Source organism: Aphis gossypii, chromosome X (genome assembly GCF_020184175.1).
Source record: "Aphis gossypii isolate Hap1 chromosome X, ASM2018417v2, whole genome shotgun sequence".
Classification (NCBI taxonomy): Eukaryota; Metazoa; Arthropoda; class Insecta; order Hemiptera; family Aphididae; genus Aphis; species Aphis gossypii.
In genome coordinates, this window is record NC_065533.1 from 60,370,141 (window position 1) to 60,442,229 (window position 72,089).

The 72,089-nt window shown below is 26.9% G+C and overlaps 3 protein-coding genes and 1 long non-coding RNA gene across 4 annotated transcripts in view; 3 read left to right on the top strand and 1 right to left on the bottom strand.

Moving 5' to 3' along the window:
* LOC114128977 (protein argonaute-2) overlaps nucleotides 1-4,501 on the top strand; it is a 9,057-nt gene extending 4,556 nt beyond the window's left edge. The window contains exons 3-18 of the mRNA XM_050206863.1: nucleotides 1-193; nucleotides 255-386; nucleotides 462-636; nucleotides 706-928; nucleotides 989-1,136; nucleotides 1,312-1,563; nucleotides 1,688-1,830; nucleotides 1,968-2,038; nucleotides 2,115-2,228; nucleotides 2,321-2,487; nucleotides 2,570-2,754; nucleotides 2,814-2,910; nucleotides 3,300-3,406; nucleotides 3,469-3,598; nucleotides 3,667-3,863; nucleotides 4,365-4,501. The exon at nucleotides 1-193 is cut by the window's left edge and continues 88 nt beyond it. Of these exons, the coding sequence (XP_050062820.1) occupies nucleotides 1-193; nucleotides 255-386; nucleotides 462-636; nucleotides 706-928; nucleotides 989-1,136; nucleotides 1,312-1,563; nucleotides 1,688-1,830; nucleotides 1,968-2,038; nucleotides 2,115-2,228; nucleotides 2,321-2,487; nucleotides 2,570-2,754; nucleotides 2,814-2,910; nucleotides 3,300-3,406; nucleotides 3,469-3,598; nucleotides 3,667-3,863; nucleotides 4,365-4,473 (2,443 nt within the window). The 3' untranslated portion in view covers nucleotides 4,474-4,501. The remainder of the gene's footprint in view (nucleotides 194-254; nucleotides 387-461; nucleotides 637-705; nucleotides 929-988; nucleotides 1,137-1,311; nucleotides 1,564-1,687; nucleotides 1,831-1,967; nucleotides 2,039-2,114; nucleotides 2,229-2,320; nucleotides 2,488-2,569; nucleotides 2,755-2,813; nucleotides 2,911-3,299; nucleotides 3,407-3,468; nucleotides 3,599-3,666; nucleotides 3,864-4,364) is intronic.
* A 29,162-nt stretch (nucleotides 4,502-33,663) lies between these two features.
* Nucleotides 33,664-39,212, top strand: LOC126551700 (uncharacterized). Its single transcript, XR_007605628.1, has 3 exons — nucleotides 33,664-33,996; nucleotides 38,245-38,906; nucleotides 38,972-39,212. It is a non-coding gene; the product is annotated as an uncharacterized LOC126551700 (long non-coding RNA).
* An 11,811-nt stretch (nucleotides 39,213-51,023) lies between these two features.
* Nucleotides 51,024-53,692, bottom strand: LOC114126328 (uncharacterized). Its single transcript, XM_050205706.1, has 2 exons — nucleotides 53,210-53,692; nucleotides 51,024-51,569 (listed from the first exon to the last, which is right to left on the bottom strand). The coding sequence occupies exons 1-2, from the start codon at nucleotides 53,519-53,521 to the stop codon at nucleotides 51,117-51,119; spliced, it is 765 nt and encodes a 254-aa protein (XP_050061663.1). The 5' UTR covers nucleotides 53,522-53,692; the 3' UTR covers nucleotides 51,024-51,116.
* A 15,409-nt stretch (nucleotides 53,693-69,101) lies between these two features.
* LOC126552605 (uncharacterized) lies at nucleotides 69,102-71,861 on the top strand. The gene is made up of 3 exons (XM_050207318.1): nucleotides 69,102-69,141; nucleotides 70,502-71,349; nucleotides 71,630-71,861. The coding sequence occupies exons 1-3, from the start codon at nucleotides 69,102-69,104 to the stop codon at nucleotides 71,828-71,830; spliced, it is 1,089 nt and encodes a 362-aa protein (XP_050063275.1). The 3' UTR covers nucleotides 71,831-71,861.
* The last annotated feature ends 228 nt before the right edge of the window (nucleotides 71,862-72,089 follow it).

The following is a 72,089-nucleotide window of genomic DNA, read 5'->3' on the forward strand; positions in this document are numbered from 1 at the left end:
AGGTTTTGTGCATCATTATAACATCTATATTCAACCAGATAATTGTCCACGAATGGTTAATCATGAAATTATTTGTGCTATGGTTTCTGCATACAGTCAAGTTTTTGATAGTGTTAGGCCTGTTTATGATGGCCGAAATAACTTTTTTACAAAAGATCCACTACCTATTGGAAAGGATAAAGTAGAATTAGAAGTAAGTTTTTTTCTTTTAAATCATATTATAATAAAAAAAATTGTATTAATTTTTATTCCAGGTAACGTTGCCTGGTGGATCTAAAGATAGAATATTCTGTGTTTATATTAAATGGTTATCTCAAATATCATTATTTGCTTTGGAAGAAGCATTAGAAGGCCGTACAAGACAAATACCATATGATACAATTTTTGTTAGTTCATCTTATTCTATTAATTAATGATTAACATTTATTATTTATTTTAATTCCTAATTTTATTTTTTATAGGCATTAGATGTAATTATTAGATATTTTCCATTAATGACTTATACACCAGTGGGTAGATCGTTTTTTTTTCCTCCAGAAGGAAATTATCATTCATTAAGTGGTGGTAGAGAAATTTGGCATGGTTTTCATCAATCTGTCAAGCCATCTAAATGGAAACTGATGCTTAATATTGATGGTAATTTATTAAAATAAAAGCAATAAAAATTAAATAATTTTATGTATTACATATATTTTATACTGTTAGTTACAGCAACAGCCTTTCACAAAGCTCAATCCATGATAGAATTCATGTGTGAATTATTGAATATTCAGAATATTAGGAATCAACGTAAAACATTATCAGATGCACAAATATTAAAATTTGCTAAAGAAATTAAAGGTTTTAAAATAGAAGTTACACATTGTGGTAAAATGCGAAGAAAATATAAAGTTTGTAATGTTACTAGCAAATCAGCTAAAACGCTAACGTAAGCAATTCATTTTAGATTATATTTACATTTTTATACATTTATTGAAACAATTTTCAGTTTTCCATTGCAATTAGAAAATGGTCAGACGGTAGCATGTACTGTAGCTAAGTATTTCTTGGACAAATACAAGATAAAACTACGTTATTCATATTTACCATGTCTTCATGTTGGACAGGAACATGGACACATATATCTACCTATTGAGGTTCGTGCATTTGGATGATTAATATTTTATGAATACATCTTAACAGTGTATTGCTTTTAATGGATAATTCAGCTACCTATCAAACTATAATTATTCTGTTTTATAATTTTTAACTTGTGTTTTTTTTTTCTTAAGTGACTTTTAAGTAGTAACTAATGTTAACTTCTTCTATTAGATCTGTAATTTAATTGCGGGTCAACCTGTTAAAAATTTAAATGAAATTGAAACATCATCCATGATTGAGACAACTATAATCAATGCTCCTGACCGTGAGCAAGAGATTAATTCCTTAATTCGTCAAGCTAATTTGAATAATGGTTTATATTTACAAGAATTTGGTCTCACTATATCAAACAACATGATGGAAGTACGTGGTCGAATTTTACCACCACCAAAATTACAATATGGTAGAACTTTACCTGATCAGGTAAAAATATATATTTTAACTATGTATAACTTTTGTTACTCTGATCATTTTGATAAGAAACCCTTCCTAACAAATATTTAATAAAACGGTTTTTGTTTAATTTAGTAAATTATATTTATTATAGAAAGAATTTCATGTTCAACAAATATTGCCCCAACAGGGATTTTGGGATATGAGAGGCAAACAGTTCTTTACAGGTGTTGAAATTCGTATTTGGGCATTAGTTTGTTTTGTATCCCAAAATACTATTTGTGAAAATGAATTAAAGTAACTAAAAATTATCTTATTATTATTATAGCTTAGGAACTGAAGTATTTAATATTTTACTATTTTATCATAACAGTATCAAAAATTCCTTTTAGTTTTGCTTATTAATTTTTTTATGTTTATTATTAATTTTATAGGAATTTTATAACACAACTTCAAACGATTAGTAATGAAGCTGGTATGCCTTTAGTTGGTGAACCATGTTATTGTAAGTATAGTATATATATATTACATATGACAAATATAATTTTATTTAGACTAAGTTTGATTTTTTTTTTTAACAGGCAAATATGCAAAAGGGATTGATTCAGTAGAACCTATGTTCAATTATTTAAAATCAACATTCACTGGATTGCAACTCTTAATTATTGTTTTACCAGGAAAAACTCGAGTATATGGTATTATAATTTTATTTTATTTACATTTTTTAATGCATTCAACTGACTTTTTGAAAATAAAACATTTTTTTTTTATGAATTGTTAATATTAGCTGAAGTCAAAAGAGTTGGAGACAATGTCTTAGGAATAGCTACACAATGTGTTCAAGCAAAAAATGTTACTAGTCCATCTTTTCAAGTATTTTCTAACTTATGTTTAAAGATAAATGCGAAATTAGGTGGTATCAATAGCATTCTAGTACCAAGTATCAGATCTAAAGTACATAAACTTATAATAAAACACCAGTTTTTGTTTTATTTATTTATTAATAGTTTATTACAAGTTTATAAATATCTTCCAGGTATTTAATGAACCTCTGTTATTTTTGGGTGCAAGTATATTTCACCCATCTGTATATGACATTAACAATCAATCAATTGCTGCAGTAGTAGGATCTATGGATGCTCATCCCAGTCGTTACACTTCTACTGTACTTCTTCAACAATACAGACAAGAAAATATTCAAGAACTTAGTTCTATGGTCAAGTGTGTAGTATATATAATTTTCTTTAACAAAATTGTATTAATTTTAATTTTTTTTTTAGAGATCTCCTAATAATGTTTTACAAGAGTACTGGTGGTTTTAAACCACATCGAGTAATATTATATCGCGATGGAGTTACCGAAAAACAGTTTTCTCGTGTATGTTAACTTTTAAATTTATATATAATATTAAGGTTGTATTTGTAATTTATTTTTTTAAAGATATTGGATTAATTATTATATTTTGGTTTTATTCAAGTAGATTCACAACATAAGTTTGATATTCAATGAAAAATAACTAAATTTTATTCTTCAAAGTAATTTTAACATAATATCCATGTATGTATATTAAAGTGTAAGCAACATAATAAATTAATCACACACTTGAAAAATATCATCATGAGCTTTAATTATGTTTCATTTTTGTATCAATATTTATAAAATATTAATATTAATATTAATAACATATTCATAAAATGTTGCATTCTTTATTTTTGTTATTTATTTTTTAATGTGTTTTATTATATTAACCATTTTTCTATTGATAGGTCTTACAATATGAACTTGCAGCTATTCGAGAGGCATGTTTAAAATTAGAAGTGGATTACAAACCCGGTATCACTTATATTATTGTTCAAAAACAGCATCACACTAGGTTTGTATTTTTAGTACTTTAAGTCTATATTATTACTAAATTATTTCTTTTTATTGTTTTAGATTATTCTGTGCTGATAAAAAGGAACAATTTGGAAAATCTGGTAATATTCCTGCTGGTACAATAGTTGATGTTGGAATAACACATCCTACAGAATTTGATTTTTACTTATGTAGTCATCAAGTAGTTCAAGTAAAAATTTATAATGGTTGTTTTTACTTTTATAAATAGAGTTGTATAATAAAAATAAATGTTAACAGGGAACAAGCCGGCCAAGCCATTATTATGTTTTATGGGATGACAACAATTTTGAATCGGATGAATTACAAAACTTAACATACCAATTGTGTTATACTTATGTCAGATGTACACGTTCTGTATCTATACCTGCTCCTCTCTATTATGCTCACCTAGTTACATTAAGGGCTAGATATCACTTGGCCAAAAAAGAAGACTGGTAACATTATTGAATTTATTTACTTTATTACTACGTTTCTATTGGAGTTGTAAGAAGAGAATGTTCTTTAACAGAAATTATTTTAATGCCAAGAGTTGGGATAAGAATAGTATTGAAAATGTTGTATGGAATTATATGACTGAGTGGTTTTGAACAAATATATTATATTCGTTTTTATTTTTGTTCAAATAACTGTCTTTAGGAACAATAAAAATAATGAGTATCTTTTAAGCAATTTAAAAATACTAAAAATGCATAGGCACCTTTTTTTATGATACCATATTTTTGGCAAAAACCAACTGAACCAAACTAATACTAAAATCATAGTATAATAGTATAAGTATAACATAACACTAACTATTCAGATAACCTGATATCCTGACACTGTTTATAATAAAGTTTATTTTATTCTTAATTTTTATTTAAATTAAGAACTTTGGTTTAAATTTATTGTTCAATTCATACATATAATAATGAATAATAAATCTTATTGTTTTTCAGTTTTAAAAAACCACATAAATCTGGTTGTGGTGAAGATCAAACATTAAGCGTAGTAGAACACAATATACAAGTTCATGCTGAATCAAAGAAAGTCATGTACTTTGCTTAAAATACCACAGTTAAAATAAAAAAAGTATTGTACACCTAAATTATTATACTATTTATCTCATTGTTTTTAAATGTAATTTTAGACTAAAAATATTATTTTTATTTATTAGTAAATGATTGTAACATTCATTCAATCTCCATTGACCTGATTTTAATTTTTTAATTAAAATTATTACAATTATATGATTAGTTTTTTTAATTGGATAATTTCCATTTCTTATTGATTTAAGTTCATGTTAATTGTAGTTCTCAATCAAATTAGAAACATAGTACCAGTTATTGTTTATAAAGAGCCAACAATTTCTCAAAATACCTCTATTGTGATTAATGTTAAAAATTATATTTTATTTTTGTATTTTTATTGTTTAAATGTTTATTTTTTTTTATTAAGATATGAAACTTTATATTTTGATGTTAAGTTTTAGCAATTACTAATTATATTTAGTACTTAAGAATATCATAAATCTCAATAAATCTTTATATTATATTATATTATATTATATATTTACTTGAAAATGATTATTATTACTATTAAATTAATAAATTTTAAATTTTAAAATTATTTGTAAATGTATGATATTAATAATTATTATGTATACATGTTTAAAATTGTATATGAGTGTGTGGCCATGTGGGTATGACATAATATAAGCATAATATATATAATATTCTCCATACTTAAATTCTGAATCGTTTATATTTATAACAATGTTCATTAACATTATTTAGAAAAACTATCATTATGACTATATCATTATAAACAGTAATCACTAATTAGTTACCAGAAAGTTTACTGGCAGATTTTAGGAACTGTTCTAATTTATTACCTATTTATTTTTTTAGTTCTTCATTGATAAAATTGATAAACCTATGCGATAGCTACAACTGAGTGTGAGCACTATTCACAAATCTTGTGAATTTTATATTTTAAATTAAAATGGAAAAATTTGTTATAAGAAAATTGAAAATGCAATTCATGTGCATATTTTGTAGTTTATTGTGTTTATGATTTTGATTCAGTTAGTTGTTGAAAAATACTTGTATATTTGTAATCTTATAATTTGATTATTTGGTTGTTATTTTATTCGAGCGAACCGAGAAAAATAATTTTGATTTAATTTTTTAGTAATAATATCATTGACACCTAAGATCTAGAAGGCGTATACCCACGAATATTTTTAGCAATACACCACTGAATATCGAGTCCAACTTAAAGTTTAAGACATTAATTATTATTGTACTCGTACATTGGCTTTTTTTTTTACAACAAATCAATATCAAAATTCAAAAGCGATGTACGTGTATTAATGTACATTTTATACACATGAGCATTTTAGATTGAAATACTTAACATTGCGTCATTGCGGTGTATCCATACAGTAAATTGCATGATGTTATAAACAAAATTTATAAATCGCAAAAAACATTGTGTTTTATACGAATATGCGACTCATAAATTTGATAGTGATAAAAAATGGCATTTCTGTATTTATCAATGTCTATATGTTATTACTAGGGCTGGGGTTTTGATGCAAAGGCATCTATTTTTCCGGTGTTTTGAATCGTTGCTCCGTAAGTATTAAACGCGTTTTGGGCGATACTGATTATTTTAAAGTTATCTTTTTTGTATTTTGTATTTTTAGGGCAATAAAATCCTAGCCCTAGTTATTACCGAATAATACTACAAATCGAAGCCGTCGTGCACGCAGTGGTGTGCTGTACACCATAGCGCGATACAAGACATACGGTGCTAATAAGTAATAATTCCATACCGTAATAAAACACAATATATTTGATATAATATAGAACTACAATTTTGAAAAAAAAAAACGTCCACAATTCCCGCTAACCCCCACCCATTATTACGTTACTGATACGGTCGTGAATCGTGATCGTTAGGCCTTTTTTCCATTTTTTTTTCCTCTTTTACTCGACTGTGGAAGTCGGTGAGGTTATAACTCCGTGAGAGTGCGCTGCAAATTGCAATTGCGGTCGTCGTGTATAATATACACGGAACGCAGTAACATTAACAACAATAATAAGTACAACAACAGTTATTACTATTATTGCTGCCACGTTATGTTGTTGTTGTTGTGCCGTCGCGAGAATTATTGTTATACCCCCGAAATGATTTTAAGCTTACCAGGAGCTTATGTGACGGATTGGATTATTGCGGCCCGGTGTTCGGCGGTGATGCGCTCACCGCCTGAAAATTACGGCGGCTCCGGTCGTTCCGGCTAGACTCTTGGTACGTAAAACCATCGGTTACCCTGAGAAATATCGATTGACTTCGACAATATCAGGAAGTATTGTAATATAATATTATAAAATATTATAATATATTTTATAATATTATTGAAATATTGTTACTGTAATACCGCGCCATCGCCATTGCTGTTTCTTTTGGGTCGATCGACTGATTTCATGTACCAGGAGCCCAGTCGGAGGCGATGAGTGCCGCTGCGATTTTCTGGCGGTGATCAAGCCGCCGCCGAGCACCGAGCTCTCCAGACCGCGATGATGACATATTCGGCCGCATAGGTTCCTAATAAATTTTAAATCGTTTCAGGACGACAACACTCGCAACGGCATAACTGCAACAGACTATATCTATACTTCAATCAGTTTAATTTCTTATATTTTAAATGTATATTTAAAGGTATGTATAGCTAAAAATATTTGGTGTACTTTTTTTTTAATATTATTATGATATAAAAGTATAAACAAATTATTAAATGAATATTGTATACAATACTGCAGGGTTATATCTATCTTTGTGAAAAAAGCTTTACGTAATTATATTGATATAAAGTTTCATTTTAAAATTTAAAAAAAAAAATGATTACCTACGTATTTAGTTGGTACGGGGCTCTCTTTTCCTATGGCCATAGATTTTTTTTACGGTCGTATTTTGATTCCGGGGCTTTTTTTCCAAGATTCCTTTAATAATATTATAATATTAACGATAGAACTCAAAAGTGCAACCATATGTACCTATTTTAAGGGAGGGGCTATTATTATAAAAAATAATTATTTTAAATAAAAATAGTAAATTTATTTTAATTATTATGATCAATATCATAAACGGCGTAGGTATTTATAGTGTGTTTTTATATAAATGAGAAAAAATATAACTAATAAAAATAAGTAAATTAAAAATATTCTTATATGTACATATATGAAGTCCAAAGGACATTTTAAAATAGCTAAACAATGTACTTTTTTGGGGGGTTTCAAATTTATATTATATAAAGTTACCTACAAACATTGATAGCCGTTTATAAAATTTTAATTAAGATAGAAAGTTTATCTTATGTATTTATTTTTAAAAAATGATCTTTAAAAGATGTACCTAGGTACCTAACATTTATTTATAATTTCGACGGTATTTTTTATTGTCTAATGTTACCTGCTACTATCTAAATAATAATTCCACAGTTAAACTTTTAATATCACTTGATCAGAACAATTAACAACCAACATCATACTATACATTGTTGATAAGTGCAATCATGATTTGTGAAAAAAAATGATGTTTATTATAATTATAGTTATGCATTGGTACAGAGAAAAAGTATTTATTTTTTTTTTGTTTTATCTATAAATTATATGGATTTTTATACTTATTACTATCAAAACTACCAAAACACGAAATAACTATAATAGAATACAATTATGATTATAATTTTATATTAACAATATATTAAGAATTATAAGAACTATAGGTACCTATTTATAATCGTGAATCATGTACCTATAGGTATAATATAAAACAACGTCAATTTAAGACTATTTTCTGAATTAAAAAAATAAAAATATTGATTTGAACAAAAAATTATTTACTTGTCAGGTATTCAGTTACACACGGTATATTATACAATATGAATTATTGTCATGATTAAAACGATGATAAGTGATTATAGTTTATAATATTATAATAGGTAAAAGTAAAAACCAAGTCTACCTGTATGAAAACAAATGATTTCATGAATTTTAAAACTGAAAACACTCTTTTTACATAATATTTTATTTTACTTACTCCACGAAAATTATATGATTAAACAATCTACATTTTAGTATTTAACTGTACAATTTGGATCGTTCTATTTTTAGTCATTAGTGGTACTTGAATGATTAATAATAGGTACATCTGAGTGGTACACAAAAAAAAAGGTTGAAAACCGCTTTCTTAAATTTTACTTTTGGAGTGATATATTAAACATACGGTATACATATTCATCTATACAAGCCAAATTTTATAATTATTTATTTGTTTTACCTCTTTTTTTTTTTGGGGGGGGGGAGGAGGGGACATACGCCGTTATTATAGTTCATCAACAATATATTGTATATTTTGGAATATTGTCATTGTAGAATATGTCTATTTGTAATTCGTGCAGTGGCGTAGCTAGACACTTTTTCTTGAGAAGGTCCGATATTTTGATGTATAAGGATTACCTATCAATGAATATTTTTAATAAATAAAAAAATAAAAGCATATCGTATTTATTATACGCATATTATATGAATTTGTTTTATATTTTATAGCTTATAGTACCTACCTACAGTAGTCATATAGTATAGACTACATTACATTCATTACGATGAAAATATTTATTTTTGAGAAAAGTGGACAGGCCTGGGCTTACCAGGCCTACCCGCTGGCTACGCCACTGAATTTGTGGATAGGTTGTACGTCGTATGCATTTATTATTCTAGTTAATGAATAATAACATAATATAATACCTATTATTATTGTCTATCTTCCACAGATTATAATGATTAGTGAGCGGTGGATGATGGTATTAAAATTATATTTTTATTTTACTAAACCAACACAGTACACACTTGCACACTCTATAGACCCGTTGTTCAGTAATTTACCTGACACCTAATGTACAACCACTTTATTTGCATATCTTTTTTTTTTTGGAAATCAAGTAAATGAAATTATTCATTAATCCAATAATAAATACATGCAAGTACTGCAAGTGTTGGTGAAAGACAAAACCATATAATAGTATTTAGATTCTGAACGAAGTGATGAATGTATTGATTTTACAATGGTGTGTGTTTTTTAGATTCTGAACGAAGTGATGAATGTATTGATTTTACAATGGTGTGTGTTTTTTTTTTTTTTGTTTTTGTGTCTGTGTACAGCATAACTAGTCGAAATAATGCTCCAATTTCAAACTATGGGGGTGGTTTCCGATGTAAAAGTGAATATCCTTGGTGCATTATAGAGGTAAAAAGTTAACATTTTCCAACACTTTTCAAAAAAATCGAGAAAAACAAAAAAAGAATGACGGAAAAACGGCAATTTTTACGCAAAACCAGTTTTCGACCAAATCGATTTTTTTTTATGGTTGTAATTCAAAAACTAATCACTGAAAATACTTGAAATTTTCACCAAATGTTAATGTCAGTGGTATCCGTATATAGTTAAATTTTCAAAAAATTTTGACTTTTTTTGAGTTATTTATAGACCACTGAATTTTTCGATTTTTTTGAGAAATTTTTTTTAAAGTGTCGATAAAAAATTTTTGGATGACCAAAAAGTTTTGAAAATTTAATACAAGGTTCGTTATGAGTTGTTTTTAATGAAGCTAAAAAAAATTAAAAATCGTTAGTCACAATTTTTTTTTATAAGCGTTTTTAGTTCAAATTTTTACGAAATCTGTCGAAAACGCGAAAATTTGCAAGTAATTTTGAAGTTGAAAAATCATAAAATTTTTTTCTTTTATAACTAAGTTTTGAAAATTTGGTACAAGGTTTTCCATACATTTTTCTTCAAATATCTGTAAAAAAAACTCTACCGGATTCAGACAAAAAATTTTTATGAGTGTTTGAAATTTAAATTTTTACAAAAACCGCGTTAAATAACAGTTTAGCCTCAAACGATTTTTGTACGTATTTGTTATTATTCAAAAAGTATAAGTCGTAGATACTTGAAAATTTTACCAGTTATTAAGATTCGCGTTTTCTTTACGTGATTTAAATTTCAAAATATTTTGACTTTTTTTGAGCTATTTATAGACAACTGAAATTTTCAATTTTTCTGAAAAAATATTTTTGAAGTGTCGATAAAATTTTTTTGGCCCTATCAAAATACTTGAAAATTGTATACAAAGTTCCTCATATGTTATTCTTATAGTGATTAAAAAATTATAAGAATACATAGGCACAATTTTTTTTTATTAGCATTTGAAGTTCAAATTTTGACAAAAATTCGTCAAAATTATGAATATTTGCGAAATATTTGAAGTTGAAAAATCATAAAATTTTTTGTGTTTATAACTAAGGATTAAAAATACAACACTAAGTTTTCCATAAGTTTATCTTCAAGTATCTATAGAGAAAACTCGAAGCATCATTATAGGAAAAATTTTAAGTGCGTTTGAATTTTAAATTTTAACGAAATAGCGTAACGATAACTGTTTATCCTCAAACGATTTTAAATATTTGTTATTATTCAAAAAGTATAAGTCGTAGATACTTGAAAATTTTACCAGTTATTAAGATTCGCGTTTTATTTACGTGATTTAATTTTCAAAATATTTTTTAATATAAGCTGGTTTTTTTAAACCACCTTTTTCACCAACCACTAGAAATTATATCCTAGGCTAACAAGTCATCTTCGTTCAGAATCGTTTTTCGTATACAATGATAACTATCATTGGATTCAAATTTAACACTCCTATAATATATAATAATGATCCATACGGCACCTAATGTACAGCAGAGCGGTACTCACTTGCCCGCTTTTATAAATTCTTATAGTTTTTCATAACTCATAACCAATGATTGTTTGAAAATAATTTTCATACAGTAAATAAAATATAAAACTCACGAACGCAGTAGGTGATTAATAATGTATAATACTATAATGTATATTTTTTATTGGTAAAATAATGAAGTAATCTTTGATCGTATAAAAATTATATTAATTATCTCCATTATATATATTGACAAACTATTATACTAAAATAAATTATGGATTTTTTTTCATATACTAGTTACATACTTCAACATCGATGAAATTTAATAGCAAAGTTGTATTTAGGGTTTTTGTAACATTTCTATAATGATCAGAAGCGGGGGTTCATAACCTTTTTATTAAACACTGCACACATTTTACACATAATTTTAGTATTACACGAGAAACGTTTTCATCATCGCAGAAACTTTTTTTTTAGGTCATCGTATAATGTATTGCATATTGATAAATGATGATAACAATTTAGTACTGAGAAATTCTTATTTTTAATAATAATTCTATTACAATATATTATACTATAATACTTGAGTCGTGAATCAACAGATGATAACCACCGATCTAGTGTCTCGGCGACCGCGGGTGATTTTAAACACTAACTATTAAAATAATTTATTAATAGTTTTAAACAGACAATATTAACGAAGATGATTTTCTATACATACATAATGCAATATTACAGTGTTCATGGTATAATATTCACTAAAGGTTTCAAAAACTGTTGAATATCTAACAATCCATATGTTTTCGAGTATATATTTATGGGCAAGACGTATCCGATTATTTTCAACGAGTTTAGAATGCACAGTCGGTAAATGCCATTTGTCGGTGACGGTGGCGGTAAAATAATGCAGGTGCGAGCACAAAAGACAGAGGGTGTAGGATCCTGTTACGAACACTGTATTCTGTAGAAGACCCTAAAAAGAAATTGTTATTTGGATCCTACAACAATATTACTTGCTGTGTCCTTTTTCGTTTTTCGTGCGACGCAGTATGTTAGTAGTTTATAACATTTCGATATAATACGAGTATATAATATATGTGTTTTTCTTCTTCTTAGGATTTAACGACCGTTTTTGCCCATACTGTAGAGTTATTATTATTATTATTATTATTATATACCCTTATAATAGTTTTCGTGCACTCAATGGTATAATATATTTTTTAAAAATGTCATTTTTAATCTTGATTAAGGTTTGCCTTGTATTCAGTATAATGTATTATGTGATGTTAAATAGAGTCGAGAAAGATTTTATCTTTAGAAATGGCAATATTTGAATTGAAGATTATAAATTATGGACTTATAGTTTACCTTGTGACAATATTGTTGTCTTGTATTTTATTTTTTATGGTTTAAATGGAAACGACCGTTAACGAGTGAGAAATCAATAGGTACCTACACAGTGCTTACACGATCGGTGTGGCGCCAGTTTACTTCAAAAAATACCTGCACGACCCGGTAGGAAAATCGATAATATAATATTATGTAGGTGTGGTTAGATGTATGAAATAAAATATAATAGTAAGTTTATTTTGTTGATTATAAGGGAAAAAATATCTTTACCATTGAACACGATTTCATTTATAAAATTTCTTATTTCAAAATTAATATAGCGTAGTCATTTGTTAAAAAAATTCAACTCCCATGTATAATTGCAGTACATCGCTGTCGGTCATTTTATGTTACGTTCATAGAGACATAATAGGTATTATTATCGTAAAATAATGTACAGTTTGAAATGAATTTTAATTAGCATGTTGATATATTTAGCTTATTGCATTTTCTTATCCGTAAAACAAATATTTTTTTCATATGTTATAGTCGTTTATATTCTAAGGTTATAATCTAGAACGTCCCCTTCCGTGCCTTTTCACCAATGATACAATGGACGCCCCCCTCCTGAACGGGACAATTTCCCCCTGGACAAAAAATAAATAAATATTAGACAATAATAATATAAAATGCGAACACATAAATGTATAAATAATTAAATTAATATATAAATATAATTGTTAAATGTACATAATGTACATAAATGTTACAAAATTTAAATAATACAAAATATCAAAAATATCATAACACTGTTGATATTAAAATAAAATATCAAATAATGAAAATCAAAAATATGACGGAATAAAATAAAACTATTGAAAAAAAATTAAAAATTATAAAATTATTGATCTATAAATTAAAATTTTTATTGAAGCACTTGAGTAGTTGAGTAGCTCATCTGTAGATAAGTTTCAATAAAAATCAAAATATATTTGGTTGATTAATTCGCACTTGTGTTGCAGATTTATTGTTCCACCCTTCCGAATTATTGTTTGTTTTATTAACAAATTGTGAAAAATGCTCTACAAAATAAGAAAATGCATTAAAATCGTAAAAATTTCTTTAAATTATCAGTATCATATATTAAGATGATCGTATATTTCTGGTAAAACCAAAGTACCTGTTTTCAAATCAATTATTATATAAAAATATAAATAATATTCGGGAAGGAAACGTCTCAATCCGGGGGTGAAATGTCCAGTACCGCTATAATTTCCGGAGGGGGGAAGTCACAGGGGGGAGCGTCCATATTCCATGTTAAAAACCTACTTAAATATTTAAACAATTATTTGATTAGTGATTGACATAATTATTATTGTCAAAAGTCAACTTTTAATAAAACATTAATTTAATATGAGATTTAGTTATCCAAATAATACATAGGTAGTTTTATTTTTCACCCTAATTAGATTGCATGTTTTATTTATGAAAATTATAATACTAATTGATACATGATATATTTAAGAATAAATATGAAATATAATATTTCATATCTATCAAGTAATTAAAAAATATTTTACTAACTTTATTGATGCTCTACGACTCTTTATGACGTATAATACTATAATAATATTATACATCATATTATATACATATATATATATATATATATAAATCGTTACATCGAAGTATACACAGTTAAGCCGAGGCCATCAGGACACGTTTTCTCGGTGCACCACTATATTTTATAAAAAGGGACCGAATCTCCTTTGACAGTGAACAATACTGCTAATGTACATCTATACTGCAGATGTTCAATATAAATAAGTATACAATAAAACATATTGAACTCATATGAACAGTGTATAATGTACACCTGCAAATATGTATACACATGCATCGAGTTAATTCATCCGGCCGACGAACAATAACTTTGGTTACTCAATATTTCTTATAAAATATTATAAGAATTTATCACTAGAAACTTTATTAAATTTTCAAGCTAAAATTAAATAAAATGTTAAAACATTAAAAAAAATATAATTAGAGCACAGAAAGTGCCAAAAAAATAGGTAATAAGAAAATGATATGATGTAAAATGCATAAATATAATATTAAAAGTCTGCATAATTATTTAATTTTAAATTACAACTAAAATCAAATTCTGTTCTTCTATTTTTTTTAGAAAACTAGTTATTTTCTGAAAATTCTTTTTTTTTATAATTTTTTAGTTGATATTTTTGTAGTATTCTTGGAAAATATTAATTTTTTTTGATTTTAATTTCTAACAAAAACCACTTACAAATTTGAAAATCAAAGCAGTATATAATACTTATTATCATAAAGCTTAAAAAAATCAGAAAAGAAAATCAAAAAACTCGCATAATTTTAAAACAAATACATTTATTGGAGGTTGGAGCTTTGTTAATGTCACAGTTGGTAGGTACGTATAGCACAAATGTAAATAATGTAATTGTACTCATTATATGTTTGGCAATGGCATATTTAGTTAAAACATTTCTAAAGTAAAAATATTTTAACTGAAAATAATATGTGTGTTAATATTAAACCAATTTATATATTGATCTATATATGTCCATATGTCATATACAATATACAATATACATACATTAACATGATATTACTATATATATATTTTAATGTTAATATAATATCTATAGATATGATGGATACATCGAGATTATCAATTATTCCTTTATCTCAATGAGTGAATATTAAGATATACACTACAAATATAGATAGAGCTTACTAAAACAAAAGTATTGTATACAAAACACTGAGCGCTAACTGAAAAATATAAAAATAATAAATGTTTCATAAAGACTGACATTGCCAGAGATATCATGTACTTACATACAAATAATACATTTATTATTATTATTTTTTAGGAGTGGGAATGGAGTAATATAGAATATTTATAATTTAGATGCTGGAAATTCGATGGATAAAAATTATTTAAACCACGCTTTTATTGTTGAATTATTATGTCAATTTTATTTTACGTATTATACATCAATACATCTCTATAAGTTATTTACTATTTTGGCATTTTTTAAATTTATTAGTATATACTTTTATTTATAGCGCTTATTGTATTTGTTTTCATTTTATAATACCTATTTACATCAACTTTATTAATATTTGTAAAATTACTAGTTATATCGGTGAGTTATAAAAATATTAATAAAATATTAAAATATTAATCATTCCTGTCAAAATCAATTAATTGTATTGATTCTCAAACTGTGCTCCACGGAGCCTTATAGGGCCCTAAAAAACTAGTCTAAAGGCTCCGCGGGCACATTTGAATTCAGTTCATATTTTATTATTTGTTAAATCGTTACAAGTTACATAAATTATACTTATATTGTATACAGTTTGTATATTACCAATTTATTGATCCATGATTTTTTATGAGTTGTAAAATTGGTATTTCAAGTTTTTGGGACTCCGCGAATTTTTTTTTAGCATCATTAAAAGGACACGATACGATTGCGCGCGGTCCATGTCAACGGTAGCTTTTTAAGCGTATGATTTGCGAAATATATAAGTCCATGGTAAATCCGTACGATATTATAGCAGATTATAGTAGATTATTTATAACTTATTTTTTCCGATACCAGAGAAATTTCCCATCGCTAATAATTAAATGGTTAAAATAAGTTTGAAAACCACTAGTATAATATCATCACTATACTGCATTAAATAAAATTATTGATGATTACGATTTCCTCCAAATTGATAAAATTATATTCAAACTATACGCTTATGCTATCGTTTGTACGTTATTTAAAGAAAGAAAATATTTTTCGTATGAATTATATATATTGTATATTTTATTTTAATAATAATAGGCAATGTTTTTGAATGTGTGTGTATAAGCGTCCTCAGTCTATCAAATACTTGATATTTATTACACATTTACACAGCACATAGATAATCCTATACCCAAGTATGTACATTTCGAAGACGATTCTTTAAATTTTTTATTTAAAAGAAATGTTCATGCAATCATATAAGGATTTTTTGGCTCAAGAAAAATGAATATTTTTTTTTCGTATAAGATTGTCATAGATTCTATAAAATAAAAGTTATTATAATTTAATATAATTTTAGACTTCTATTTTATATTTTGTACCGCCTAAATAGATTAGTGTATTAAAAATATATGTAGTATATACCTACCTATTTTAACGAAGTACAAGACATGTATTAAGACAGCCTGACAGTAGAATTATACTTAATTAGTTACGGGCTACGCAATGTAAGATCAGCTATAAACTAATAATTTATAAACTATATTATATGCTGCTCATAATGTACAATATCATATGATATTCAACTTTAATTGGTATCTATTTCTTTGTCGACTAATTAAAAAAAAAGTTATCAAAAATATAAATCGTGTGTATAGATATACACATACGATAAATGTAAATCAAAAATGTAATTTAATATAAACAATTTATAATTGTCCACTAATAATCACATAATTGACACATAATATTTATACATTGCATATAGTATTTTAACTAATGGTGCGATAAAAGTGAAAATTCACAAATTAATCTATTTGTTTGAATATTAAGTTTTATAGTTTTGTTTTTAAATACATAAATTACTGGTATCACCGTATATTTTATAAAATCGAAGGACGATTATATTTAATTATTTATAATTATAATGAATAAATAAAATAACTTTTTTCATAGATTTGGAATATTATTGTACACAATTATAATTCTTCGACTTACATACATTTTATAAGTTATGTGTTTTAATAGAAATATAATTTTTTTTTAATTAAATTAATTTAGATTAAAAATTGAAGCCATTAGTGTTTTATTAAAACCATAGCTAAAGTATATCAAATGTACATACTAAACTCATAATTAATCCATAGTTAACATAGAAACAATAAAATATCAAGTTATTTTAAATCTTAAATAATAGATATAGCTATAAATTTCGTGAACAGTTTAATATTATTAGTTTTACTATAGTTGAAATATGTTGTAGACTTTGGGAAGTAGTAAAATATATAATACATTGATGAATACCTACCATTTTACTAAACGTAGTACCTACCCACCTCTGTCCATCATTCTCCTAAAGTATATAAAATAATTCACACGTCCAAGCGACAATATTAATAGACACATAGACATTGCTTTTCCTCCTCAATTTTGTGACACTACATATTCCGTGGTTTTGACATTTTTTATGCGTATTAAGAATTGCATAACGATAAAATGAATTCAATACGCAGTGAAACCTTTTCTCTTAACGGAAACCACTAAATAGCTGATACCTCCGAATAACGAATATAATTCCAGATACCTACCAAGATTGTCTAGTGTTGTGAAATTTAATAAAATAGGTTGAATAATATACAAAAACAAAACTGTTATTTGATACGTAGGTACCCTAAACTTATCAAAACGTTTTATGTACAAGATTTTTTTTATTTACAGTCTATATAAATAGTACAAATACATAATTGAGTAAATTTGATGAATATAATGATTTTTGACATGAAGTACACACGACGAGAGAAAATATCCAATGATATTACTTTACACTTAACAGTTAAAAATAATAAGTAAAAATGACATTAGATATTATGTAATAATCAGTGTTCAGAGTTCAAGTATGATGGTGGCAGATGATAATATAAACAATAATTAGTATAATTTCACTAAACGATAATTAAACATAAAATTATAGTAATAACTTTAATATGTATGTAAAACTAATAATTAAAATAATAATAAAATAAATTGAAAGTTGGTTATAATTAATTGTAACTTATAAGTTCTTATACGACTCCCTACCTACCTACTACCACTGAACGACATATAAAACAAAATATGAATACAAATGAAAAATATAATTTTATTTTTATTTAATTTTTAATTTTTGTGACTATAAAAGTATTACTCACCCGCTATATTTTACCCACTTTCTAATCCAACGTTGGCTATTTCATTACAATTCGAGTAATTTGACGTTTAAAAAATTAAAACACGTGATGAAAAAGTATTTTTTACTACAATGATTGAAACTAAATCTCGCTGTATTCAAGGAAGACGTTCAGAATGAAATAACAATTGATCAACATCGGCATAGTATGTATTATGTATCACTAAACATTAGAGAAGTAATAATAATTATTAATAATAATCAATTGAATATTTAATATACGTACCAATGAGCACTTAAAATCTATGAACCGTTGATTATTGTAAAATATATACTATTTCATAAGAATATCGGTTATGTATTTAAATCATTAAATAGTAATATTACCTACTGTATAGGTACTGTATTACTATGATAAACCATCATCGTTCTTACGATTGAGCGCGTGTAAGGCGAGAGGTGTGTATATGTTTGATTTATCATTGCAGTGCATATAAATAAAAAATAAGGTAAGTACTATCTATATTGCGGCAAACGAAAAATTAATTTACCGATAGGTATAATATTATTGTTAGAAAAGCGAACGGGTGTAATGTGTTCAAATATATATACACTACGATTAGAAATTAAAAAAAAAAAATTATCTCGATTTGTTTCCAATAAGATTTATGCTGCAGACTAAATTATGATTTTTCGGCAAAATTTCAGTTTGTTCATATCACTTAAAAGTAAAATGCATTTTTAGGGTCATATATAATCAGTTATGATGTGTAGGTAACAGAAAACGAGATCGTTTGTATTTCATAATGCCCAAAACTCAAAACGAAAGCAGCTATCACACTAATATTATAATTCTATAACATGGTTATTACTACGACAGAAAAAGGTATGAATTATTATACGATAAAAATATGTTATAGTAAGCAAATTATTTATAAAAAATATGTAAAAATGAAAAATTTTACTTCCATCAAACATTAGTTTTAACATTGTTTCATAAATTCACATTAAATCTTGAGCGTTTGTTCTTTTAAATCATTTGTATGTTATTTGTCGCAAACCAAATATAACATTTTTGTATCTAACACGGTTAGTAATATTTACCAAAGACACGTAGCCTTATACACGTATTCTATCGGGCGTTTTTCTGGTCTTTTTTGGTCACTTACGTTAACCGTCGACCATTGTCCATCTACCTATAGACGTATAATAATATATTATTATATATTGAGATTATAGCTATAGAGGTCCGTACTTGTTAAAATACGGATAACATTATATGAAATTATCTTGTATAATTCATATAAGCATGGCGCCATGGCCCAAAGGGGGTTCTGGACGATCCAGACTGAACCTGCCACCCAGGTTGTGCCTCTGACGGTAAGTCTACAACGATACGTCCTATAGAATTGTATTATATGATTCTAACGTTAAAATAATTTCAAGATCGATTGTTCAATTGTAGTTCACTATTTAATATTTACCGCTCTACTGTGTATACTTTAATCACATCAAATAAAATAATTTTATTGTCAAACATTATAGTTGATGTGACGCAGTAATATTGTGTGTGAGATCAATATTGAGTGTTTCATTAGCAAAATAAAATAAGATATTGTTTTATTCACTGTTATTATATCATACGAGTGATCAGTCGCGAGTGGCGCCAATATATTATGGGCTAACGATCATACCTGGCTTTTGTAATTTTTATTCGTGGCGTTGGGACTATTATAAATTATAGCAATAAATAATAGGTGTAAACAATAAATAAATACAGATCTTTTATAGATGTATGTCTTAATTAGTAACTTACACATTATATTATCAAATAGGAGTAGGTATATAATAGCTTATTCCGTGTTATTTGGAAGGAAATATACGATAAGTTCTCCTTTCTTTCTCTATCTCTCTCTATATATATATATTAATATTTAGTATTCTTAAATTATAAAATATTATGTACAGATTACTTCTGCAAGGTATAAATTATTTGGCATTACAATGTTAAACTGACCATTTGAAATCGTTATAGAAACATGTGAAGGCAATATATATATGTATACAGAGAGAAAGACCTAATCCACGCTTTGTAAGAAATTTTGAAGAATAATGTTAAGGGTTGTTATGTTTTTTTTTGTTCGTTTCACGTTCAACTCTGAGAATAATAGAGACCACACAGGTTAATGCTGTACATAAATATATATCATATAAAAGGGACTGTCTCCATTCAAAAACACGTCTTGCAGGTGTTCTGCAGCGTTAACAACTGCCTTCACATGTTTCTACAACGATTTCAAATGTTTCGTTTAACCTTGTACCACGAAATTATTAATACCGTGTACCTAGTAGTTATCTGTATCTACATAATATTTTATAATAGAAGAATATTAAATATTAATATGTATAATGTGTATATATTATGTACCTAATCATATACATGGATATTATATATAGATGCGAACGATACCGATTTGTGATATACATATATTATGTTTGAATACATTTTACATTTGTCATTGTCCTTTGGAATGTCGGATAAGAGCTGTTTACAGGCCGAGCACGACCCGTGAGCAATAGTTTAGACTTTTGAAACCCTTGGTATAGAGCAGTATCTAGAGTTCAAAGCTCAAAGTTAGAGGATTTACAAAATATTGAAAATATTCATACATTTTTATTGAGTTTACAATTTATTTATATTATATAATGTAGTCTATTTATACTGTTATATATATGTGTGCAGGGTATTAACAATTTTGGCATACAAAGATTAAATATGAAATTGTTATAGAAACGGAAATCGGAATTGCGAACTATGCGAACTGCGAAAGCAAACGCACAATATCAAAAATAATAATAATAATATAATCGCACCTATAGTTTTGTGTTTACGTATATATCTATATTAATATTTATTATTATTATATCAAATAAACTTATCATGCATTAAGTAATATCATAGTAAAGAGGAATTAAATTTTAAAACGAATGTTAATTCTTTTAAGTGTATGCAGAAGCGTATTTAGGATTTTTCTGCCCTGGGTACACATTTTTTTTTACAACTGTTTAAATGTGACAAGTTAACGTTAATATTATATTTGCAGTATATTATTAAATATCTCCCGTCGAGATACTATACGACCTATCTCAGTAGGACATTCGACAGCGGCGTCAGTTTGTCGCTCGTTCGAGATAATTGATCGGCCAAAAGACCGACCATATGGCATACACAAATATACTTCATATAATAGGTGTAAAGTGTACACGTTTTATCTTTATCGTATTCTACCTTATTTTTTTAAAAGACTTGGCATTTCATTGGTCCCTGGCAGGAACTCTCTGCCATCAATGATTGATCACAATTTTTACTAATACCCTGAATAGCCCAATAGGCACGTTTTTTTATGATTACAATAATATAATGTTTATATCTGTAGGTATAAAATAAATATAATATAAAATGTGTGAAGAAGCCGTTAAATACGATCAATGCATAATAAAAATCGACTGAAACTCCGAATTCGTTTAAACTATGATTGTAGTTACCGTCTATCAGACGTATATAAAGTATATATATCAATTACCGAATGTTTAATTAATATCATGCGATGCACATAATATTATATCAATATTTTTTACCGTTTTAAAATTGATCGACCGATCATTTCATTTGTTTTCATGTGCACAACAATGTATAATGACTTTCATGTCATCTATAATGCATGATATAAATATAACTAGTTATACTTGTATTGTGCTACAGCGTACAGCCTACAAATTTAGGTTAAGTTATTACGAGGATATTACGAGGATATTGGTAAAACCAAGACAGGTGGACTAGTGGTATATTAGTTAACTTCGTAATAACAATGTTATTGAGTTCGTATTAAATTAAATTTACAAAAATATTATACCGTATTAAAAAATTAAGGTTATTTTACTTAAATTTTTATAAAAAAAATTGACGGTAAAATTCCCATCTCTACTAATAATATTATATTTAATATTTTAGTTTTTTAATATTTTTTTTTAGAATTTGTAGGATTTGCATGCAACAGCATATTTTTTTTACTATGTTCAAATGGAATTTAAGTGAGTGATGTCCGTGATTTATATTATTGTGACGAATATGGTAATATTTTTATTCTGCATGTTTTTGCATATATTGAGCTTAATTCATATTTTTGCATATTTAGTATGATCGTATTTATTGTATTTAAGCCGATAATAATTAAACTGATCAAAGTATAAAACTAGATTTTTTGGTCGAACGCATAAATATTATTTTTATAAATATAATCCTATATGGTACAATACCTATAGATGCTACTTATGTATGTTTGCCGATCTAAATGATCTATTTGAAAATTTAAAAAATATGTGATCGTAGCATATTATTTACATATTTCTACTATTAATTAATAATTATAAATTTTATTACTAAAATAAATAATTACAATTTGTACACATATTATATGAAAATCAGCTAATCACTGATGTATTTCAATAAATAAATATATATTTGTGGGTATATTTAAAAAATTAAAATGCATATTTTACAATTTTTTATTGCGTACAAATCCTAGCTCTGCTTATATTAGTATCGTATATTTATGGGAAGTCGTAAATTCCTAAACGGCGGAAAAATGTACATAATATGTATAAACACAATTAAATATATTGTAAACATGATAATATGATATGTATATATAAATGAAACATTCTGTACCAAAATACATTGAAGTGCCACAGTCCCCACAGGCGCTATCAATATAATATAAAAATATAATAATTTTAATTTGTTATTGAAACTATGCTAACCTACTAACCCTTTATATTTAATTGAAATTTTCAAACTTTCTAAAGTAAATAAGAATATTAAAATAAGATCCACAATAAAATAAGTAACACAAAACCAAATATCAGTAAAAAATACGCCGAAAAAAAAAGATTTCATAAATGAAAACATTTCAGATTATACAACAAACAAAATTAATCAATGCAATTATGTTAATTTTTAAGTTATATATTATTAATAAACCTCATAAAATATAAAATGTTGCATTATGCGATTTTTATTATATTTTTTTATCATTATATTATATTTATTTGTGAAAATTCTTGTATACATATTTAATCGTGTACATACATAATATTATGTACCTTTTTACGTCGTGTATAAATTAACATACGACCCTGGTTTTTACCGTGTAGGAACTTACATATTATGTACCTGCTACTCTCGTATAGGAACTTACATTCTCATCAATACTTATATTGCATTATATAAGTATGGGAGGTACCGAGGAGGGAGTATGCTGGTGACAACCTGTATTACATTTTAGGAGCATATATGTAACCTTTTTATATTTAAGTAAATAGTTCTAAATATTATAATGAACAACTCATACAAAATCACATATTTATATAAAATAAAATATATTTTAGATAGAATACAACGTCATTCCTTAATTTTCATATAGGTTATTCGATAACCAGCTCGGAAGTATTTTATCCCACCTACAGTGAAAATCTAAGAGGGCTTTATTATTTCTCCTTATAAAAGAAATAGATTCTTTAATTTTAATGACAAGTTAAAAGTAAAATTCAGAAATGTTTTATATTTAAAACTATTTACTTGTGAAAAGAAAAAAATAATATTTTAAATTAAAATATGATAAATTATAAATAAATATAATAAAATTGTAATTTTCTTATAGTTAAAATTTATAGTTGAATCACCATGTGCATATCTAAAACATACGTCGTAATAAAACACTTATTAAGTAACTAAGAAAAAAAATTAAAACTAGATAATGTTGTACGTATTTGTATGGTCAATTATTATTAATATTATACGAATAACAAAATCCCATGTTGGAAATGACTTAGATGATAAATAATTAATACGACTTGTCAATAATAATTGTGTTGAATATTATTATCGCTAACCAATTAATGTTTGTAATAATTGATTTAATTCGTTTAAATATATTAAACTGTTCGAGATATAATTATTTCAATTATTTTTATCACAATATATTATATCAAAAATGATAGACTTTATCCCATATCTGAAATTTTTAAACGTAGGTATAACGGATATCGGGTCATAAGTGTTTTTATATCATTATCTGATGTTTATGCTAACATATATTATCAACTACATATGTATGAGTCAAAATTAAAATTATGTTGTACTGTGTAATATATAGGTTAATAACGCAGAGAAAATTTTAAAATGTAACTCGCCTTTGTAAAAATGTATAATATATTTTGATGTCATTAAGTTCTTCAAATTACCTATCCATAAACTAATAAGAGGACATCGTTGTTGTTCTATAGGTCACCTTGTGCCGCGTGAGGTCCAACTTTTAAAATATAAAAAGATAAAGAAGAAAGACGAACATTTTGTAATTTGGATAAGGCTGGGTAAAATGTACATATCAGAAGGCAGACATATTTTAGCTCATACTTGCTAGAATGTACACACAAACATTCATAATTTTAATAGAATTTACTAGTATATATATTATAAGATGATAATTTAAGAACTGTCGTGATTTCCTATTCTTATGTCATTCTTATGTTAACAGTGACTGGAAATGATAGACAATGTTGATTATTTCATAGTTCATTTTCATATTATATTCGTATTAGGCATAATGCAATAAATCCGTATGAAACATTCAAAACAAATATATAACACCTTCATTATTGGTATTCTGTGGTGATAGATCTGATTATTGAATATAGGTCCTATGTCTACGAAGTATATGGTTAACCTGGTTTTATATATATTATCGTTTTATTGGTTATAACAAATAATAAAATTGACAAATGTAAATATGTAAATGACATAGTACTGTTTGTGCATTGAAATACCTAGTGACGTGTTAACTGCTATTAATCGTGTTTAATAATATCGGTTTCAAAATGGACTTACATGAAATGCGTTTAAAATTAGACTGTAATTGCTCTATTCTAAAGTTTGAATAAAATATTAACATCACAGAAATAAAAACAAAACAAATCAATGTAATAAAGAATAAGATTATATAAGATTATGATACATTCAAAATTATAGGTTTTATAATAGTTATAATATTCGATTTATAATTTTATCATAATTTCAATAATATAATATAAATATCTGTAGGTGTAAAATAAATTTATAAAAATTGTGAAGAAGCCGTATACGATCAACGCATAATAAAAATCGACCGAAACTCTGAACTCGTTTAAATTTCTAACGTGGTTATACCGTCTATTAGACATAGATATCCATACCTACATAGTACTGCATATACCGAATGGTTAATTATTGACATGTGCATCACACATACATAGGCGTCTATGTATATTATAATAGTATACTTACATATTAGAATATATTATCTTGCTATACGTAATCGACATTTTTTATCGGTTTTAAACAAAACTACGTTTTTAAGTATTTTGAGCTCATTAGAATTTAATACTTATGATTGAATTTCTTTTATAACTGGCCATATTCTTAGATCTATAGAACATGCTGAACATGATGGAATATTTTTTATCAACTTATATAGGTACATTATACACGCACATTTAAATTTCGTAATATGCCTACTCATAGTATTACATATTTTAATATTTTAGTTTTTGAATACTATATTTATCATGAGTAGTTTTAATATGTTTAGCTATAATACTTAATAAGCTATTTAAATAATCCAAAAAGCGTTAACCTACAAACTTAAAACTATAGTTTAAACTATATATTATAAAATACTAGGTATATATTTTTTATTTGGAACAAAGAATAGGTTTAATAATAAATTATTATCCTAGACTTATTATTATATCCTTTGCAACACTTTTTTCTATTTATTATTAAACATATCATATTATTTTCTATTTTTACTAATCTTCAAATTGTATATGAATCGTTTGTATGTTTTAGAAATCAGTTGAACACTGAACACATTTAATAGCTTTCGGCTTAAATCATTTTCGAAATAAAACTAATAAATTTAAATCTCTTATCTTAATAAAAAAAAACCTATATTGTTCTCATTGAATATCAAGAATGAATCAACTTTTACTCAGCTTTCTATTTTTTTTTTTTTTTTTGAAATTATATTAACAATTTAACCACTGTCACTCACATTTTTATATTATGTTACAGGTGGTGTTTGAATATTTTTCATATGCATACGAATCGTTATGTACATTATATCTTTAAATAAATTTACCTAAACAACTTAAAATGTATTCAAACAACTTAGGTGTCTAATTTTTTTGTTTTAATATGTGCGAGTAAAAATTAATTATAGTTACGAATAGGTACATAGTTGTATTGATTTTGATTAATTACTTAAAATTAACAAAAAACGATTATGTATTTAGTATAAATGATTATGAAAATTGTAGATACTTAGTATAGATATTTATTACCATGACGTTGAATTCTATAAAATCTATATATCCTGCAACGACTAATGAAAGAAAAATATAATATTTTTTATGCTTAGCTATTATCTGGGTTCTTAATAATTCCAATATACATATACTACACAACTTCAGGTCGTTATTCAAATGCGATATATTGATAAATTTATATGGACATATTATTATAGGTACTATTTTCAATTTTGTAATAAGTATATAGATACAATATTACAGTAACTTATAATTGTATGAATATTGAATGTATAACACATTTTAACAATGTTCAACATGTGCAATATATTTTATAACACTTTAGCTATTAACTGTCATATTTAATTGGTTACTACCTAATTATTTAATCTAGAAGTATAACAGTGTCGTTCATAGAGAGTAGGTATATTTAAGGTGGTTGATACTGTGGGCTTAGCCGGTAGGTAATTGACTTACAAAAGGCCTCAGCGAAATCCTTAATTATTCACTCATAACCTACCTATATTGAAAATAACATATTTTTAGTTTAATGCTGGTACTTGTATATTATGAAAACATTTAAATTTTAGTCACGCTCAAGCGTATAAACAGTCGTCGTAATAAAATGAAGTTGCATTTTGATTAGGAATGGAATGCCGAAAATGTGGTCAATATTGTACATAATATTTATAAACATTATAATGTTCATAATAATGACGATTAGGATCGAACGCGACGGAAAGGCAGGATAGTGAATGATGACTAACACTAACTCGTTAACCGACACAATATGATCTTGTTAAATTATAACTTCTACTTCCTAATGTCATGATGATATTATTGTCTATGATATGGAAATAAATAGATTTAAATACGAACACTTGACCAATATACTTAATAATTATGTGTGCGCATATGATTCGATTAGATAATTGTACATTTCAGTACGTAATTAAGTATAAGAATACCACGACGTTGACCGAATGCGTGATATTTGATATTGACATATTATTGATATTGTTGTGACAAATATTTTACTCGATAGTCGGTATAGCATAATCACTCCAAGGTCCGGAATAATGTCCGCCATCTTGAATTTGATGTGCAATTTTTTAGTGTTTTTAAATTATATTTAAAAATATTGATAATATCACAAAAATACCTGTACAAAAAAATATTGCTGACAAAATTTACAACAAATAGGTATATTTATATATTTTTGTAGCTTAAATAGGTGAAATGTTCCATCCACGCGTTGTGACATTTGATGTTGCGCGCGTTAATAATTTATATTGTAGGTACTGCACTGTGCGGCGTAGCTATAAAAAAATAGTATAAAATACTAAAATAGTATGAAATTTATAAACAAAAAAACATGGCAGTCATATTATAATAATTGTCATTAGTAATAGCGGAAAATATAAGACAGTTTATTTTAAATTGGTCAGTAATCGGATACTTAATAAAAATTGGTATTCATATAGATGTTTAGTAAATAGAATAAATCGATTGAAAATAATGCCAGATAATTTTTTAGATAATTGTACATTTCAGTCCGTAATTAAGTATAAAAATACCACGACGTCGACCGAATGCGTGATATTTGATATTGACATATTATTGATATTGTTGTTCCAAATATTTTACTCGCTATAGCATAACAGTTATTTTAAAATAATTTTGTGTTTTGCAATAAAACTTAAATAATTCATAGCTCTATTTCTATGTATTTTTTTATATCTCGAAGATATAGAATGGATGTATACATTCTAATTAACGAACATTAGCGATTAATGATTTTAGCTAAAATGCTAACTTATCTCGTTTAAAATAGTAATTTCTAGACGTTTCGTACTTTACAATGAAATTTCTATTAGTTTCAACTATGAAATGTGTGCATTATGAATTGTAATTTAAAAGTCATAATTTAAAAGATTTCTTCAATGCAGATCCTGTTTTTTAGGTCATCGTATAACAATTTACAATATATTATACTATCATACTTAAGTCGCGAATCAACGATTGATAATCACCGATCTAGTATCTCGACGACCGGTGACTTTAAAAGCTAACTATTGAAAATTTAAATAATTTACTAGGTAATAGTTTTAAAAAGACAATATTATTACCAAGAATGGATTTCTATATATACATAATGCAATATTGAAGTGATCATAGAATAATATTTTATCACTAAAGGTTTCAAAAATTGTTGAATATTTAACTATCCATATGTTTTTGAATATATATATTTATGGGCAAAACGTATCCGATTATTTTCAACGAGTTTGGAATACACAATCGGTAAAGACCATTTGCCGGTGACGATGGTGGTAGAATATTGCAGCTGTTAGTACAAAAGACAGAGGTTGTGGGGTCCTGCTGCGAACACAGTATTCTGTAGAAGACTCTAAAAGAAGTTGTTGTTTAGATTCTGACACAATAATACTTGTTTTGTTCTCGTTTTTCGTGCGAACGCAGTATGTTAGTAGTTTATAACATTTCGGTATAATACGAATATATTATAATATTTAACGACTGTTATTTCCCATACTGTAGAGTTTTTATTATTATTATATACCCTTATAATAGTTTTCGTGCACTCAATGATATAATATATTTTTAAAAAATGTCATTTTAAATCTTGACGAAGGTTTGAGTTGCATTCGGTATATGTATTATGTAACGTTAAATAGTCGGGAAAGATATATATATTATAATCTTTAGAAATGGCTATTTCAGTCGAAGATTATAAATTATGGTCTAGTAGACCTTGTGATAATATTGTTGTCTTCTTGTTGTACTTTATTTTATATGGTTTGAATGGAAATGAAACGTTATCGAGTGAGAGATCAATAGGTTATTAAATTCCTGCATAACCCGGAAGGAAAATCGATAATATAATATTATGTAGGTGTGGTTAGATGTATGAAATAAAATATAATAGTAAGTTTATTTTGTTGATTATAAGGGAAAAAATATCTTTACCACTTAACGCGATTTCATTTATAAAATTTCTTTTTTAAAAATTAATATAGCAAAGTCATTTGTTAAAAAAATTCAACTCCCATGTATAATTGCAGTACATCGCTGTCGGTCATTTTATGTTACGTTCATAGAGACATAATAGGTACTATTATCGTAAAATAATGTACAGTTTGAAATGACTTTTAATTAGCATGTTGATATATTTAGCTTATTGCATTTTCTTATCCGTAAAACAAATATTTTTTTCATATGTTATAGTCGTTTATATTCTAAGGAATGTGTGAAAGTGGCGATTAGCGCCAGCGAGAATCACAAATTAATATAAAAAAAATACGATTTTACTTGGTGTGTTAATATTTTAGGGGGACTATCTCACACGACGGACGGAGAAAGACAAAAATTGCCGCGGCTGTATTAAGATGATACCCGCGCAGCCGACGCGGCGGTGGCGATAACTTGCTTATAATCTACATATTATATAATTCACAGATAATTAAAACAGAAATAATAACATAAAAATAAATATCGATGTCTTGTGTGTGTGTGTGTGTGTGTGCGTGTGCGCCAGTCGGTGGCATACCTACGGTTAAGGTGCCGTCGTGGCGGCGACGAATTGTTATCCATGCATCGCACGAAAACTTGTGTAAATAATATTTTTAATTTGTCTCCAATTATTAAGTGATTATATTATATATATAAATGTTTATAATTTATTAAATACGATATTAAAACTACGATATCCGATGAAATTACGTTTAAATGTAAAATAATGAAGTAAAAGATAATCTCATTTTTGTTTGTTCATTCGTTCTTATCTATGAATTGTGGTTGATAGAAATAGTCCTCAAACAGTTAACGTCAAATACTTAAATATTTAAACATTTTAAACAATATTATTTGATTAGTGATTGACATAATCATCATTGTCAAAGGTCAATTTTTATTGAACCATTATTTATATGCGTGAGATTTAGTTATCCAAATTATACATAGGTAGTTTTGTTTTTCTCCCTAGTTATAGATTGCAAATGTTTATTCATGAAAATTATAATACTAATTGATACATATTTTTAAAGTAAATAGAAAATATTATTTTTTTGGTTATCTATCGAGTAAAATTAAAATATTTTACTAACTATATTCTACTAAAAGACTTTTTATGGCGGGCAAAGAAAATACGTATAATACTATAATAATATGTATTATGGGGAACGAACGCATTAGTATCATATTAAAATATTATATAATAATGAACCGAGGGTAGGCCACCTGGACACATTTTCTCACCACATCACTACATTTTATGAAAAGGGACCGATTCTCCTTTGACAGTGAACAATACTGCTATTATACATCTGTACTGCAGATGTTCAATATAAATAAGTGTACAATAACACATATTGAATGCATATGAACAGTGTAGAATGCACACCTGCAAATATCTACACAATATGCAACATGCATCGAGTAAATTCATCCGGCCGACGAACAATAACTTTGGTTACTCAATATTTCTTATAAAATATTATAAGAATTTATCACCAGAAGCTCTATTAAATTTTCAAGCTAAAATTTAATAAAATGTTAAAACATTAAAAAATATAATTAGAGCACAGAAAGTGCCAAAAAAATAGGTACCTAATGAGAAAATGATATGATAAGATTAGAAAATCGACTAAACTTAAACAGTTAAAATGAAAATATTATATAATAAGTAAAATATTTAAATCAAAAACTTAATAATTTTTAGTGCATAAAAGTCCTTGTGTATTGTGATATGTTGTGTCTCATCAGAGACTCGTCAGTCATCATATATAATTATGTAAGGCATTTCGGTATTTCAGTAAAACTGTTTTTGTTGTCAATCATATTATAATTAATAATGATTGTGAATAATGTATTTATTTATGCACACGAGTTATGACAATTATTCGAGTTATTTATAAAATAACATACTTACCTACTAAGAAAAATCATTTAAATAAAAATATTATATTACAAAATACTAGATTATATTTTTCATTTTAAAACATTAAGCTGTTCTTATATAAGATTCATAATTATACTGCATACCTAGTGTTAATTAAATTATTATTAATTCATGTATGAATATAATATAACTATATTTTTAGTGTGAAGATGTGTCACGATAAGTGCATAATGATATAATGATTTATTTGTATGATTTTTGTTACTAAAGTTTCAGTTATACTTATTACGAGAATATTACGGTCACGCAGTGCGTGTTTTTTATATCAGGATACACGTATATTAAATAATAATATTATATACAAGAGCAGGCAACCTTTGATGTCAGTAAATTATAAGCAGGGTATAAATGGGGTTTGCAAAGCGGTTTTCGTCTTTGTGGCTCATCGTCTGCACCGTTGCCATTCAAAACGCAGGCAACATTGTCAAAATCACACCGTTCCAAGAAGTATTCCTATCGGTGACCAGGCGAGTGCTGCAGAGAAAAATGGGGTGCGGAGAGGGGTTGTCGAGACAATCACGCAACGGTGCACCGAAACCGAATAACGTACCTACTATATATTATGTCTCCCTATCAGCTCGGCAAAAATCACCGAAAGAAGGGCTCGGAAATAAACAGATAGAATATACTTAACGTTCTGGTAATCTAACGCTGTAGACCCATCAACGATTATATTATACAGTCAGAATATTATTTGGTGTTCAAAACAAATTTGTACGTTTTATATTATTGTATGCGTTCAACGCACGTGAGTGTGCGCGCATATTTGTTTATGCGTTGGTGTACTGGTGTGTGCAACCTTACCCCTAACTGGTACATGCTAAGTAATAAATATCTGCCATCATCTTCGAAAAGATAACAAAACCACCGGTGTATGACAGTGATGTGGGCAGCGGGGGTGTAAATTCGTAGAGTTTAGGTAGCGCGGTTGATGCGCAATCGCGTAAATAATTTTGACAATAAAAACGTTGTTGTACACTGAGTTTCTCTTTTTATTTTTTTTCGAAATTACGTAATTATGCTACGGATGTTTTATTGTCATTACTTATTTATTTTTGTCAAGATCACCGGAACAAAAAATATAAGTATTCGTAAACACGCATATACATTGTATAGTCACACATCATTATAATAATTTATAACACTCGTATTCTAGCCAAGTAGTGGCAATCTACTGAAGCGTTATAAAAAGACGATATAATTTAATCACCAAAGTCCAAAGGTGTTATGATTATACATGTTATCATTTAGGACAAAATCAACAGGACATAAGTAATAACATACGCTAATTATGATGAAAGTGGCCATGATATAAAAATTAAATATAATATGCACCGTTATAAAATAATATGTTACACATTTCAAAAAATGTATAGTTCGTAGAATTTATTTTTAAGTAGCTTAGAATTTCATGAATCACAAATAACAATAAATAGACGTGCCCGTTTTTTATTTCACATTTAAAACATTAGATTTAATTACGATATTCTATTAATGAATATGTTTAAATATATAATCAATGCATAGTATGTACGTATATAGTATATATTTCATAAATATAAAAATCATAATATTATTTTAGTCGAATGGTCCCAGTGGATAAACAAGACGATTTAGTTCGATTCCCGAGCACTGTCCTCCCCACTGGCCTTCTCGTATACAAACACATAATATACACACACACATAAACGGACGATGCGCATTTCATACACATCAGTTTGGACTAGCGGCGGCGACGGGTCCTTGCCATTTTATTATACCCACCTAAATAAAAGAACACATTTTTGTACCTAATGTACAAAGAAAAAAAATATATATTACTACTTTGTTGGGCGACGGGTATCGATAGTTGTATTAAAATATTTGAATTCTTCTCTTACCCGGACCAGCTGCAGTCGGCACAAAACACTACGCAGTCTCCCGCTATATGCGTGGAGCGCTAGATTTGCTCAGACTCCCGCTATATGCGTCGGGCGCTAGAGTTACTCAGTCTCCAATGCAAGCCCATGTTAAACTGTATTAACGGCTAGCAGTCAGATCAGTACGTTTATTGTGTGCAGGCGTTCATCGGTGTTCAATTCTCCTCATTCGTGGTTGACTTGGGCGTTTTTTTCATTCAGTCACACTCAAGCCTTAGATTCTACGGAAATTGGTAATTTACATTATTATTTATTTGTTATTAACTATTACATTAGAATATAAATCAAAAGAAATAACGCTTAGAAGTCTATATAATGTATATATTATAGTAGGTATACAATATTTTGAATATCATAATTATATCTCAATAAAGGCTCTGCTGTGTTTTTTAATATTTAATTAATATCATATAGATTTCTTATGAACCGAGAAGTATTATAATATCATAAATATTAATAATCAAATATCTTATGAATAACAAAATTATAATAAATTATTGTATTACTGTAATACATTATTATGATATCTGATGAATGTCAAATATATAACTATATTGTAATTATATAGTTCAATAATTGATATATATATATATATATATATATATTAGTAGCATAATAATGCTGTAGTGGTATACATTGCAAGGTGGAACAAAAATAACTGACTAAAAAAAAAAAAAATTATGCCAATTTAAACTTATAACAAAAATTTTTAATATTATATGATTAGCAAATAATTTAAGAAATATACTCAGAAAATTCCCATAAATCATATTTTTAAAAAAGTTATTAAGTTTCAAATTAATATAATAAAAAAAATATTGATATTTAAAAAAATTCTAACACACAATCGATTTGACTTATGTAAATATTTTTACCATCAAAATGGTTCTTCTTTATAATCAGATTCACAAATTCGCTACCTATTCAAATTCATTGAAAAAATCAAATTTTAAATGTTTATTTTCACTAAAAAATAAAAATAACAATTAATAAATTATAGGTACACGTCGCGCAATAAAGTTTCATAATGATAAATAAAAAAAATAAAAAAATTAATTAGATTAAAAGTTATTCCAAAAGTCAATTCCTTCTGTTACACGTGTATAAATGGAAAAAAAATATATTATAAACATTGCGGGTGGCTGCATGCTTGTATTAGTTATGTGTTATATATGCTGTATGCATGATCATAATGATCTGCTGGAACTGTGGTTTCTATGTCACAACCTGTTAAACCAACGATATATTATTATTTGTGTATTTTTATGCAACAAATACTTAATAATTAAAATATATTATTTAGCTAATTTAATTAGTATACTATTTGTGAGTTATAAGCTTAATTGACATGTATTCGTACAACCGTACACTATTAGACTATAATAAATAAGTATCTTAGTGCATTTTATAATAGAATTAATTATCTTTTATTTAAGATTTGAATGGGTTATAATTGTTTATTTTATGACTTCTACATAATATTTGTTATAATAATAATTTTTGCATAAAAATTGTTTTAATCTTATTTTTTTTTTCAATTCTGGATTTTGATGTGGTCAACCATTTTCCAATTATTAGAGCAATATCGTCATCACATGCATTTTTTAATTTGAACTTGCTAGTTGCATCTATACAAATAATTAGGAAATAATATTAATATGTATCATATTGGATAAAGATTTTCCTTCAACTCTGATAAGCTACTAACCTAAAGTTATTCGAACAGAATCGAATATTTATTTTTAATTTTCGGTTCTATCACCGACCATTAGTTGAATTGCACTTGAGTAGAAAAAAGTATTCCCGCAAAAATATTGTGAATTTTATGGGATAAAATGTTTAGAACTCACAATGATTTTAATCATTGGCGTGGTTATAAATGATTGTTTTAGATACATCATGTTAATATTATATTATAAAAATATTTTTTAAATTGAATTTTTTTTTTTAAATCGTCAAATATTATAATTATTGTCATTATTACATTTTTTTTTCATTTCGATCACTTTTTTGTAGTTATAAACTAATAACAAATATCAATTAAAAATTTTAGCTTAGTAATTCGCTTTGAGCATAAAAGTTAATGTCTTTTTCATTCAGCATCTAAATATAAGTATCTATTTTTAATTGTGTTAAATTATCATTTTCCAATTAATTTTTTAGATTTGTAATCAGTCGCAAATTTTGTATTTTACAATACTATGATTGCGACTAATGGAATCTACATATCATATTCTACATAAAAGAAACATTGATTAAAATCATTGTCAGTCCTAAATCCTAGGCCTGTAAGTGGGAAAGGAAATGATTGTTTTCTAAACGTTTAACCCCTTCGAATGGATGATAATTTTGTGGCAATAATTTTTTTGAGCCCGAGTGCAGTTCGACCATTTCCTTTTAGGTAATAAGTGTAATTTGACTTTCACGGTTATAAATGCACTAAAAATGTACTGAGTTGTGCTCTAATTTAATAATACGTCGTATATATAAGTATAACAATTAACAAAACTATATATGTATATACATTATAATAGCAATTTTTTTTTTCCATAACGCCAAGGTTAGAAAACAAATATTAATTTATTGTAATAAGACCAATACTACCCCCACCTTTAAAATAAAAAACTTAGTATCATCAAACTAAAAATCGAATTTACTAGAAAAAAGTAAATTTTCCTTCAAATTAATGAAGACTTTTCACGGATTTAAGAAATCGTATCATTAAATAAAATAAATCATATAATAAATACAAACATAAATCGTAATAAAATCAGTACCTACCTATTGGTACTAAAAACAACAACTTTTACATTTAAATTATTATTTTTTATTCATTTTCAAATTTAATTATAATGTAAACATTTCAATATTAATAGGTATTTTTAAAATCATAATATTTTTGATGAAACATACCAAGAAAAGTTCATTACAAATTATATTATATTATTAAATATAGTTACCCACATACAATAAAAAATATTTATGTTTAATAAAGATAAGAATAAAAAAAAAGTGTCCTAATAAACAAATAAAATCTTGTACATGATTATATAAATGATAATTTTACATAATTAATTATAATATAAAAAAAAGTTCTTAAAAGTATATTATATAATAATAATAAAAAATAATCATTTTAAATAATGGATACTTCATAGTTAATTTTATATACAAACCTTCACTTCTGTTTTAAACTAACCAACTATATATTAAAAGCTATACTTTCAAAAAGTTTTGGACTTGCGTGGATTTTATTTTAAAGAAGGTATTCCATAACAGTATCAGTAACAGTCTTGAGAAACTGTTAATTTAATTTAGAGTTTTAGAATAAAATTCTACAACCATACTTTCTTTTCCCAATTTATTTAATATATCTTCTATATTAAGCTACACAGAAATTATGAAAATTATTTAGTTGGTTATAAATCATTTATGCAAACAAAATATAAATATAATTCTAATATTATGAACAATAAATGAAATTAATGGTTTGAACATTATTCGTAATATATTCATGGATTTCAAATAATTATTATTTAAATTAAATAAATCTTACATTCTTCTCTTTAGTTTGCACTTGAGCTTTCTGAAACTAACTAGGATTCACTGTCTAATCTAGAACTAATGCTATTGCAGTGTGTAGATTCATAAACAATTCATAATATATTATTTAATATAATATAATATAATATAAAATGCCCTATAATTATTAATTATTAATTAATATTTCAGTACAAAATTATTTAAATTATAATATTATCAAAAACTCGCGGTATCGAAGATTATTGTTGTAAAATATACGTGTTTTTATTATCGATAGCGAGTATTAACTTATTATCTCTATAATTTTATTGAAATATTGAATACGATATTATTTCTGTTACAAGTTCAAAACTTTTATCAAAAACATTATAAATGAAAATGTATAAAAATATTACCTAGATTTCAAAAAAGTATAAAAATGCCCGTAAAAATGAAAAAATGACCTAAAAATGCTACAAAATACCATAAATCCATAAAAGTGCAAAAAATGCAAAAAAAAAGCAAAATAAAAACTATATATTTGGACTCATATATGACCAAATCATATTTTGTGCTCGAAAAGCTATGTCCTGTAAATCCTAAAAAAAAAAAATGCAACATCCTATATACTATCCTAGCCCTAGTAATAATTATTCATTTTTTTTTTAAATAAAGTAATAATTATATCTTATTTATATTTGTGTTATACTAGTAAACTTGAAGAAAAGAGCTACTCATTAACTAACTTCAGTTAGTTTTTTTGTGCTTATCTAGACATCTAGTATTCAATGAAATCAAATTGATTCGACCTGGACCATAGTTTTAATTTATTACAATTCTAAAAAAGTTACAGATATAACATCCCATATTATAATATATATATTATATTTTAAAGATGATGAATTTATTCTTAATATGTGTTTATTACCTACAACTATAAATATAATTTTTTTTTTTAGTGACCATGAATATAATTACTCCGTTGGCGAAGGTTATAGAAACATGATAAGTAGTTTCGGGTCTAATGATCTGCAAACACTATTGGGAGCTTTTGGTCAAAATAAAGAGGCTTAAAATATGAATTAAAAGATCGAACAATTGAATTGTTAAGGACTAAACCAGCTAACATTAATTACTCAGGATATTATATAGCAAAAATATATGAAATTTATCGTTCCTTGCAACATGGTATACCTAGTAATGATATTGTGATGCACTGCAGCTTATTACAAACCCAACAACAACAAATACAAATGATATAATCTATGGGTCAAATACAGAACCCACCATAAAGAATGTACCAACCACCACAATATCCTCAACAATCAATTCATATGGCACGGGCTGGATTACCTCAATTTATGCCCAAAATGAAAAGAGGCATAATACAGAACCCACCACAGAGAATAGCTGCTGGCATTTATCAACAAATGCGTATTGTAACACAACCAACACAATATGTAATAGAAATAAGAACAGCGGCCAGTGGAAATAATTCGTACACACCATCTATCGAAACTGTAACCCAAATCAAATTCAAAAGGCTACCATTTTATGAAGTCATTAAGCCAACTCTCCTAACTGGCACGGACAAGATGTACATTACAAAACGTTTCTAGAGGTAGCAATATTTTATGATTATTTTTTTGTTTTAACTATTATATTCATAATATCTATTTTATTCAGGTATGAAGAAGCAACATTCAAGGTTAATGTAATAATGTGTCACATCTCGTAGCCACGAATCGTAATTCTTTATTATGTAATATCAAATTAAAAAAAGTAGGTAAATGATAATCGTTTTGGTGTACATTAAATTTCAATTAAATCACTATTATGGACATGTTAAATTAGAATTTATTGATAGTTATGGGTATAAATAGGATGTACGTTTAATTTTGATATCCACAGTATTTAAGTTATTTATTTTCAATACTACGATAGGTTAATTTAATTTTTTTCAAAAATATTTCATTAATTATACTATTACATTGTAATATTATTATTAAAATACATTAAATAATATTTTTTTGTAAATATCGTAAAACAAAAAAAATTTAGATTCTTAGTGGTATGTTTATAGATACATACAACAAGATGTGAACAATTGTTTGAAAAGAAACAATTACTTTACTGGTAATTATCAAATGTAAATATTTGAAGTTGTGATACTTACTCATAAAATATTTATTTAAATTTTCGGTTTTTATTTTTAAATTATAAATAACCACTCTATTAAAATTATCTTTTGAAAAATAATTTGTACATTTTTCCGATTTTTACAAATTTTATCAAAATTCAAAACGGTTATAAAAGAACATAGTTAATATAGATCTTTGATACTTTTTAATTAATTTAACTAGACCTCGAAATGGGAGCACACGAATAGCGTACCAAAACAGGTAGACAAATCTTTTTGAACGAATTTCATATTTTATTTATATTCTATAAATAGTATTCTATGTCTTATCGGTTTTCGACGTTTTTTTAGACTAGATACTTCTTATCAATATTATAGTATCGGTTTCATATTTTTCAAGACTTCTAAATATTTGTATTTGATTGGATGAGGAAAATCAAAAATTTGTTAAATTTCGAATGAAAAGTTCGCAAGCATTGGCGGTACTTTGTAAGTTTGAATTTTATTCTGTTCATGACTTCGGAATACGGAGAAAATATTGAACCATGCTATATACTATGTTATCTTATAATACAGTGTCGCGCTTGTAATCCATCATTACAGGGAAATCAGTATAGTCCATAATATTTTTTTGAAAATATCGAAAAAATACAAGCCACTATAAATGAGTTTTCATACAATAATATTATGTGAATAATCAATATTTAATTTATTATTATTATTTTTTTTTAATTAAAAATTATTATCAAAATTAAAAATAAATTGGGAAACCACTTATAACTTTAAAAAAAATGTCAAGTAAAAAACTAACAAATACGTAACATGAAATTCGTCCGGGACGCAATTCGTTCAAAAATGTTTGTTTACCTGACTTGGTACCCAATTCGTATGCACCTCTTGGTAGTTTTAGGAGCTGAAAAGGGCAAAATATGCAAAAAAAAATTGTAAAATATGTAAAAATGTTAAAAATACAAACAAAATTAACCAACTTGATCTAGTCTGTGACAGAACACGGGACCGGCATTGTAGTGAGACCCAACCCAGGAAGACTTACGTAGTGCAGGTAAACGGAGACTTCCTTAGCTGAGAGACTTTGTCGGACGAGTGAGTAATGCAATGGTTGGAGTATTCTGGCATTGTACCGAACCTCGCACTGTTTACAAACTAGAAGGCGGTAGTCGGAGTATTTTGGCATTGCACTGATTGTCAACCCATTTGATCCAGGCTTCCCCTAGTTCCCGACAATGTGTTTTCCGGCTTGCCGCAAGCAATATCATTAGAAGAAAACAGTTTTTTAAGAAAATATTAAAAAAGCAGGGAAATTCCACGAAATTCGAAAAATATGCAAAAAAACAGACGAAAATTGAAAATTATGCACTTTTTTCTAAAATTGAATAAGTATGCAAAAAAAAAAAAAATGCAATTTTGATTTTTAAATTTAAACTCGTCAATGTATAAAACGGATTTCTAGCTTGGTCTATCTAAATTTCTCTAATTCCATAGTATCGATAGTGTTTACTTTATTAGGAGTACCTAGTGTTAATGTTCTTTATTTCTTTAATTTCTTCATACATCCTCCACGTTCCATCAGCTAAAATTTCAATTTCGTTAGTGCAGTATTTAAATAATGGACTTGAAACAACCTCTAAAAAGTAATTTTCTATTTGTATGTCATCATATAAGCAAGGCTTATTGAAAATTGGATACATCCAGGTTGGTTTTTTTTCATCTATTAAAATGAAAATACTAGCATCGAAGCATTGGAGATGATCCAAATGAATAAATTTCACAGGCATTTTCATTCTTATTCTACCCAATGAGCACACCAAAGAAAACCGATGAGACGTTGTAGCTACATCTGGACCAAAATTTGCTAACTTTTGAATTATATGTTTTTTGTTTCTTCTGCAATCCTTCTACCTTAGTCTTGGAGTTTCTTAATAAGCGTATTTGTGGTTAATTTTTTTACCAGAAACATTGAAAAAACGTAATTTTTATTGTCTGGAATCCAATTAATAGGTAGGGCTCGGAGGTTGTAGAAGTAATATATTTTTCTGTATGTTCTGAAGTTATAGAAAACCAAGCTAGAAAGCCGTTCTCCTATTGAAATTACTTGCGGCAAACACACTGTCGGGAACTAGGTTAGGTTAGGTTAGGGTTGACAATCAGTGCATTGCCGGAATACTCTGACTATTGCCCCATAGATTAACTACTCAGCATATATTAATTGTTGATGACATTGTAGTGGTTATTACATTCCTTTTTGAGGGTTCTGTATTTAACTCATAAGTGATATAATCTGACTTAGTTGTTGTTGTTGATCTTGCAATAAGCTGCGCTTTATAATATCATTACAAGGCATATTATGTAGCAAAAAATATATTTTCGCTATATATTCTGAGTAGTTTATCTATGAGGCAATAGTCGGAGTATTCCGCCATTGCACTCAATCACTGATTCATTACAATTAAATCCGTTCTAGCTTGGTTTTCTATAATTTGAGAGCATACAGAAAAATATATTACTTCTACAACCTCCGAGCCCTACCTATTAATTGGATTCCAGACGATAAAAATTACGTTTTTTGATGTTTCTTGTAAAAAAATTAACCACAAATACGCTTATTAAGAAATTTCAAGACTAAGGTAGAAGGAGGCAGAAGAAACAAAAACCACATAATTCAAAAGTTAGCGAATTTTGGTCCAGATTTAGCTACAACGTCTCACCGGTTTTTTTTGGTGTGCTCATTGGGTAGAATAAGAATGAAAATGCCTGCAAAATTTATCTATTCGGATCATCTTCAATGTTTCGATGCTAGTATATTTATTTTAATGAATGAGATGAAACCAACCAGGATGTGTCCAATTTTCAATAAGCCTTGCTTGTATGATGACATACAAATAGAAAATTACTTTTTAGAGGTTGTTTCAAGTCCATTATTTAAATACTGCACTAACAAAATTGAAATTTTAGCTGATGGAACGTGGAGAATGTATAAAGAAATTAAAGAAATAAAAATATGAACACTACTCCTAATAAATTAAAATCTATTGATAATGTGGATTTAGATAGATTTAGATAGACCAAGTTAGAAATAAAATCTATACATTGACGAGTTAAAATTTAAAAATAAAAATTGCATTTTTTTTGCATACTTGTCAATTTTTGAAAAAAGTGCATATTTTTCAAATTTCATACGTCTTTTTGTACATTTTTCAAATTTCATGGTATTCTCTGTTTTTTTTTTTAAAAAAAATTTTATTAAAAAAAAATGTCTTTTCTAATGAAATTACTTGCGGCAAACACACGGTTGGGAACTAGGGGAAGCCAGGGTCAAATGGGTTGACAATTAGTGCAGTGCCGGAATATTCCAACAATTGCATCACTCACTCGTTCGGCAAAGTCTCAGCTAAGGAAGTCTCTGCTTATCTCATAGATAAGATGGATGATAATTTCATCCACCGCATTATATATTTATCATATAAATGTATAACAATAAATAATAAAATCACAAAAACAAAATATTACACTGACACTGCTGCAATAAATATATTACTTAGCTATTTATTTAGTTTAAATGTTAGATAAAAGCTGTAATATAGGTTCCTATGGTTGTATAAAAATAATTGTATTTTTTTATTACACATATAATTTGTATTCTTACTAATAAGCAATAGGAAATCTAATTAAGTAAAAAATATGTACAGTTTTCTCAAAAATCACATATCACCCTAAATATTTCTCTGGTGAATCAAAATATTTTAAATGGTTTTTTATTTGTTATTTTTGTATTAACATTAAGTATATTATTTTTACTATCGAAATGTTCCTATAAATTATTATAGATTTCTCTTGAAAAAACTGCATTTAAATTGATTCACCGTGGGATTTATCGGGTGGTAGGTAGTAATATAAAGCATTTGGGATTTCAAGTATTATATAAAATAAATGTATAAGTATTATTTATTACTGTTAACGTCTGTATTTAACTTAAGTAGTCAATACATTTAAGTTATATATGTTTAAAACTAACCTTTGTATTTTTCACATTCCAAAAGAAAAAAGGAAAACACGATTAAATATTAAGTATATTTTAGTATAAATAGTCCAATTTATGATAATTTATGTTCTGTGTTATAACTGTAATAGCTTGTCCAGAATCTATGGAGGTCGGACAAATATTGTACGTATAAGTTCATTATTTGACTGCTCACTATAATGACGAAATTTATTTATGATTTATATTTACTGTAATTTTATAACTAATTTTATGAAACACTTATAGGTACGTCCATACCAGGTTTTTTTTTTAATGCTGTATTAGTGTTTATATTCTTGTTTAAATTTTAATGTTCTTACACTCGTTTGAGATTTTTTTGTAAACCGTTTACTGCTTTTTTTATGAATTAAAAATTATTGAAATATTGAATTTGTATAAATAATTGTTTGATTTGACCAATAAATGCGTTTTCTCTTAGTTCAATAAATAATCTCGATCTTGTGGTAACATTTTCACCTTTCATATGCAATTATTGGTGACCTAGATAATCTAGTTGAAGAGGACATCTCACTTTGGTAAATAGTTTGTAAGTTAAAAACCATAAATATACTGCTTATAACATGGACATTGCATTTAACACGAATTAACTTTGATCAAGTGCTCATAAGTAGTGTGTATGGAATTTGCGTAGGTACTACAATAATGTGTATAAGTAAGTATTACATTAGAAGTCCAAAGAATATATTTTTTGTAAATTAATAAACGTTATTTAAAATACATGTCAAGTATAATGAAAATTAATAAAGAACACACCGTGGTATTATGATAACTTATTTATTATTAACTATCAAAATTCCATAACGTTACATTAAAATCACTAAGAAAATTAATATTTATCCTTATTTTGACAGAATAATTGGTTTTTGGAAAGACGAATATATAAAGAATGCATAATAATTATGTATGTTTTTTGTATATGTACCTATGTCAATAAATTTAAAAGCAGTAAAAATAATTCAGACCAATAACAGGAAAGTGAATTTAGTTGATACTTTGAGGGCGATTCTCATTTTTTTTTTTTAATAATTGCAATATACAAACAAAGTTGACGATATAATTATAATATTTTTTTTTTATTCAAAAATAAAATACAGCGAATACTTGCAATTTTCATTAAAAGCTTATAATTAAAATTTCTATTTACGTTATAATTTTAACTTTATTTGAGCTATTTATAGAAAATTTTGATTTTTTTTTTGTCCTATGAATAATTGTAAAAAATGTATACTTGATCAAAAACTTTAAAAATTTAATACAATCCATTTTAGGTTAGGTTAGAATATTTAGCCATGGTATTTTAAAATAAAGTTAAGATTTGTTTACAATAGATACTACTTTTGATGACATTTGAAGTTCAAATTAATAATTATAAAGAATTCGTCATAATTACAAATATTTACAAGTTATATTTATTAGAATAGCGAAGAATTAATTAGAATGAATTGTACATATTAATAATAATATTTCTTAAATAATAATAAGTTATATTTTAATAGTACTTCACCATTTAATTATTTTGTCATCACACTTTGTTTCTTTTAAGAAATAATTCCTCGCCAAGTAAATAAATTATAATGCTTAAAAAACATTTTTAGATTCTTAACGGAGTGATGAATGTATTGATTTTACAATGATGTATGTTTTTTTTTTTTTTGTTTTTTTGTCTGTGTACAGCATAACTAATTCGAAATAATGCTTCAATTTCAAACTTCGGGGTTGGTTTCCAATGGAAAAGTGAATACCCTTGGTGCATTATACAGGTAAAAAGTAAACATTTTCCAACAGTTTTCAAAGGAATCGAGAAAAAAAAAATGACGGAAATACGGGAATTTTTACGCAAAACCAGTTTTCGACCGAATCGATTTTTTTATATGGTTGTAATTCAAAATCTAATCACAGTAAATGCTTGAAATTTTCACCAAATGTTTATGTTAGTATTATCTATATACAGTTAAATTTTCAAAAAATGTTGACTTTTTTTGAGTTATTTATAGATCACTGAAATTTTTGATTCTTATGCGAATTTTTTTTTGAAGTGTCGGTAAAAAAATTTTGGATGACCAAAAAAAACTTGAAAATTTAATACAAGGTTCCTTATGAGTTGTTCTTATTGTAGCTAAAAGAAATTTAAAATCGTTAGTCACAATTTTTTTTTATAAGCGTTTATAGTTCAAATTTTTACGAAATCTTTCGAAAACGCGAAAATTTGCAAGTAATTTTGAAGTTGAAAAATCATAAAATGTTTTGTATTTATTACTAAGGATTAAAAATACAACACTAAGTTTTCCATAAGTATTCTTTCAAGCTATAAAGAAAACTCGAAGCATCATTATAGGAAAAATTTTAAGTGCGTTTGAATTTTATATTTTTACGAAATCGCGTAACGATAACGATTTATTCTCAAACGATTTTAAATATTTGTTATTATTCAAAAAGTATAAGTCGTAGATGAGAAATATTTTTTTCCTTTATCAAGTTGTGTAGTGTGGATGTACATTGTACATTTTATGAATACAGCAATTAATTAAAATTAATCGCTGAAGAAAAGTCCGTTTTAAAAAAAGTTTGACAAAAAGTCCAAGCTCATTATTTAGTTTCTAATAAAAAGTCGGAAAATACAAAATATTCTTTATAACTAATATTTATTTTTAAAATTTAAAAATGTCTGTACATATAGGTACGTATTATATTATCATATTTTTTTCTATTTTCTTATTCTTATTATTTCGTATAACTAAAAAAATATATAACGGAAATCTACTATAGTTAATTACCTATATATTATATTATATTAAATATCTCTTAGGTCGTATATGATCTAAGATATATCTATAGCTATGATATGTGGCTGTATGTCTACATGTTATCTACCATAAAATTATATTATGTACAACGAATAATCAATATTACCACGATTATTATATAAAAGAACAAACATTATATAGATCTAGATTCTAAATAAATACATTTATCTAGTTACCTATTAAAATTGATTAAAATGAATAATAATTTATACAATTATCTCGATAATTACGAGATAAATGAAAATTTAATAAAATAAATTGTATTTTTGGACTTTTTGTTTGTCCGACACTAAAAATGTGTTCGGACTTTTTCCATAGACTTTTTGACCGATTACCAATTAAAAAGTACTCGTATATTATGATTTTGATGTTGAACAATAATAAATACCTATAATAGTTTAATATAAATAAAGCTCTTTAATTTTAGATTCTGAACGTTTTTTGTTTCCATAAAATATTTAGCATTTGTTTATTGAACATTATTGTAATAATTATTTATATTAAACATTTAGATCAGTCAATTTTGCTGGGTAATTGAATGGATAATATTATTGTCATATGTATGTGTTTAAATTTGTATATCAATAGGTTAGTGTAATCTTGGTTAAGTCACAAATCTGAAATAGAGGGATTGATAGCTGTCTAACAACTTATATTATATCATAATATGTATTTATATCCATGTGTTTTCTATAAAAATAATTAAATTAAATATATTTATATATCGTTTAATGAAGTGATAAAAGAGATTTGACAGTAATGAACTTATATTAATTAAGTGAATTTATAACAATTACTCATAATACTAAAATATGATACTAGTTTTTATTAAAAACATAAGAACGTGTGTAGAATACAAAACAGTTTAGGTTATTATTAGAATACTATTTTTCATTTCCATTGTTATGGTTTTACTAGATTAAATTGTTTCATAAGGTTATCTCAGTTTGATGTAAATAGGTACCTAGGTTAGGTTATAGCTGGTCTCGTTCAATATTACTTTGATCTAGAAACTTATTACAAGACTTGCGTTTCTGAAAAATAAATATTTATTTATTTATTTATAAATTTTATACAAATAAAAATATGAATTAACTGTCCATAGCATCAATCAAGAAAAAAAAGTTACCTATGGAGCATAAGAATTTTAATACATTAAAATACATTTACAATGTATCAATTTCATGTTTTGGACATAACTATTTAATAAACTAATATATACTACTATAGGTACTAGTACTAAAAAGTTGACAAATTTGTATATTTAAATTAATGCACATACCTCAGAAACTACTGGACCAATTTCAATTAATGTTGTATTAAGAATTTTTTGATACTTGGAAGGTTTTTTTAACATTTTTTTCAACCACGATTAGTTTTTAAAGGATGTCATTAATTGTATATTAGATATTCAATGTACAACCAAAGGCCATGACTTAATTTTTGTAGCTTATAGGTTCAAAAACTATTCAACTAATTTAGACAACTGTTTCAGAGATTATTATTCAAGATATCAAAAAAATTTAGAAAGTAGTTAGTAACAAATTTAAAAATATTTGAAGTGCTATATCTAATCCACCACAAGCAGATTGTCTATTTTGGTATTTTTTTTTTTAAATATTCATTGATAATCCTTACATCAATATATTGGGTCTACTCAAGAAAAAGTGTCTAGCTACGCTACTGTTGAAAAGCAATTAAAAATTAAATATTGAAATTTACCTACTGGAATATTTACAACTATTGATGGCGTTTTGGTATATATTTCCATACCAACAGGCAGATATTCGGCTGGATCCAGTATCTTATTAGCTAATTTGCTGTATTCCTCCCAACTTGCTGATACTAATGGAATGCTCCATTCAGCTGCTTTATTATATGTGCTACCATCACAGAACATCACATATGTAACCTATAAAAAAAATCAAAAAAAATTAAAGAAAAGTGTTTAAGGTTTAATAACTTATTATAACATTTACTTTTCGATTGAATGTTTTTTCAACTTTAGCACCCACGTTAGCCTGCTAGTAATGGCTGAACATCTGCTTGGTTCATTTACGATTTTGTAATCAACAAATGCAACAACCCCTAAAACATAAATTACTAAACATTTAAATCTTTCTAGGCTTGAAAAATAAAAATTAAAAACAAATACATATCACTACATTAAAAAAAAAAGCTCACTTGGTTATATATATCTAAATAGCATTAGTTCTCAACCGGGTGACAAGAAAAATTAATGATAAAAGGAAAAAAAAATTTTAAATAAATACATTTTTGTGAAAAATGCATATCATTATATTCATGAACGCATTGAAATTTTTTCCTGTGTACTGTATTTTTTTTTTTAATAATAATACAATAATTTTTAAACATCTTTATATTAAGTTAAACAGGTAGATTTAATCATAATACTTAACAGAAGATTGATCATTCAAGTAAAAAATTATTGTATCTAGTTATATCATAAAATGTATAAGTTAATGAAAAATTTAACTACAGAAGAACCTAAAAATATTACATTGGTCTTAGTAAATTTAGTTGGTGGGTGGGTATTTTTAAAACAGGCTTCTTGAGTTTTGAAAACTCAAGCCTCACTGAATCAAATTCAACAATTATATACAACCATTATTTGACATTTTTGATTTATTTGAGACATTTTTTTTTATCTTAATGGTCCATGATGTTATATATAGGCATATAGCCCTATCATATATGCTTATTGTGCAACAATTGTACAGATTGTACATATTATAAAAAAAAAAAATAGCCAATATCTGTATTGAGTGTATTATTACTTTATTTATACATACTGAATAAATTTTAATTAAAATAGTTAAAATTAATTAAAATAAAAAAAAAAATTAACTTTTTTAGTGGGAATGTATTTTTTTTTTTTTTTTTGATACATTTAACTGCATTTCTGAACATTTTTTAATACATAAAAATTGTTGCCCTAATTAAAAGTATTTAATGTTTAGGTGAACAGAAAATGATGTGTGAATGCCTGTACAATTTTAATCTACTACTCAGTTTAACTACTTTAAAAAATACTTAGGTATTTCATAAACTACTAATTCAAATTTTGATTTTTAATAATGAAAATACTCTAAAAAATTTTCTGCTTTGTTTCTGAGTATAAAATTAAAAAAATATGATAATAAAAAATATGATTACCGACTAGATTTTATGTAAAAAAATATTTTCAAAAACATTAATAGATTTTGAAATATTGAGTATTGTACTATTGTTATTTGTTTTATACACATTATAGTATAACATATAGAAATCTCATATACTGGGTTATCTTATATACTATATACTTGTATCAATGAAATACTTTAATTTACCTTTAAGAACTTGTTGAGATTTCTTATCATTGTCATTATTCTCATATCTTATACTTGTTATAGGACTCTCCGGTAAATGTTGTACTCCACTAACATTAAGGCTGTCGGTTGATGTAATCGAAGCATTACTAGGACTTCTGTTCATTAAGGAGTACAATTCTTTTTTTGACTCCATCATTACTTGCATTATCCTTGAAGTAGGAATAAACACCCTTTTAGGTCTTGTTACTGGAGTATTTATTAAACTGTTTTCATAAGGCAGTTTCTTTTTTCTCGATACAGGCGTCTTCTTTACTGGTTTGTTTTTTGCATCTACTTTACTAACGCACACATTAGGTGGAATAATTTCGCCAAATAGGTCTATGTAACCTTTGTGATCTTCTAAGAATGTTTGATTCCTAAATGATATATCTATTTCAGTTAGACCAAATTTAGATTAAATACCAATGATAGGTCAATCATATGATGGGGCAAATATGATGTCTGGGTCTAACAGAGAGAAAATCTAAGCTAAGAGAACCTCACCCTCAAGCTAAGAATACTATCGATGTGCACTAAATGGCACATAGATTGAACTTGATGGTAGTTGACATTGTAGTAATCCAGAATATTACACTATTATTTAATTACATCATTCCTGTTGCCCTGAGCTGATATTAGTTGTTTAGATTTAGAATACTGAATATTAATATATTATATTTAATAATAGATAATTAGATAATTGGATTATGAACATGGTTTTAATAATCGTTTATATAGATTTTTAGGATTAAAATTTATGTATTTAAATAATTGGTCATAGTAAACATGAAATAGAAACTTATAGTCGAATTTCCTGTTTACCATGACACGTACGTATATTTTGGGGACTACGCCCAAAATAGTTTAATGTAAAAGGGGTTGTGGTAGTATTAAGATTTAGACATAGTTAAGCCTCACTCACGCATAGACCGATGGCGTTGTTCTATACTTCACAACACACCGGGCTAGCTTTTATTATATACATTATCTCAGTGAATAAATAACTTTTAATTCAAACGAGTTGTTTATTAACTTCAAACTTCCTACGCTCTCTGAAGAAGACGATTGAAGAAGTGGATTTCGTCGTTAAATCGTGTTGAGCCATCTTCACCAAGACCGGCTCACTACAACATAAATACTTTTTTTTAAAATAAAAATGTGTGTTATTCTTTAGTTGTTATTTATTGCTCTAAAGCTATACTTATATAGTATTAATAATTCCTATTGTTTTCCTAAAAGATACGTGATATATTAATATATATTAGGTACATATTATAAATATAATTTTGACAACTAGTATAAGACATTAAAAAAAATGTTTAGTATGTTTTATTATAAATTGTAATTAAGTACACGGTACCTATATGATGTATCAAAAAAGATTTATTTGTTAATTACTTCCATAAATACTTCATTCAGTAGCTAGGGCTTCAGCCACTCCCCCCCCTCCCAAATCTCAAACACCATTTGCGCATATGGCCGTCTCCAGCCGGGCCACCACGGCGCGCAACTCGGCCTCCACCGCGGCGCTGGCGTCCAATTCGGCGTGCAACCGGTAGTTGTCCTCGCGCAGCCCACCGACGGAGCATGTGACCGGCGCCGGTTTGTGTCCCGCCACCACGTCCGACATCTCTTCCACGACGGCTCGCGACCGGTCAAGATCGCACTGCGCGTCACCCAGCTCGGCCGACAGTCGTTCGGCCATCGTCCGCAACTTCGTCTCTTCGCAGTCCCGCCTTGTCCGGTCCGTCTCGGCGAGCACCGTCAAGTGGTCCGCGCACAGCTTCAAACATTCTTCCCGTACCGACGCCTTGGCCAGCCGGTCTCTGGCGCGAGCCAAGTCTCCGGACACCTCCTCGACCCGCTCCCTGAACGTCTTCAACTCGGCCAACAGTTGGTTACTACACACCTGTGTGTACATGAACGCAAAAGAGATTTATATTACCAATGTGTAGCGTAGCGTATTTAACCTGGGTAAATATAAACTATGCGCGCGAGTATGACGGTGCCGATGGCTTTTGCGCGCGATAAATGATTATTTTTTTTTTGGTTTTGTTAAGTTTTTTTAAGTCCACGGTTTGGTTCAGCGAACGGAGAGAAAAAACACACTCGTAGAGTGTCATTTTTGCAGTTCGAATAAAATTATTTTGAACTCTTAACAAACTCTAACAATAATATCATTGGCCTAATGCTTGGCAAGTTAACGATTTTTTAACCTAACTTAGTTTGAAGTCAAAATTTTCTAATTTGCAAAATAAAAAATTCCAGACTAATAATAATGTTTTTTAGATTGTTTTTCTTGACGCTCAAGAAAATTACTGAGGAAATGATAGGTACATCAAAGTATTAACTAGATATCAAAAAACTTCATCTTAATTTTAACTTTTAATTCGTTTATACACAGCCTTGAATTCATTGCGATATACATCATAATATATTGTATACGTTGAAAAGAGCTAAGTGAGTATAGAAATATTTGTATATATGGTAGGTATAGATACCCATTATTCAAATGCATCATCTTATTATATTATACGGCTGTTGTGCTGTACATATATATATTGATTAAATAAATCAATAATAAATAAATACACTACATATTTTACTAATCAATATTATTTTGAAATAATATTCGTTAGGACGTAGGTACGCTTAATTTTTGTCGTTATGAGAAAAATAAATAGTGTTATGGGCTATGAGATATCAAGGCTAAGTTAGTATGACCATGCCTCGTGTCGAGGGTGATGCATATGCTACTATGACCATGTCACGTGTCGGGATAGTAAGCGTACCAATAATTATAGTGCACTAATGATACATTTGAGATATTATTGCACATTATCAAATTCGTGTCCGAATTTGCAACAACAACTACAAGGACACCTGGTTTCACCCAGAAGGCGACGACTCGACGTAAATAAGAGACGCACCACAATATATAAGGGAGCCCAAAGACCAGCAACAGCAGATGTACCAAAGCTATCAACAACTGAGCACTTACACGACACTCAGCCACTTATTTTATTTGTTACATGTATTTCATTTATACGCAATAAAGACATTAATCGTTATTAAGTTTAACTTTCGTTCAAAATAACCATTTGAATTCAAATCTGATACTGGCACTCAACAATAGGTAGGTACCTATTATACCAATATATTTTGTTTTTATTTCATTTCTTTTGGCTATTTATTTAATTTATAGTAACGAATAACGATAGGGCATTTAAATACAAATTAATTAACAGAAAAAAACAGTTTTTAGCTTTTTCGTAAACTATTAAAAATATGCATAGTTGATATAAGATCCGTGACAAAATAATATATAATATGTACCATTGATAATACATATTATTAATATACCGTTGTAGCCATGTAGGTACGAGTCACAAAGCGATATTTTTATTGTAAGTTGTTAGCCGATATATAATAATGTCTATAGGGTCATAGGGGAAGGTACCTAGTACAGAAGTCATATTATGGCAGTATGACACCTATTAAAATACAACACGATCTCAAGTCTCAACTTTATACGACTCCGTGACTCACTTCCAATTGTAAAGTTGCTACAGCATTGTCTTTGTCGGAGTCGGTCGAACTCTTTGCGAACTTGCAACCGGTTAATTCAATGACCTTATTCTTCAGACACTGTTCAGCAAACTTGTAACGTGCATTTTCCGAACGAATCTTTTCCAATTCCTTCTCGTACACATCACATTCTTCCATCATTCGCTGGTAATTAGTCGCCATACCATCGCGCAACAACAATTGTTGACTCATCTTCAAACTAACGTTCTCCCGGAGCTCCAGCAGTTCGGTCTTCAAAATTTGTATTTTTTCTTTCAGATCAGTAATATTCATATTTTTAATATATATATATATACTCGTATATTATATAGGTATTCAAGCTTTTATAATATAATTACTTATATTTATATATTTGTAAGGTAGGTTCACAATATGAGATCAAAATAAAATAAAATAATACAGTAAAATATTACTTATAATATTACATATTTATTTTATTAGATAACTAAGTACTGAAATTTTACATGACAATAAAGATCCCATAGAAACAAAATAAATTTACATTGATACTTTAATTAGTAGGGAACAATTCATCATTTAATTTAAATTTTACACATTTTTTAGTTTATGAAATACATTTATTATGATTTAGTTTACAATTAAAAATGTTTTCCAATATCCATTTACATTATCATATTGACTAATTAGCTAGTAGAATTCAAAATAAAAATTAAAAACATACTTGGTAGGTACGTTCTAATAAAATTGTCTAGTTTCGCATATGGTTGTAAGTTTAAGAATTTACCTATTTCAAAATCCATTTATGTTTACGAAAATATATTTTTTTATTTAATTTTCAGTTGAAATAAAACAACATTTATTTTTTTTTTAATTATATTTTTTATCATAAATGTTGTTAATTTTTTTGAATGACATACATTTTTAATTTCATATTCTGGAGAAGAATATTTTTTGGAGTATTAAGATTTATAAAATTTAAAATTCAATAAAACAGTTAATGAGTTATAAAGCAAGAATATCATATATTTACATTTTTTCTGGTTTTCTAACTTTATTGTATGCTTTTTAAGTGCTTAATACACAATACATTTTACAATGTTTGTAAAAAAAATGCCTAAAAGTTTTAAGTGTATGTTTTTATAGGTTATTTGAAACCTGCAAGCAGTTTGGTAATATTTTTATGAATCAAAGCAGGGGCGACCTATTATAAGAATACTAGGAATGAACGCTCCTGCCCCGAAAATTAATTAAATAAAGAAAAAATTAACATTTTTAGTAGGAATGTAATTTTTTTTTTTTTTTTTGGATACATTTAACTGCATACCTGATAATTTTTTATTACATAAAAATTGTTACCCTAATTAAATAATTATTAAAAAAATATTTTCAAAAACATTAATAGATAGAATGTGTAGGTATTGTACTATTGTTTGATAAAGGAATCAATTCAAAATTTTTATAAAAATCAGATACGTTGTACAATGTGGCATATTTTTTTGATTGTTTAATACAGATTAATAAATTATGAATGAAGCTCGCTGAATCTAGTCTATCTACTCAAAATAATAATCATATTTAAGAAGAAGAAATTATCAAAAAAGTATTATTTACAACACACTGTACAGTGCACATGGTATAACATAAGTTACAAAGATAATACAATTTATCAAAACTACCAATCATTATAAGAAACTAATATTCCTTTAATTATGGGATAACTACTACATTATATATTTTAATATTTATTTAGTATATACAGTATATTTTAAACAATTTCAACACTCATCAATTATTTTGATGTATGCCAACATGTATATTGTATAAGGCTCAGTGGCGAATTCTCCAGGCATGCTCAGAAATAAAAACGTTATTAATCAAAATACAAAAATTATTTTATAGTCAATAATATATTACGTATTTTAAAAGAAATATAATATGTTACATTAATTCATTTATTTCTGTAATACCTACATTGATATCTGTGTTTATCATTATTCTAGCATTTAATGACAGAGCATGCGATAGATGTGTGCGCAAACTATACAACCCTTATTATCGTTGTAAAAAACCTAGTTACTCCGAGACCACCTCTCGCTACTTGTTGCTGCGTATTAATCACCCGGGGTATGCTCATTCTATTGCGCTTCTTAAACGTAATTTATAAAATTTACGAGTAAATGGGAATTTTTTTTATTTTAGTTAAAAGAGTTATTCAAGTCTCAATTACAATTATTAAAGTATTATTTAAGTAAGTACTATTGTATATACCTAATATATATTAAATTAAAGTCTTATATTTTATAAATTAATACAAACTTATGTGTTATTTATTAGTTATAAATTAAATAGAACTATAATACCTTATGAATGAGCATGCCTTTACATCAGAATCAGTATTCGCCACTGATAAGACTACAGACACTTACAGTATCATATGCATTACAATAATTTAACTTAAGAAGATAGCTTACTCATGTGCGTTGTTTCAATAATTGAAACTGACATATAACATACCATTAATATGTTTTTAGCTTTAATATTAGTGAATTTACCTATTATCAAACTTAAAGGTAAGAATATTATCTAGGACATTTATAATAATTATAATAATATATTATTATATATAATAATTTATTTATGTTTAAGTGAATTACACCAATGTAAATGTTACAATGCTTATAAATCTCTTTAAAAAATATAGAATATTAAAAAAAGTATGAAGTGCCCTAAATAATATTTATAACTTTAAGTTTTATAAAATGTAAATTAATTATAATATTAAATCTGACAATATAAAATAAATTATACTAAACTCAAATTTTATAATGTTGTAGGTATAATGTGATAATATTTCAAAATATTAAACTATTTTATCTTTGGATTACAATTAAATATAAAAACGAAAAGTTATAACTTTAAAAAAAAAATAAAAATTAAACAATATTACTGTACTGTGTTATATATTTATACATATATATTATGTATTAAAAATATTTAAATTAACAATGGTTAAACACAATACAAATAAGAAACAAAAATTAAAATTAACAATAGTTTTGATATGTAATTTTTTTTAAATTAAATACCAATGTAAAACCAGCAACAAATAAATCATTTCATAGTTATTTTGGTTTTATTGATTGGTTATATCGGGCTTTAATACAATGTCTGCCAACTTCACATGATGCATTTGTTGCAATTCAAGTAAAAATGATTTCTCTTCATCCTTCATGTCCTCCATTTTAAAATTATAATCTTTAATATATAAGCTGATAAAATCACTTCTGATACATTCTGATTCTGGTGTCAATTATAAAATATCACACTTGATAATCATACATGCATTATTGTAAACAGTTTGATACAACACCAATTCATTTGCAAACTCTATGATATTTGCATTTATACTAATTTATAAACATAATATATACTAATATTTATTGTATTTGCATTTAACTATGGTTGTAATAATTTTAATCGATTTAAATTTTTACTGAATAATGTAATCTTGCCATTAATATTACCTACGTAAATCAACTGATTCAGATTTTGCACATATTTTATAATTAAAATGGTTGCCCAATTTAACACGTTTTGATTGATGAACTGCGATTAAAGAACAAAAAATTGATTTAAATCAATCATCAGATAAAAACTTATTCTATTGTGATACATTTAGTGTTAGGTATTGTTTAGTTACCTACGTTACTCCTGAATAAAATAACCACAGACAAAGGTTGGTCAACAAGATAACCAATATATCTAAAAACTTTTTCCACCCTGTTGTTGTATACTGTGGTTGATTTGACTATTATGGTGTCCATGAGATATGAAGTAATAATTTTAATTATTAAATTCAAGATGAAAATAATTTGGTTTAACTTTCACCCTTGTAGATCGACTACGTTTTTGAAATTTAAGACGGTGTAATTGTATTAATTGTTTTTTAACCTTTGAAATATTTCTATAAATTTTACTAAAATTACAAACCATTTTTTGTGGAAAAAAAATAAAATACAACATAGGTAGCTATCACAGTACAGCTGAAAAAACACAACTAAAATGATGCAAAAAAAAAATAGTAAAATATAATTTATAATATGATAATATTAAAAACAGTTATATCACATTATAGAAATTAAAAGTATTTATTTAATTATTATTTCATATTTTTTAAAATCGAAATTAATATAAATGATAACAATGCACAAATTTATGACAAGCCTACAGTGGAAATTTCGATTTGTTCACGCACATAAAGAAAAAACATTTCACTGACAAAAACAGAATGAAACTCGTGGTCTAATTGACTACGACATTGAGTATAGTATTAACATACTTATTTACGCTAAATTTACAAACTCTAAACCCAACGGCATTGCCTTGGCCCACTAGGCCATGAGTCTACGAGTATTTTAATCACCATTTTGTGGTTATAAGTTGAAATAAATAAAAAGCACGAATCGAGAATTCGAACTCGCAAAACGGTGCACGATTATATTAAAATGTACTAGGGGAAAATTAACGAAATGTATTAATGTCTAATAGAACTATTAAACAGTTAAAGTGTGTGTGAAATGTTCAAAGCCAAAAATTACATCTGTTTAATCTAATCCGGAGTTGATTTTGTGTATGCAAACGTGTGTTACCATTTCTATCTTTTATTAAAAACTAAGAATTATAAAATGTATTTTTTATGTTCACGTGGATAAAATGTACAATACGTGCATACACGGTAAACAAAACCAATTTATTTATAATTCACCCCTTGCCACCGTGTAAAAACTTGAATAGAACACACAAATTATACCTACTTGTTACATTCTTTGCTTAATGGTTATATATTTCAAATTTTAGTGCATTTTTAAAAACTTATAAAACCAAAAAATCAATTGCAGATCGTATAAAATTGGTGGCAGTAAACGTAGATGTTTTCGTCGTAATAAGGAGTCATCGTCATAACCACGAATCCAAAAAAGTGAATGTCAAAATAGCGAGGGGGATTTACTAAAAAAAATAATAGTAAGTTAGATATTAGATTAAATACAAGCTCCTAACAACATTTTCTCATCATCTGTGTATTCTTCACCCCAAATATATTTATCAAGTGCTTCAAGACATATCACATATTATGTTATCTGAATCTTCGCCACGCCATGAGTCGTAATCGTTTGGTTTATCTATAATAGTAAATATTTGTTATCCATAATGCTCGAAAAAACAACAATAAATGAACATACCATTTGTCTGTTGTTGATTAACACAATCATCCGATGTACGTTTGACATCGTTTCTAGTTTATAACCACATATATATGACGATAGTAAAGTAAGTGCTATAATAATATATTTTGTCATGCTAACTTCGTCAACAGAAATATTTTCCTCTTGGCTTAATAAATTGTTATAATACATACGTCTCGGTGTATTTGATATCTACAAATCTATATAAAATGTGTTATTTTTAATATATTATGTATAAGTAATTAAACATACCATTTCATCAAACTCGCAATTCGCTAAGAAGTCGATGAAGCCTGCTGAAACGTCAGGTGTGTTTATAGTAGATACTTGACTGGAGTATTTCATTTTTAAATGCAAAATAATTTTTAAACAATATTTCACATAACTCAACAAACTACACAAACAGTGACTGAGATTTACCATAAGTACCGATTATATTCCAATAAAAATTAAAAAAACACCAATAAGCATTTTTTTCTCTTGTAGCACTACTATAATGAACTATTGATATTCACTTGCCATCGAAACCATCCCTAAAGTTTTAAATTGAAGGATTTTTTCGACAAGTTATGGTGTAAACATACACAAAAAACATACAATAACTTACCTAATATTATAATTAAAAAATATTATTTATCGGAACTTAGAATTTTTTACACATATTAGGTATATCATATAAATTATTATGAATTATATAGGTTGAAAAACTTAAAAAAAAACCTTGTATCTAACTTTCATATCTGAAATATATATAACAAAAAAAAATAATGAATAATAATATTAATTTTATAATAACCTATAAATTAATTGAGTTTTGATCTTTAGACCTAATACACAATTTTTATAATAAACATTTTATATCACCAAGTTAAATGTGTATTAACAATGCATTGGACTTTATTGTATTAAATATTAATCAAATAGAATTTTAAATACTCAAATAGTTGCTTTAGTAAACAGCTTTATTTTTAAACCAATTGTACATATTTTATCACTGTTACATGTATGACTTTATAATTTTAAATACATTAGTGGACAGAGAATTATCTTATCTGTAGCACTTTGATAATTATTTTGTTATAATTTCAAAACATTTTTTCTGGGAACTTAAATCTTATGTATTATGTTATAATATTCAATCCAATAAAAGACTTTGTTTAAGTAAAGGCAACTGTTTAATCACGAGACTCTCACAATCGTAGTGGACGATCTCATTGACTAACCACCGTAAACAATATCAAAATAAAATACTAAGACCTATAGTTACGGAATATTGTTTGGTTTGTCAGTCTATGACCACATCAACTAAGAGTTCGATAATATTAATAGTATGGCAAAGCACATACAACACTTTATTGTTCTCCAATTAAAAGGAATATAAAATAATGAATAATATAGAATAAATAATTCCTGTCAAAGACGTCTCTTTGATCAGTTCATAAAGATACAAAAAAAAATATATATAATATAAGGAAATATAAATAATAAAAGTATCAATACAAATGATAAAACCAATGATTGATAAAAAAAATATGAAATACAATACTTACGCACCTCCGACGACCGTGTGGTATGGTGACGGACGACTTGACGTTTGAGGTTGTGTCCTATGACGGGAGACAAGTGACGGAAGCAGTATGACTTCTTACGTCAACGTTATCACGGCGATCACGTACGGCTTATTTCACACCACGCCAATAACCGTTATTCATTAAATAAATAATAAAGAAGATGGTCTACAGCGGCTTAGAGCAGGAACAGTGGCACAACGGCGGACCCGGCGACACAACGTCGTATATGGAGACACAACGACACACTTGATCAAAGCGACCGCGAGCAAACGGTGATAAAACTGACGACGATCCGTAAATCGGTCAGACAAATTGCAACGAAAGGCTGCAAAGTGGCACAGGTCGCTGGACAACTCAACTGGTCAAGTGTCTTGTCCGCGTGGACGTGCGTTATCGGCGACAATATACTAAGAGGGGGCCGGTTCAAAAACATATTGGTTGGACTTTGGTCTCGGTGCGCGAACAGCAACTATCTATATAGTTTGGCAAACCGAATGCGGCCATTCACTTAATGCAATCAAAGTAAATTATTCATGCACTGAGCCGAGGTGTAAAGTATGAGGTGATATTTTTTGTATTTTCGAGGACTGTTGTATTAGACTTTAATGAGTTTTAATCAAAATAAGAGATGGTAGTACGCAAGAATCAAGTTAAGAAAACAACCATAGATAATAAGTAAAACAGTGAAATTCAATAAACAAATTCAATTAAGTAATACTTAGCAAACCAATAAAAAATTACGATCAATACTTCAAAGACATTATATTAGACGGGATGCCGAAAAGATTAATAGATGACTTTGTGGGAGACATAATAAACATAACTTTGCTGGCCTTACTAACTATAAGCATAACTTTTATTTACTATAAGAATTCATAACAGTGCAATTGCTTATGACAGCAAAAACATTAGCCCCACCTATACGTCCAAGGCAATAAATATAATACTTAAAATGAATTATAAACAACATAATTAATTAATTTTCGCTGTACATGAAAAAAGATCCACAGGACATCCATAAGTAAGTAAACGGGAAGAAATCTGCAAAGACGAACAGCGCAGGTACGCAAGTCCATAATTCTCGGCCGAACTAAAATAAAAAAAAAAACAACAAGTATATATATTTAAAAAAAACCCAACAAGATACCTTGTATCATAGTTTTTGTAATAATTAAAGCTAAAATTTATATATATAAAAAAAAATGTAATACAAACCAGGGACTGGAACCGTACCGAAAAGAACCGGTTTTGGAACCGGAACCCTTTGAGTATTGGGAACCGAAACCTCACCGAAACCCTAATTTCGATAAAATAAAAAACCCGAACCTCACCGGAACCCTTATTAAAATAATTTTAAAAACCGTAACTTTACCGGTACCGATACTTTTTTGTAAAGGTTAATTTTAAGGATTAATTTCGGTTTTATAATAATTCCATTATTTTTATTTTTCATTAATAAATAATAAGAATTATGAACTAAACAAATACCTACGTAGATATATTATGATTATTATTATTATTATTATAATTATTACGATGATTAATAATATTCAAAAAAATCATTCAAATATTTATACAGAATTCAGATATCTGAGACGTAAAGTATAAATATTTCTATGTAACAACCGATAATGTAAATAGAAATTTCCAACAAAAATAAGTCATTATATTATATTACTTACTCAATAGTCTCAATAAACACAAATAGGTTTTCCAGACTTCTAGTTACCACAATAATAAGAAATTCACAAATATGTTTATAAATAACTAGGCATGTTATGACTGTGGATAATATTTATATTATATCGTTATCTAACGTACAGCACGCCTAAAAGCGGTAAATGTGTTTTTGTTAATACTCATTATAGTGTCTTAGTGTTTAACTGTCTAGCGCCTTATAATATGTGGTAATAATAAAAAGAAAATTGGTGATATTTAAATTTTAAACACTGAATCCTGATGTAATAGTTGATAAATACTAATTATTAAGTGATACATCGGAATTAAATTATAAACTAGGTATACAAATTTAAAAATAAAAATAAAACAAAAATGGTTATGCTAATTAAGTGATAGTGGTGAGTATTTTTTTTACTTATTTAGTCTTCTTCTTAGTTCTAAGCATTTGGTAGGATGTCAGGGTGAGGTTATTGACCTGTTATAATTGTTAACAATTGAGTATTGAAACTGAAACTACTTATATATGAAATGGAACTAAATTTTTCTAAGTATAAAACCTAAACAGGAAACGTACTTTTAATTTTATAAGAACCGAAACCTAAATATAAAAACCTAAAAGGAACCAAAACCGAAATTATGGTTTTTTTTTAAAACCGAAAAAAAACCGAAACCCAAATTTTAGTTTAACTAGGAACATCACCGGAACCGGAACCGTATATGAGAGAGAAAGACTCTGACATTACTTTTTCAAGGAGTTTATAACCAATTTATCCAATGATAACAATGCCCAATTCTTATCTATCTCGATGATTTTAATATAAATTTTTATAATATCCTTGAAAAAGGAATGTCTGAGTCGCCACGAGTCGCCCCCCCCCCCAGTTAACCGTCCCGCACGTCGCTATCCCCATCACGGCCCGAGACCTGATCGGACTGGTCGGACGCCATTCGAGTTCATTTGTGTTACGTCCGCCGACGCTGTTTGTTGTAGCTCGTCCATCGACACGCGTCCTCAAAATCATCCACTCATCGTTCCCGTGTGTTGTTCCTGGCAGCCGATCGTTTGAACAGTAATTTTTAATTATCAACAATACATAATTGTCGTTCGATATTACGTATTTATTTATATTTAACAGTAATCGTTTGTTTTTTTGCGTTTTCAAATACTTGTGCATTTTATTCTTATTTTTGTCGAATAACGTGGTCTGCCCCCATCATCCTTCGCGCGCCCCTACCACTTCTATTCCGATTTTAAAGCCACCGGTGACGGACGATCAAAAAAATGGCTGCAGGTGTTATCAGCGGTCCCGCTAAAAAAGGTAATGATATAAAACGATTTCTAACCTAACGATTAATATGTCGTGTAACTTATGTAATTTGTACATTACGACTATTAGTTATGACTAACTAAAATTGCCATTTAAGTATATTATTGTCAACATTATTTTATCAACTTGTGTTAGATTAGGTTAGGGTATCATTGTAATATCTTATTTATTTATTATTTTTTAGTTAGTTAAACTGAAATATGACGTACGATTGAGTTAAACTATATAGGGTAAAGTTATTGATTTTGAATTTTCCCACTGTGCAATGTTTAGTCCTATGGACATCGAAGAGAGGTTATTTTGTGATTTGCGATGTTCATTATTTGATCCCAGTGATCTCTGTAAGATATCCCTGGGTATGCTAACGCCCAGTTGAGTGATATTAAAATTGAATGTCACTGGTCCGTTACATATTCACCATCTATAGTACAGCTATAATATTACCTCTAAACAACATTCAACTGTTACAACCTTAAGATGTAGAATAATTAAACTACTATGCAATGTTCACAAATGTAACTACCTTGAGATGTTGATCATGGGCGCAACTAAGGGGAGAGGGGTTTCAAGAGTCTGGAACCCCCCTTTGGAAAACTAGTCTATTATATACTACTTATATATACCAGATTTATTTTTTTAGTTAAAATCTCTATATTTGAACAAGTATGGACTACTCTCCCCTTGAAAAATTCTGGTCACGCTACTGATGTTGATTATTTAACTTTTATGGTTATTTTTTATGTTTTAGTTAAAATATAATTTATTCTTACTAAACAAAATTTTAATTAAATTATATACAAATTTAGTCAATATAGTAAATATATTTTAATATGAAAAATGTAATTTTTACCAAATAAGGTAAAAAGTACATAACATACATGAAAAAAACATAGGTATTTATAATACTGAATAATAAAGTTATAAGATTAAAAATTGAATGTAGGTAGGATTTTAAAGGTATATGTGATAATAAAGTAAAATAATAATAATACTTAATACATCAAAGAAAATAGTTTATTAAAAATAAAATAAAATAAATAATATATAAAAAAAAAAAATCAGTATACAATATTTTGTCACATAGGTACAACAACTGATCATAATATGTTTAACGATAAATATTGCTTACACTAAAGCAGTACATAATATAAACATAAAATTAGTATACAAATTTAGTCAATATAATATAATATATATATTTTAATATGAAAAATGTAATTGTTACCTAATAAGGCAGTACCTAATATACATGAAAAAAACATATTTATAATATCTACTAAATAATAAAATTATAAGATTATAAATTGAAAGTAACCTTTTACAAATTAATAAAAATAAAAATAAAATATTAATACTTATTACATTAGGGAAAACAGTTTATAAGAAATCAAACAAAATTAATTTAAAAAAAAATACAATAGGTACCTACAGTTTCAATAGGTATATATAACAAAGTATACTGTCATATTGATCATTCTGATGATACAGTAAAATAATAATACTTAATAATACTTATTAAGGAAAACAACTTATAAAAAATCAAATAAAATTAATTAAAAAAAAAATTATACAATACCGTTACAATAAGTATGTATAATATAATAGTATTGATCATCCTGAAAAAACAACAAAATATTAAATAAATAATTTTGTTATATTTCATACATACATATTTTTATCAAATAAATGTATTATGACTTAATGTCATGGAAATAGCCTTATTTTCTGACACATTAACAACAAAACATTTATACTTTATGTCATTTAAACTTAATTGTACTAAACTCGACTGTGAATTAAGATCAATTATTACTGTACCTATTATATCAGATGGAATTGGAACATCAAAATACCGTGATGATTTAAAATTACAAACCATCAGAAAAATATTCCCATCTTTAGTTTTAACAATATGTTTTACTGAAGCAATTTCATGAGTTTTTAACATAATATAGTTATTTTTGGGATCTTTTGTACTTATAAAGTAATTTGTAGAATTCATAGTAATTGATTCATAAAATGTATAACCTTGATTATTAGCTATTATTAAGGATTTAATATCCATTTCACATTCTTTACCCAATTTATAATTTTCATTTTTAACTAAAGTGTTTAAAATCTTCATTTTTTCTGTTATTCTGTTAGCAGCCTCTTGTAAAGGATAACGGGAGTGGCTAATTTTTTTTTTTATAATTCCTAGATAATTTTCAAATTTGAAAGCACCAAAGTTATCAAGGCACCCATGTTTTTTAACATAAAATGGTAAATGTATTAAGTTATGGACATTATAAGTTATAAATGTTGCCCCATAAATAGTTCGATATTCTGCAATAAATTCAGTTAGTAATTTATAAGCCAAGTCATTTTCAGTTATGCATAAGTCTGGGGTAACTAATATTTTAATAGCGCATTGTAGCTTAAGAAAATGTAAATAAAATGATTTTTTTAGCCTTCCTTTAAATATTATTTGGCCTGTATATAACAACACATTTCTTAATTCAGTACCTTTATAGTTTTCTATATCGTTTAGTCCTCTTGGTAATCTAACAAACTCTGATGGAAAGTAATCCCTCAAACTTTTTAACTCAGAATCGCAATCATTAAGCTTATTAGTGAGCAATCTCACTGATTTTTTTCCTCTAACCCAAAATTTTAATAGTCTTTTCATCACCCCTAAAAGAACTACATGCATATAATCTGATGGTATATCTTTAATCATATCAATGGGTAAGCGTTCTAATGGACTATATCCTTTGTGATACTCTTCATCAGACCTACTTCTAAAGGTAGTATCAGTTCTCAATGGGCTATTTACACCCAAAAATGTCATCCTTCTATCTTTAAATACTCCTTCCTCAGTGCATGTATTACAGCCCACATGTGAATTGTGCCCCTTCACATTTAAAAGAAACGCCCTAGCCGGAGAATCACATATCACATTACTAACATTTACATTCATAATTTTATTACCAACTTTAATTCCATTATTTATTAACTCAACAGCTTCACTAACAAACATATTTAAGTAACTTTCAATGGACTCTGGCTTCTTTTGGTTACTATAATATATACCTATTGCAAATACTACTTGAGATAATTGAGGAACATTAGATATTACACCAAGTATTGGCCAAAACTGTTGTCTTGAACTTTTTGATAAGGGTAATCCATCACTATTTATGCTTAAATTAATTTCATTGAAATTGTCTAAAATATGTTTATGTGTGTCTATAAAATATAGCAACATTTTTTCTAATCCAAGATGAATGTAAGTTCCTGGAGGTATTTCTATTATTGCATGAGATCTAGGAGTATTCATTAAAGTTCTAACATCAGTGGGTAAATCTAATCCCTCTGATTGCAAAATTTTCAACAATTTATTAACATTATTTTTTGATGTATTAGATTCTAAAACCCACTGTTGGAGTTTTTCTTTTATATTAGGGACATAAACTGGAATTTCTTTAACATGGCTACTGCATGCAACAGGAATTTTTGATTGTAGTTCTATTTCAGGCAATATGTTGCATTCATTAAGCAACTCAATACCAACATGTTCCTCAGTACTTTTATCATTTTCAATAGATTCTACATTGTGATATTGATCGTGTATTATTGTTGTTGTTGTTTGAGATAAACATACCTTTTTAATTAATGCTCCTTGATTTTTTGGCACACTAATTGATTGATCAAAACGAGCAGATTTTTCTTGTTCTGTAGAATGGAGCAGACGTTTGAAGTGACGAAGAGACATATTCTCAATTTGTTTCCGCTTCTTTCGAAGAATCTGCAATGAATAATAATTATAAATATAATAGATGAATTATACTATAAGGTAATAATATCTAGGTAGTTTTAAAGATAACCAATTTGAAGGTAATCAATATTATATAATTATAATTAATTTAGTCATAATATATATTTTTCTCAACAGCAGTGTGAATTTATTAATAAAACCTAGTTATTTTTATAGTTAATCATTTATAAATTGTTAAATAATTTTTTTAATATAATTTAATATGCACATACCTAAGATAACAGCTCTCTTTAAGCGCTGGGCCCCATGCCTGAACCATTCTTTAATGAGCATCTCAAAAGTGTTTTCATCATTTTTAAAAAGTTCATGACAAAGTCCTGTGTGGGAAAATCATGATTTTAAAAATTATAAATGTTGGCTCATAAAAAAATACATTCAGAGATGCTATTACCAATAAAATGTATAAAATAAAAATTGTATTATTTGTTTAAAAATATATTATATATATATATTTATATATATATAAATACATGCCTAAATTAATTTGTTTTAAATTCACCTTAAAAAGTGACAATAATTGGTTAATTAAAATTAAATGTCCGTAATAGTGACCTAACTATTACCTATAGAAGAGCCTTTCTACTAAATAAAATGTTAATATGCAGAATTTAAAAATAAAATTAATTATTAAAGTCTTATTACTTTTCATAGTTTGTATTATTATTAAATTTTCCAGACGAAAGTTATTCTTCTGCCCTGTCCATGAACATTTAGAAGCAAGTTCGTTTGTAAATATTTTTGATAACACTCGTTTTATGAAGTTCTTAGCATTAGAACCACCAACAGAATAAATTAGATTTGTCTAGAGTAAAGCAAAATAGTTAATCTTATTGTTTTTAAATAATAAAATTTAAGTATTTTGTTTTATTACCAATTTTGTCATGTAATCTTGATCTTTTTTAAACATTTCATCCAACTGTTGCATGGTCTCAACATCATTAACAGGGAAATTATTTAAAAATGTTGTGTCTGTCATAGAAGAGTAATTACTATTAGAACTTGTGTGATGTTTAAGAAGATCTAAAATGACATCTAACTTCTTATCGATTCTAGTTAAGTACAAATTTAGATTTGTGTCTTCTATTTTTCTCTCATATCCAATATTTCCTAATTCTAAAAATAATAGATTTAATTTAAGTAATAAAATAACTTTTAGTTTTGTATTTAAATAGTATAACTAAAAAATAAAAAAAAATTTTAATGAATAATTATTGAATAAAATTAAAAAATCTGTATGCGCATATATTTAAATGTAACATAATACTGTCAATTATAGAATTTATTCTACTATATCTACTCAGATATAATTAAATATTGTAATTACCAGGTAAATTATCAAAATCAAAGTTTTGACCAAAAGCCATTGGTGATTTAGTGTTGATACCTTATTAAATTGAATCATAATTATTAGCAGAAGAAATATTAATTAAAACATATTATTTAATTTACTTGAACTGATTGTCATCAAATTATTATCTCCTTGTGATGGATTTGAAATGTCTAAATTGTTATAACTACACATTTGGTTTGTTAGTATAATATCATCGTTATTAAGACATAATGAATTAGAATTATTAATATAGAATAATTATAGAATTTAATTTTAATAACAAACTTTTAATAATTTTTGTTACGTCTATAAGACATTGCCTAGATATTATATTTGAGAAGTTAAATTGTATTAATTTAGTACATCTTAGATACGTATTATAGATGTTTATTGCGAGGTTGACTTTAAGACTATAAATTGACCATCTCTGCGAAGTAAAGTTAATCCCATGGCACAGTGGGTTATTAATCATTTTTGTAATAGTTTTAATAATTTTTAATTCATTTGTTAAAATTATATCGTATAAAGAAAGGTAATTGCAATTATATGATAATAAAAGTTATAATGTAATAAATATATTAGGTATATTAGTTATATAAATGACAAATTCATATTGGTCGAGACTTTGAGGAGGTAGTCCAGGTAATGGGATTGACACTTGTGGTAGTCGGGATAACCGAAAAGTACAGAATACCTATTTTTAATATTTGACTTGTTAAGTGAAAGCAACATGTAACCAAGTAGATTAATGCATATTATTTTGATTACCTATCAAATTTAATTGCTTATTTTTTAATCACGGCTTACCAATCTTGGCATATTTAATTCTTATTGTATAGTGTACACTCATAAGTTATAAATTTTACAGTAAATAAGTCTATTTTCTTTAACTTTCTCTCTGAGTGTCTTAAATAGGGATCAAAATGCCGGAAAATTTCCGGGCGATTGTAAACTCTACCGATGGTAAACTCTACCGATGGTACACTCTCCCGGGTCTACTCCAGTACTACCTGACAGAAACGTGTAAACTCTCCCGGATTTATTCCTGTACTACCTAACGGAAATATGTAAACTCTCCCGGGTCTAGTAAAAATCATAAAATAAATTTAATATACATTTAAGTTGCGTTTAAAAATAGTCAATCATATATAATAATAATTACGATATAAATTAATGTATTTAGCTGCTATGAACATGATATTATAGTCAAAATACAATAAAAAATAAAATTTCAAAAAATCCAATATACATTTAAGTTTCTTTTAAAAATATTCAATAATAATAATATAAGTTACAAGTACAAAATATACGTAAAAATTTCCAACTCGTAGTGTAGCAATAACATTTAAAACAACTCGGGAGAGCTTACATACTTCCTACAGGTAACTATAAAGTTGACCCGGGAGAGTTTACACATTTACTTCAGGTAAACATAATTTTAACCCGGGAGAGTTTACATTCGGGAGAGTTTACTATTTTTAAAAATCGGGATAGTTTACCATAAAATCGGGAGAGTTTACCACCGCCCAAATTTCCAGAAAATTTTGGGAAAATATCGGAAAAAAACCGTTTTTTTCCCCAAAACTTCGAAAAATATGATACAATTTAAGAATATTAAAATATTACATTTCCGAAAAAACCCGAAGTTTTTGGAAAATTAAAAAATTATTTTTACGCTTAAAATAATCGGAGTAAAAAAAAATAGATATATAGAAATATGTGATGATATTGGTATATACTATATATTATATTAATAATTTATATACTATGCTTATTGATAGTTCCCTTTCCACTTTATATTACTTTTTCAATTCTTTAAGAAAACATTTGTTTTTCATGAAATTTTACAATTTTTCCGAAAAAACCTGGTTTTTTTCTTAAAAATCATTTTTTCTAGAAATTTTAAATGAAACCAAATTTTCCCAATTTTTCAGAAATAAACCTGAAAAAACAATTTTTTTTTGGAAATTTTGATCCCTAGTCTTAAATTTTAGGTAGGTAGAAATTGTATTAGAAATTTTATTATCGTATCTTTTGTATCTATATTATAAATGATCGGTGTTTTATGTAGATTTTATATTAAAATTATTAGTAACATGTTACCTACAAGTTTTTACTACAATTGTTATCAACACCTATAGACTATAATTATAATAATTATGTTAATATTTAAATATTAATATTTATATTTAATATTTGTTAATCATGTTAATGAATTTTAATATAATGTATGTACATTTACTTAGATTCTTATTTTTTTTATAAAATATTTTAATATTTATTTTTGTTTACTTAATTATGAATGTTGTTTTGTGCAATATAGGTGCATTTTCCTGGAAAGCAATTGCAGAATACTATATACCAGTCATTATTCGTGTAATTAATGGTGAAGAATTGAAGTTTGTATCTGTACGGATGGCTGAAACTCAACTGCTCAGCAAGTACATACAACATTTACACGAAGATGTTTTTAATTGTACATCGGTGAAAAGTCACTTTATCACTGATTCAGAAGCAAATCTATTAAATGAGATTAACATAATACATGCTGATAGTATCTATGGAAAAGATACATTCTGTGCGGGCAAAGATTATATTGTCCGTTTAGAAGATGTCCTCGAGTTGTATACATTTTTAGAAGTATGTTACAACAAAATGCTGAACAAAATTACTGCCGGTCGCAAAGAAAAATGTGGTTTTATTAATATCGATTCCGAAGCTGTTGTACCATACTGCCTTGCAGATGGCCATAAATACATACCAACTTTTTATTTTGAAGGGGCTACGGAAGACCTAAATGATGGTGCTGTAGAACTTAAGGAGTGGAACTTTGCCTATCTTAAGTTCTGTTATAAAGTTCAGGGTATAAAAAATGAGCTGTATACTAGTGAATCATGCACAGTGACTACTCTCGATGTTATCAAAAATTATTTTACACCAGAAACGCGTTTTGAGGAATATTGGCCGGCTAAAGTGATTGAAACAAATCTCCTGATAAATCGAAAATCAACCGATGTTTATCCATCAGGTGTCTGGATCAAAGCCCCCCTTGAAGTACCTGCCCCCGAAAGTACTATTCCACACTCATTGACAGCTTCAGCACCAGTTATGCCACAGAGTATGCCAGTGGTAACGAATACCTTTCAAAATGAATGGCCATCAAAGCAAACGGTATGCATAATGTACTCAGTTTATTAAATATATTAAATTGCTTTTGTATTTAATAATAATAAAAAAAAAAAACTGTTGCTTTTGTTTTTTAAAATTTATTCAAATACACCAATGCTAAATTTTTTTTATTATTACCTTACAATTAATAAACAATGGGTCTATAAATAAATAGGTCCATTAATTAGGTATACATTTTGTAGTTTTGTAGCTAACAAAGTAATACTATAATATGATATATAAATGGGAAAAACGATTTAAATGCTTTAATTTTTACTCTCAGTTAGAAGATATCCGGAACGCGTTGCCACAACCAAAAAATGTGTTGTCCAAGCAAGACCAACAATGCCAATCTGCGGCTCGACCGTCCAAGAGACGGTTAAGAATGACCGGGCACGGCGGTAGTGTGATTTCCACCCCCGCCGCCACTACTGGTTGGTACTCGCCGACCGCAGCTGACAGTAACGATCTATTATTTAATTAATTTTGTTCTAATTTGTAATAAAAAAGTTAAATCTCCGTATGTAGTTTTTTATTATTGCAAAGTATGTACTTAACGAGTATATATAGTAAAATATTTTATCACACATTTGGGAGAAAAGTTAATTTTCAATAATAACATGTGTCCGGGCCGGGAGCATATTATAGTGATAATAAAATAATAATAATACGCGCGCCCGGTCACCAAAATACTTCGTGCGCTGCACACACACACCGATCGACTTGTGTATCTGTGTGTATAC

Excerpts from the sequence above, each read along its gene's own strand:
- LOC114126328 (XM_050205706.1), bottom strand. The coding sequence starts at position 53,521 with ATGAATATTACTGATCTGAAAGAAAAAATACAAATTTTGAAGACCGAA. Across the intron at positions 51,570-53,209 it reads TAGCAACTTTACAATTGGAA|GTGTGTAGTAACCAACTGTT; the intron begins GTGAGTCACGGA and ends ATGTACACACAG.
- LOC126552605 (XM_050207318.1), top strand. The coding sequence starts at position 69,102 with ATGCCGGAAAATTTCCGGGCGATTGTAAACTCTACCGATG. Across the intron at positions 69,142-70,501 it reads GATTGTAAACTCTACCGATG|GTGCATTTTCCTGGAAAGCA; the intron begins GTAAACTCTACC and ends TGTGCAATATAG. Across the intron at positions 71,350-71,629 it reads AATGGCCATCAAAGCAAACG|TTAGAAGATATCCGGAACGC; the intron begins GTATGCATAATG and ends TTTTACTCTCAG.